Here is a 72,089-nt window from a genome sequence, read left to right on the forward strand (position 1 = left end):
CAAGAACAATAAAGAATTTCACAGTTAGGAGATTGGCTGGAAGAATAAAACAGTCACTATTAGGAAATCCTTTAAAGAGTTGTGTTTATATCTCCTTGAACCTCTACAAACTTAGAAAGTGAAAAATAGTTGCAGAAATAAAAGGGCCCTAGTGTTGTATCAGTGGTTGCTACTGAGTTCTAAGATGAAAGTCATTTTTATTGTTTCTTTCTAACTTCGTGGCTTGTGTATGCTTGCTATGGAGAGCTTGTCTCACCTTAAGAGGAACAAGAGCCAAATGTGTGCGTGTCAGTCAAAATGTAAGCCTTTAATAACGGTATTTTATAATGTGCAAGGAAAAAGCACACAACCTTAAATGAGAGCCACATTGAGACAGAGAAAAGGAAGAAAGCCCGGGAGTGAGCTGCAGTTTTCGTCACTCTTCTGGCACAAATCAAAATTCAAATGCACACATAAGAATTTATGATGTGACAGAGACGCCATGTCAACCTATGGGAGGATGCCTGCTTACCTCGTGTCACGTTCCAAACACTTTCCAGATGTGACGAGTTACAAATTAGACGAATAGAAGCATACACACGGATGTGTAAGCAAAACAAAAATGCTAAGGGAAATGTAAAGAAAACTTCCTTGTGTGAACATCACTCATGAAACAAATGAGATAACGAGAAAATAACCTTTGTAGGCCAACTGATGAGACAAAAAAAGACATCTCTGCAAAAGGCCTGACAAGCATTTGAAAAACATATCTCACCTCACAAACAACCAGGGTTTATGCACTCACACATGTACACACACAAACACACACACACACACACACACACACACTTATCTATAAAAATGGCCAAGGCTTTAGATATTTTCTTACACTAAAGGCTGTGAAAATAATATTCCATTTTATATAATGAGGTTGGGATTTAAATTTTATCTTAATATAAGTACAATAACATGGACTATACATACATCAAAGTTTAATTAATAGGGTTTATATAACAATGCACCTATGCTCACATCCATCTCCTTAGGAAGTATTATTCAAAAGTTTCAATAGTGATTTTCTCTATTATTAGTTGTTGGTGAAAATTACCTCTTTATCATGCTTGTATTTTTTGGGGGGGGCGCTTAAGACAAGGTTTCTCTATATAATAGTCCTGACTGTCCTGGAACTCACTCTGTAGACCAGGCTGGCTTTAAACTCACAGAGATCTGCCTTCCTCTGCTTCTGCTTCCTGAGTACTGGGGTTAAAGGTGTGTGCCACCATTACCCAGCTCATGCATATGTGTTAATGAACTTTTTACAACTAATATTCCAAATGTGTGAATTACTTTTAAATTTTCTTTATAATAAATTTAAAAATATATGATTTGATAGTCATTTTGATAACTTTAAAGCATGCGCATATGTACAACTATTTTATTTTGTGTATCTTGTATATGTTTATATATATTTTATTTCTATTCCTATATGTGAACTTTCATATGATTATCTCTGTGGTTATATTTTAACAGTTGCTAGTGGTGGCCATAGATTAGAGGTGGTTATAGATTATTTTCTTCATCATTAATTTTGTAATTGTTTTGTTACTGTTAAACAAAAATGTGATATATATTAATGATCATCTTTTGGATGATATTTAATGGCATGAAAATTGTCCATCACATTAGTAATAAGTCAGAACAACATACCACAATATACATCATTTGATTACAATTTGATAGAAATAGATATTCTTATCTACTTTATGTGTATATAGAAATATAGTTTTAAAGATGCGAAGGGCAAGTTCAAAGATTTTAACTGGGATTTCTGTAGTATGAACAAAGTGAAGTTTTCTTTGTTCATTTCTAATTTTTTACTTAGAAATAATAACATTCGTAGATATATTAAGATAGTGTATGTTAAATACCTGTACTCTAATTGTGTTAGTTAAGTTGTTAAAACATAGAACTAGCAATAACATATAAAGTAACTTTTGTCTATTTTCTCAACAAGGGAAAACATTAGAAAGTGCAGTTTACTTTCTACAAGTTGATGATCACTTCATCTCATCTGTAGAGCACTCCAGATATTTGAGCATATTTCTTAGTGGTATTTAACACAGTAACCAATAGGCACAGCAGGCCTGTTCACACATATTTGAATCTGTATATTCCTCAGGGTAGTAGCAGGTGGCGGAGGGCTGTATCAGTACTTGTGCAGATATGTAAATCTCCAACAAGAAATGAATAGAATGTTCAAGGAGCCACTGCTTTGTGTAACATGCAATGATTCATGTGTTTTTTTTTTTTCCATCACAAGATGGCAATTTCTTGTGAATGAAAAGCTTGAGAAAATAAACAACAAGGAAACAACCTCATATCCAAGAATCTCTTATTAATATACCTCATGGTTTAGCAGTAATTTTATTGATTATGTGAACTGTTAAATAGTCCATCAGAAATGCAAATATAACTGTAATGTTAATAGTTTATTTTTCTCAGGCAACTCTAGAACTAAATCAAATAACACCTTTGACTTGAGGGAGCCAGTGTTTTCTGATAAAAGCTTTCAAATATCCGGCATGTTAAAGGTGTTGCTAGGGAGGTGAAAGATGATATTAGACAAAGAATGACACTGTCTCAATCATTTTTTAATAAAGGAAAAACTACAGCTCTCTGTGCAGCTGCACCCCTGCTTGGCTTGACTAGTGGGCAACACTAATATGTATTCAGAGATACAGAGATGTGGCTGAGCAGTCTGAACCCTTCTATATAGACAAGCCTGTGTGACAGCTGGCTGCATGGTCTGCTCTGCTTTCCCTGGGAGGCTTAGACGTTGTCTCCATCCAAAGCAGCCAAGTTTTAGATACGAATGCACAGCAGAGAGTTAAAGAACACATGGGAATATTCACCCCTGAGGCATGTCAGGGGTTGATTGTGATAAAATTGCTTAATTATTTATTAGTAGTTGCTTTATAAATCACACTGGTTTGACTGGAGGCTGTAAGCTCTGAGGTGAGGAAGAGGAGAGTGGGTGGGATGCTAGGCAAGGGCTGCTGTGCTGCTGGAGGTGGTTTTGTTTGATTTTGTTTGTGGAAGTCTTTCGAGATCACCCTGTATATGCCCTGGAAACAAATATTTTAAAAGCGGTCTAAAAGATCAGATTTGTATTTTTTTGCGTTATCACTGGAGATCTGGAGGGAGTGAGGGGGAAAAGGTTCTTTATGACATCTAATCCCAGAAGGAAAAAATTGAACAAGCTCTGGGGGCTGGGAGGGGGTGGGCAGAGGGAGAGAAGCCACCAAATATTTGCAACAGAGGAGGTAAGACAAACAAGAGGCTATAGGAATTGATGGGCTATGAGGGCCATAAGGAAATGAAAAAATTGAGTTTTCTGCTTCAGAAAGAAATCACATAGTGCAGCAAGCAAACCCTTAGCTGATAATGAAATCACAGGTGCTGATGCCAATTAGGTGGGGGGAATGTAAGTGGCAGGTTGACCTACTTTCGTGATAGATACACATTGTCACTCAGAAATTTCATAAAAGCAGATTGCACAGACAAACACGTAATAAACAATGACACTAAAATGACAGACAGAGCCCTCCAACGTCATCACAAAAGGCCAGGAAAACTTAAGAACCTTTTAGTGGAGCGGATATCAGGGACAGGGACAAAGACGGAAACAATTAGGTTGTATTAATTGTATTTGTCCTGTTGCAATGGGGGAGCCTTCCCTTGCTCCACTAATGAAGCTCTGGTATAATGGCACTCTCCTTTCGCCTCACTTATTCGTTCATTCATTAGAAAAGGGTTTAATTTTTTCCTTTGCAGAGTAAATATGCAATAAGATCAAATAAATTTTGATGATTGCCAACAGATGGTGAGGGGCTCAACTTTGGGACCATCTGATCTTTTGCTTTTCGGCTCTTTCCGGCTGTTCTTTCTACTTAATTGCCTTCCCCTCACTTCCTAATCCTTTCCATGTAATTCTACACCAAGATTGGGTCCAGCAGTCTCTATTAATTTCCCACAACCTCCACTGCTTTCTGATAAGATATTCTTTCTTTGTAGCTGCGTTGCTAATGGCTCCAAACAGCCTGGTTTCTGCAGAACCTTTCAGTCCTACTTGAACCGTGTCTTTGGCCAACTTATCAATTTAGTTTAATGCTGATAATTTAAAACTCGCTCTTACAATTTAATCTTCATTGCACATCTGACACAACGTCTCAGCCACTAGTAATTTTGCATAATCAAAGAAGAATTTTAACGAACCCATCCTTTAAATCATCCTCAGGAGGCATTTATTTTTCCCAATCATAGAAATGGACCTACAAGAGTGACATGTGTTTCAGTAAGAAATAAGCTCCTACATGAATGTGTCCATGCATCTTTTTTGAATGGAAGAAAAAGTAATGCAGTGGTGAGTGTCTTAATGATATTTTAGGGAGGCACCTAAAAGGTAGGAATTTATGGAAGTCTAGAAAGTACTCACTGAAGCACTTTTCTACAGACTCCACAGATCTGTTTACATAATTCACACTTAGATACAATCTTTTTAGCCTCAGTAAGGACAACTTCCAGTCCCATGAGTAGAGGTTTTCCTGTATCCTGTCCTGTTCTTTCTAAAGTCCTGTCTTGCTAAAGTAGAATAATACCATCTCATTGACTAAAATATCCTCTGCACAGATGTCTTCCTCTACTTTCATCTTTGTTGAGCAGTACATTTTAATTATACCATTTTTTTGATAGAGAACTGGCCCATGAAAAACTACATATTAAGCATTTATAATAAAATAAGGCTTAATGTTAAAGATACTGATGTTTTGTGAATGCTATTTAAAAATAATCATTTTTCTTTATAATGAATGTAATATATATTCATTTAATGCTTCTGAAGGCTACAGAAAGATAAAAGAACTCATTGCCTGGCAGTATCCACTGTGTCATTAGTGATGATGGATATAAATGTTTTTGTACATATGCTTTCTGGGTTTTTATACATATCTGCATCAAACAATGTTTTGAACTTACATTGCATATAATGAGTTACACAGACGATCACCAGGCACTATTCACACGCATGCTGCGTACAAGAGTACAAGTGATAATTTAAATGAATTTTTAAAAATTCTACTTTCCTTTTGCTACTGAATGCACTCTCTAGAATAAGCATGAGATGAGCTTAGAATTTTGGTATTTTTTAAACCAATTCCACTTTGTGTGGATGTTACAGTATGTGTATTTTATTCCAGTGACTATGATAGGGTCCCAATATATTTGCGACATCTCTAAGTCCAAACTAAGTGCTTTCTGATGCTGATTCACAGAAGCAGCTATCCAATGCAAAAGAAGAACCATGTGTAAGCCCTGTATTTGGCATCTATTTTCAGTGTAATGTTGACTGACTAGACGGGATATTTTTTCCTTACCATGTGCCAGCTTGAAAGTATAAAGTCTGCACATGAAATAATCCCATTGTACTCTACTTGTTTATTTTAGAACATGGCTATTAATTTTTTCCACATCATTAGCTATACTTTGAGAACATTCAAAATAACCGTCTTGCTATCCATCATATGGCTTTCCTACATCTACTTTAACCAGTCCACTATTATTAGGAATTTGGTTAATTTCCAAAAGGTTGGTATAAATAAAGCCATGACAACTGGCCTGAGACACGACGTTAGTGTCAGGTCTTATTTTTGCACATGTGCTGAGGATGTTGCAGGGTCATTTACTGAGACATATTTACCTCTCTGTTGCTGGGAACACATAGGAAGGGTGAATGGTGACCTGTGGCAGCCCATTAGGGGTTGCCTTTGATGGAAACAGAGCAAGACAATATAAGTCTTTTTAATATAACCTTTGGCTTTCTTTCTTATTTTTCAGACCCTTTGCCATCATACCTGTTGAGAGTGTTTGAGGAGTATTTGGTCACAGCTTAGAGTGTATTTGCTGAGTGGGATTGGGGAGGGTGGTGTTGAGAGCTGGATGTTCTGGTTCCTTCTTTTGGCTTTGTGCTACAAATAGCCATGGCATTTCTTGAAGTTAGAATATGCCTGAGTCTCACATGCTGTTTCTGTGCACACGCGCAGCTCGTCTTCCAAGTGTAGGATGCCCTTGGACAGCTGAGTTGGCCCTCAGCTGAGACTGCTTTCTGCTTTCCTCTGAGCAGCCGAGAGGAAGCCAGAGTCATATTTCTTATGCCAAGCTCTTCATGGGGTCTCTGTGAGCAAAACACTTTAGAAAAAGCAGAGATTTACCGCTTACCTAAACCCGTATGTGTGAAATAAAACCTGGTAGGAGTATAAATACTTTCAAGGCTCTATACTGACAATTTCCTTTCAAAACATTTGAACCAATTTAAACTTAATAATTGTATACAAAAGCACCTTTTCCTAAATTCTTGTCTGTACTATTTTCTTTAAAAGAAGTATGAATTGCCAGGCTGTGGTGGCACATGCCTTTAATCCAAGCACTTGGAAGGCAGAACTCTGAGTTCGAGGCTAGCCTGATCTAAAGAATGAGTTCCAGGACAGCAATGACTACAGAAAGAAAACCTGTCTCAGAAAACTAAAAAACAAAACAAAACAAACAAACAAAAAACCCCCAAACCAACCAACCAAATAAAATAATGAAAAAAAAAGGAAAAAAAATTAGTGTGAATTATGTTTTCTGTTCTTTCATCCATTCCTACCACCCTCCCTCTCTTCCTTTCTCTGTCATTTCAGTGTATTCTTTTTGTTTATTCACACACACACACACACACACACACACATATTTATTTTTTATTTATTTTTCAGATGGTGTCATTCATGTAGCCAAGGCTGACCTTGAACTTGCTATCCTCCTGCCTAGTGTACAAAGTACTGGATTTATAAGAGTTCCCTGCTAGCCTGGCTTGTTCTATTTATTACTTTCCTAAAGCACTACACTTCTTTTTCCATGTTTTAGTATTCCTATTTCTCATATTGTTCCATGTTCTTTGTGCCTGCCTTACTATAAGCTCTTAAAAAAAAAAAAAAAGGCCATCTCGGACTCGTCTGTATGTTAGGACTTTATGAGAAGATAAGATGCTCACTTCTGTGGACAGATACGCATCTTTCAGGAGAAGAAAGAGGTGGGAAGACTGTGAGAAGGGACACATAGGCAGTAGTCACATACAACATAATTGAATTCAGCGGTGTTTCCATTTTTATCTAAAACATTGCAGCTCTTGTAACGTAGCTGACACTAGTGAGGTCACCCAGGGCTTTCTTAGCCTCACCTCCTTGAAGATTGCCTGGCCCGTGGCATCTGCTACGCAGGTAGCCATTTTCTGTAACCCGTGGACTTTCATGAAAGATTCAAAAGTCTAGGGGCTGCTGTGGCCTTGCAAGCTGAGACTGAGTCATCTTTACAGGAATTAGAAGACGGTGGGCGAAGTTGTCAACTAGTAGCAAATAGTAAAGAACAAATACACAAAAGGTAGATGAACTAGATTAAAGGTGGAGTTTGTAGATGGCGGGGCTGAAAGTCACAAGTTTGTGCTGAGGAGCTCCCTGAAGCTACCTTACACACCCAGAGCCCAGAACCAGCCATGCTCCAGGCCCAGGCTAGGCAGGATGTCCTGTGCTCATTTCCCCAAGCATGCTCCGTCACTGTACTCCCTCAAGTGGGTCTCTGTTATCTACAGCTCAACAAATCTGATGAAACAATGATTCTAAGCAAAAGTTGGATATGGATTTAGGTATCAGTTAATATAATTCCATGAACATACCATTGTACTGTCATTTTCATGGCTAATACTCCCACTTAACAATAGTTCAGCATGAAATCCTTGAGCTCACTAATATCTGCATTTAGTTGTTAGGCAACGAAGATAAATCAAGTAATCTCCTGAAGCATATGGCTGAATCACACTTTTCTACCTAGCATGATTGTCGGTGGCTGCAGATTGTCAGATCGATGGTGACCAGCGAGTTGCTAGGCAACTTGAAAGACAGCAACACAGAGCAGAAGCAGCTTCATTCTGAGATGAGTTCTTTGAAATGTTTGTAAAAACTGTGAAGGGTCTGACATTTTCTGGATTTTTCATACTAAGACATTAGCTTGCCACAGTTTAATAAGTGCTGGCATAGACATGTGACTGTAGGGGTCACAGAGACCAAGGACTTTATTTCATGAAGATGAGGAATGTGAGTTTTCTGCTTGCTTCAGGCTTCTTTGCCCCCTTGTCCCATGGGGACAATATTGAGTAACCCAAGTGGACGTGTCACAGTTGAGTAACACCTCACCCTGGAAGCTAAATCTTTTACAGTGTGCTCTGTGCAAACCTGTCTGACGTGTCCTGAAGGGGGACGTTATCTTTGATAAGCTGGACAGTCACTTGTCCTTTGCTCTGGAGACAACGCTATCTCTGTCTCCCAAGGCTTTTCGCTATCATTATCTAAACATCTTGGGGCAGATAGTGCAGGACAGATGTCGTCAGTGCTGCCCCTGCTTGCAGAAAAATGAAGAAATGACAAACATCCAGGGAGAATTATCTCTGGAAAAAAATGCTCTTTCTCTGGGTGTTGTTATCTTTGTAACCATTTCAAAGGTCGGTGTTTGTTTCTGCCTGCCCGAATACTTCCTTGTGGTCTATATTCTATTTATTTTAAAAACCAATTTTGGTTTTATTCACCATTAAGGTGATTTTTCTCACCTAAGCAGAAAGGAAAGTTAGTAGAATGACTCCAAACAATTCTATAGTTCAAGAAGCAACCTCAAACCTTGTGCTGCTCAGGGACTTTTGGTGTGGAGGGTGACAGTCACTTATATAATTCTGCTATTGATATGCCTTCTCATCAGTGGTTGCACTATTCCTTGCCACAACCCTCCATCCCAACCTTAAATTCTCACAAAGGAGAATTGAGTGATTCACCTTGGCTAAACTTTTCCCCTTGATTTAGACTTATGCGTGGGAGGGCTGGTCTTCAGCACACAGACTTATTGGAGGGCTGGTTTCATGGGAGCTTGGCGGTCTTCCCAATTGCTTTCTATTATATCTAGATTCATGCTTCATTGCTTGTACAAGAAAAAAGATTACTATTTTGAGATTTGTTTCATTTCATTAAAAAAAAAAAAAAAATCAATTAAGTCCTGAGTTGATTCCTATGTCATTTTCTTGGCTATCTCCTGCCACTTCCTAATTTCTTGGAGTCATTTTGTGAGCTGATTTTAGCCATTTCAAGGGTTAGGGGTGAAGAGAAGGGGGCCTCTGGAGATGGGAAGGAGATAGGACCTGCGGCTTTCCTGAAGGTCTTATTATTGAGTAGTGTGTTGCAAGTAGACCAAGACAGGGATGGTTATGCAAATGCTAAGTAGATACTAGCAAGCCAGGTATCTTCAAGACCATTATTTGAAAAGAAAAAAAAAGTTACTTCTAAATATTTGATGTAAATGAACACATCCTTGGATGTAAATTTCAGCTATTATTAAAAAAAAAAAAAAAAAAAAAAAAAAAAAAAAGCCAAGGTAGCCATCTCTAAAGCTGTGAGTTTCCTAATTGGGATTTTCCCCAAGATGACTTAATCAAGCCTGGAGTGAGGACTAATGTTACCTTATCGTTCACATGCACGAACATACATGAGACTTCCCAAAGAAGAACCCTGAAAGTAAATTACCAGACAGACAATGTAATAAGCTAAAATTTAGGCACTTAGTCATGCACTCATGCTAATTTTCATACTCCTTTGTAATTACCATTCCTCCTGACTGGATTAATTGGGTTTGCAATAAGTAATCACATTTGTAATACTGCAACTGTTTCAAAATTAATTGCACACATGTTCAATGAGCTGTTACATCTTCTTTTTAAAAAGCCGCTTAGAGAGTCCACAATCTGAGAGCAGTCCTAAGTGTTTTGGGGGAGAGTGAAACTGGATCATTGAAGAACGTGGGGACAACATGTCAGCATGCTTCCCAGACTTCGGTAGTTCGTGAGGATTACCTTGGTACATTAATTAACAATGCAGGTATCCTGGACTCACTCCAGTTTGGTTTGGACAGTATTTGGTGGGTCTGCAAAAGCCTTGCAAAATATTACTTACTGCTATAGAACTGGCACAGATGGAGACATCTAACTTGGCTAGTGAACTGAAGGAGGATTTCAGAGTCCTGTGACTTTAGACTAATTTTGTCAAGATAGTTTGTAAATTATAATTGAGAAAGGGACTGTTGAAAACAATATTTTGGACCAATTAAATCATAACATGTGTGATAGAGGGCAGCTAAATCATTGCATTTTCTAACCTAAAAATAGACTAGAGATTATATTTTTTTTAACCACCCCCAAATTTATTGGTCTATTTTACTGAATTAGTCTCAGGTTGCAAATTCTTCACAAAGGTGAGAATGAAGAAAGGTCTTACAACCCTGCAAATCTTACAAAGTACATAGTTTGATTTGTGCATTGGTGAGAAAACACACCTTTTGGGCATCAATTTACCTTTCTCTTTTCAAAGCTTCAAAGAGCTTAGTGGAGTTAGCACCATTTGTGATAGATAGTCCTCTCCTGCTTGAGGCAGAAGAATTGAGGTTCCTTCTTATAATTTATAGTGTTCAGGTGGCTGTTATTGTGATATTTTAGCTGAAGGAAAAATCTAAGAAAGGATGTGGACCTTAAAATTTTAATATATCATGTTGAGCAGTGACAGAGCAAATATTCATTGCCAGCAGTCTGGAGAAACATGTAAAAATTTTGTAGACATTATCTGAGGCAGTTTTTTTTTTTTTTTTTTTTTTTTTTTTGTTCATCTGATTAGGAACAAATCTTATGGTGATGAGCAAAATAGTAAATGGAAATTTTAATTTAGTTACATTGATAGCAGTTTAGAAATTATTCCAGACCTCTGTATTATAAGGGAAAGTAGATCTATAATCAGTGATCGAAAAAAGCATGATGGAAATAATTATAATCAAATCATCTATGTTTCTTTGAAGTGGATACATTTATAACATTACTCATATAGCCATGCAAAGTACCAGTGATAATAGGTGATTTAATGATGTTTAAAGCCCTTGAGTAAATTCATATAAGCCAAGAGAGTTCCTCGAGGACAGGAGTTTAATAATTATGATCATTTCTCTTGCTGATAATACTTGAGTTACTGTTTCCTCTGCCACAGCTTTAGGAAAATCAAATTGTAAAGCTTAAGCGGCAGTCCTTCGGCAGACGTGTGGTTACACTGCACTGTGTGGAAGGGCTAGGCCCCAGTGAGCACAAAGGCTGTGTCTAAGCTCAGGGACATTCTTTTCAAAACTGAATGTGCCCAATGGCACAGAGCAGCAATCAGTTTACAGCAAGTCCCTCTTTCTGTTAGACATTTTACTTTTCTCTTTTTTTTATAACTTTAAATTATTAAAATGGGACGGTATATTTTTTATATATTTAACAATTGAAACTGTTAATAAAAGCCAAGTATGCGTTTACGAGATGGTGGAACAGAACTCAGCAGATCTGGGAGGGTTTCGGGATTAGCAGGTCTCTACCGAAGAGGGAATTGGTATGTAACTGAAATCCAGATGTTATCATTTCGTCTCACTATGACCGGAGAAGATGGTAACCCTGGGAAGGTGGTTACTAGTTTTGATGGTGGAGGATCAGCCCTTGTGGGGCTGATGACACATGTGGTCCTGATAGTGGAGTGCTTAGTCTTTACCAACCTGATAAGTTCTCTTACCAACCTGTGGTGCTCTCTCCTACCCTGACAGTGCGGCCTTTGTCACTGTGCGCGCCCATGTGCCAGCCTTTTACAGACGAAGGCCGTGAAGAGGATGAAAATGCACACGGCTCTATGTCTGAAGCCTTTGGTTTTGTTTTTCACCATTCTTTTCTCTCCAAAATAACCTTTGAGACTTAGCCCCCATGCCCTATCCCTTGCTCTTGTTTATAATCTTCGGAGACTGCTTGCTCATTTCAACATACCACAACTTGGGGCAACTTCTGCAGAACCGGTCAGCTCTACACCTACAAGACTGTTATCCTTGGGGCTTACATCTGCCGCTTTCTGACGGCTTATCAGTTCCATGAGGGAGATAGAGAAGGCTACTGAAAAAGGAGATAGGCAAGAGTTAGGGAAAAAAATGCATGGTGGTACACCAGAAAGGAAGCTGGACAGAGGAGGTACACTTGGGTCAGGAACTGCGTTTCCATTCAAATGGTGTGCCTTGGGGTATTCTACTATCCAGCCAGCAGGGGGAGCAGTGGGCTTGAAGTGCCGTCCTGTGGGTAAAGAAGCGGCAGAGTCTTTGTCCGTGATCCTATCTTACCTCTTAGGAACAGATTCCACTGGGAGGGTTGGGGAGAGAGGGAAAGAGCTGCTGTTTTCTTTTCACCTTTTTAATGGTTAAGATACTGGTCACCATGCGAAAACAACCCTTGCTTCAACGATAAGACACATTTTATATGTATGAGTTTATTTTAATACCTGGTGATTTTCAGTTTGAAATTTATCATTTTAGATTTCATCAGGATCATTAATTCTGGCCAGGATTGCCTTTATATATTGGACTCAGAATAATAGTATTGTTTAGGAGCAGTCAGATGAGGAAACTGGGATACTAGACATTTAAAAATCCCTGGGAATGTTTTATAAAAAACAGTATCTTGATGGTCTTCTTTCTTTTCTTCCTCCCTCCCTCCTTCCTTCTCTCCCTCTCTCTCTTCCTCCCTCCCTCCCTCCTTTCCTTCCTTCCTTCCTTCCTTCTTTTCTTCTTTCCTTTCCTTCCTTTCTTCCTTTCTTCTCTGTTTCCTCCTTCTTCTCCTCCTGCTTTTTCTTCCTTCTCCTCCTCCTCTTCTTCCTTCTCCTCTTCCTCTTTCTCCTTCTCCTCTTTCTCCTCGTCCTCTTCTCCTCCTCTTCTTACAAGTGTTAGGCATAACCTACCAGCATTGTTCATTCTTACAACACCGCAGTCTTTTTGTAGATTAAATATGTTTGTTTAAAGTTAAATAATGAACACACATATATATATGTTTATTATATATTTATCTAAATAAGATATACTAGCGATTGACCATTATTCACTTTTCTTTACAAAGGTTCTAGAGATAGGTTTGTTTTTATGTGACAGAGGCTGAGGCTTGTTTGATCAAGCCTGCCTGGGTTTGGGACAGAGGTCTTACTCCAGAAAGTGAAGGGACAAAAGAGAAACTTTGCTTTAATTTGGGTGATGCTGGTTGACTGCCTCAGACCTCAGGTGAAGAAACATGTTCTTCATAAGACATTGAGAAACACATGATTCTGAGTAAAGGAGCAGAGCTAATTGAATTTCAGATTTAAAACTCTTCCTAAATCAGAGGGCCAGGAGTAAGGAATTCAATGAAGATGCTCATGTGAGACATGTGTTATCATCTGCACTTTACACAGGACCCCCACATGTGCTCACTGTGTCTCCCAGAGTTCTGTGACTTGGGCAGAGTAGATGTGTTAATGGAAGTGTCCAAAAGCCAGAATCTTTCATTTATCTGTTTGTTTACTTATTTATCTGTTTGTTCCATCCTAGGGCCAGAAGAGGGCATTAGATCTCATTATAGATGTTTGTCAGCCACCATATTGTTGCTGAGAATTGAACTCAGGACCTCTGGAAGAGTAGCTAGGGCTCTTAATCTCAGCCCTCTCTCCAGCCCCGACAAAGCCAGAATCTTAACCCCATCTTCTCTTAACTAAAGAGGCTTTCCCAAGGCCTCCAGACTAGTAAACCCATGTTTTCAACCACAAATTACCTGCTCATTTTCCTGACCTTCAGGGAAGTCAGTCCTTTGGGGATGCCTACAGTCTCACCAATGCTACAGTTCCTGGAGTTACTGGCGCCCCCTGATGGTACACAATTGTTGAACCTCTGACAGAGCTAGAAACAAATTTTAGTTACATTATCAGAGGGCTAGAGAGCTGAGCTAGCAACTCAGCATTAGCTCTTGCTTATTGTTACTGTAATATCAAACTATTTCAGAACAGACAGAGAGCTCTGGAGTGGTTTAGATACATGGATGTACAAAGATTTGCACGTGGGTTATTAAACAGGAGTTTTAAGGCTGGTTTCAAGAGAAGTGCCAATCATGTTCTCCCATTTTCCCTGGCGCCGCTGTCAAATGACAAGCCTTCCCCTAGTTGGCAGTTCTCAACCTATGGACTGTGACCCTTTGCATGTTGAATGACCCTTTCACAGGGGTTGCCTAAGACCCCAGAAAAACACAGATATTTACAATACAATTCTTAACGGTAGTAATATTACAGTTATGAAGTAACAACAAAAATAATTTTATGATGGGGGGTCACTACAACATGGAGAACTGTATCAAAGGGTCTCAGCATTATGAAGGATGAGAACCACTGTTCTAGATGGATTGTTGTTCTGACCCAGAATGACATTTCCAGCTTTTCTTATCTGTAATATAATTTCTGAACTTCCTTTTCAGTAGAAGAACATTAAAAAATTTTTTTGGCATTATAGATAATGACTGTGACTGTATCTAGCATTGCTCAGATGTCTACTCTTTGCCAGTACATTAAGCATATTGATTTTGAATTTTAAATGACTTGATTAATATCCCCTTCCAGTACCCCTGCCACCATGTGCCATTCTCTTCTCTTACACATTTACATGAGGTAAAGGTGGCTAACCTTCGTTTGTCAAAGGGTCAGAGAAAGTCTTGTGAAGAATCTTTTAGAGCTGGTGATTAGCTTGGAAGAGAGGACTGATCATGGGAGGGTCAAATCTTCAGGACATAACTCTGTGGCTATTTTCTTAGCCTAAATTTTAGGAATACTCATAGTGGACCAATGTTAAGTACTAGATTGTTCTAGTATGTGGTTTCTAAAGCAGAAGTATTAGGCAGAGAGGGCTGGTAGGTGAAATGAAAACTTCAAAAGAGACCAGTTGGCCAATAACCAATGTTTTGTTTGAGACCCTCTCATTTACTAATGGTGTCCAGTTATCTTCACATGGCACCTTGTCTGAAATAACATACACACATACATACATGCTAAAATGCATGTCAGGTTTAGCTTTGTTCATTCTTCCTTCAGTCTCTCAAAGGGACTGGTACATGCTAGGGTGTAGGAAACCTTTTCTTGTTCTTCCTGGAAGAAACTGAGTGGGTGGGTAGGCACCTCATTCCTAAGATGACCACTCTTCCATCAATGTTGCTATGGTTTGTTGCCTACTAATTTCTTTCAAGGTAATTTGTTATACATGATACAGATCATAAGACTGTATCATACCAAATTTGTAAATGTAGGAATTAAAAGCCACGACCTTCCTATCAGCACCCATTTTAGTATTTTTATAAACATATTTAATATGTCTGTAAAGACAGGCTTCTAAAAGCAAGTTTTCTTTTGTTTAGCCATCCTCATAATTGTTATTAGGATATCAAAACGTTTATTTAGCTATTTATTATATTATTATCTTGAATATAACATTTTTCTCATTATTATCTATTAGATGTGTTATCTATTTGCTTCCTCCTTTTATGCTGTGATGTTACTCAGAGAACAAGAGCTTGGAATCTGTTGACAGAGGATGCCCAGATGTGACTGACTATTCTAGCATGGTATTTGGGCCACAGTTGGTACTCATAAAAATGTTGGTTTTCTTCCTCAGATCATAAGCAGAAGCCAGAATTGCATTCAATACAGAGACTTCTAACAATTTTATCACACACCTGTGCCCTTGCTATTTCAATTACTAATTTAAGAAAGTCTTAGCACTTTCATGACAGGGGTTTTAGTTTCTTTATATTGTGTGATCTGGTGTATTGACTTGTTCTTGTCAGACACAGAATGTTAGCGACATCAAGGGCATGCAGAGACTTTAGGGATTGGTTTCCCACTCGCACAGAATCACAATTTCACGAGGTAAGAGCAAGCACCGACTCCTTAGGAAACCTGAACTTGAAAGAGGAATGCACATCTGTACCCGAGGAAACATTTCAGTGCTCAGATTCTAGCGGGGGAAAGGCCTGGATTTGATGTTACCGGTTAGCAGACCTTGCTAACTTTTTGGAATCAATGTTAAAATTTTCCTCATGTTCAGCCTTTTGCTTTTAAATTAATTGAATCTTGAGATGACTTATAACAGGAGGCAAATATTACAATAACAATTACATTCTGCAACAGGGAATAAGTTCTAAATGAATCTTAACGTTTTACTTGACACATTACTATGTTTAAGTGTGTTAAAGATGTCATCGAAAGGTGCAGGGGAGGAAAATGAACTTGATTTGGCAGGTAGGTGTTCTTGGTACTATTATCCACAACTGTCTATGATGATTGACAGCCCACACATCACCTCTTAATAGGCATTGTACTGAGTTGCATCATATTTAAGTGTGTGGCATTTTCACTGAGTATTTGAAACTGTTTTAGTTAATAATATTAATTGTGCATAGACCAACTTTCATCCATAGTTACAAAATGCTTGATGGATAAAAAAGAAAAAGTTTCTATGGACCTTTGTTTACAGAAAACAGAGGTCAACAATATCATGTTGCTTAGGTAACCATAAATTACAAGCAGGACAAATACATCACAGTGTAGGAAAGGAATGTTCCTTGTGTTATCAGTCAGGAAACAGAAACACAGGCTCACAGGTTGAAGGTCTTGAGCTCCAAGGAGCACAGCAGGACCTGGGACTCAAGTCTCCTGAGTCCTTCCTTGTTCTCTGCTCTGTCTACATCTTCCCCGTGAGGTACCCTAGATCTAATGGCTGCTAGAGTTCTATATTCACATTGCAAAGAGCATCAAAGCAAGGAATTTTACTCCATATCATTTTCTTTTGGAAAACCAAACATGCTTTATTTCATTTTTCACAATTTATTTAAACATCTCACATATACAAAATAGGTACAATTTAATTTTTCTGCTTGTCCAAGTAAGAATACTCCTTTGGAACTATGAAAAAGGACGAGAATGAAGCTGACAGAGAACAAACGTTGACTTTAAAGAAGAGAGCACGTTGGGCAAATGATCTGCACACCTTTAGATGGGGCTCAGATGGGATATAGGACTGTTGAATTAAAATTTAAAAATCCACACAATACCCCTCAATATGGAGGAATATTTCTTCTGTAATTCTTCTAGCACCGTTGACATTCTTCAAGTATCCGAAATACTATTAATTAGCACCTTTGTATCGCAAGCAAAACAAAACAAGTACCTCAGTTCATGTCTGTGTGTAGACCATCAAGGTGGTCTCCACTCACAGCAAAGTGTCTTGAGGTAGTTTAAACCTTTGGAAGTCTGGGTTTTAAACTTCCCTCTGTGGAAGACAGTCAGAAGCCACAAGTGGTGCGGATGTTCATGTTTTTTTATTTTTCAATTTTTATTTTGGTTTTCTTACAAAGGTTGACAGTTTCCACAATAGGTGTCAGATTAAAAACAGAACAAAACAAAAAACCAAAACCAAAACCACATTGCAAATATTTTGGGGCGGGGCCTAGGGAGGGGCTTAATTGGATCGTATTGCACACTGCTCTGACCAGTCCTTCTCTTTTGCTCCCAGTTTAAGACGTAGGTGCACAGAAGACATGGGAGGATTTAGCTTTCAGTTAAAAAAAAGAGGGAAGGAATGGCAAAGAGAAAGTTTTCAGGGTTTTCTGGTTGTTTAATTTAGGTTGAGTTCACTTATTTGAAACAGACTGGGCCAACGTCCACGGCGAATTCTTGGTCGGCGCCACCGATGTCCAAAGGTGCAATGTCCAGGAATGGCAGGCGCGATGGTTTGTTTGTTTTGTATTCAATGATTGTCTTGCCCCATTCATTCGTCTTTTTCTGTTTAAAAGAGAATGGGGAAAGGAGAGGACACATAAGGCGGCATGCTCTCTGCGTCTGCCTTATATCTAAGATCACAGTTTAGGGGAGCTACAGTTAGGGGGCCCATACTGCTCTGAAGATATGTGTCCCTGTTAAGAAGTTCCCTGTTGATATCATTCCAGTGTCAAGGGTGTCTTTTGGAGGCGGGGGTGGTGGTGGTGGTGGTTATCACTTAGGTTAAGTTCCAAATGAATTTGGACAAACATTCTAGAATGTGACATTTCTATAATATCATTTTCAAGGTATGTGTATGCCGTGTGTGCATGGGAGAGAGAGAGCTGGGTAGGTATGTAGCAATTTTACATTTAAAATTTTATCCTACTTACAGCATATTGTATAAAATAGGTTACATACTTTTATAAGGGAAGCCGTCCACAAAAAAAAAAAAAAAAAAAAAAAAAATTGAATGTAGGCCATACTCTAAGGTGTAACTGAAGCCTCTTAAACCTCAAGAAGTTTTAAATTCTGGTATATGATAAGTGGCTGGGAGGACATAGGAGTCAGCTCAGTATGTCAGCTTAGAAGGCAGTATCCAATAAGAATTTCTGTTATTTATCAGAGAATTGTCAGACAAACTTAAATGTATTTATAAAAGAAAGGCCAATTCAGTTAGGTCTCTCATTCAATTGTTCATTCAATAGTCAAAGCTAGACCCCCTCACCCCATTTCCTACAAGAAATGCTTTTCCTACATTTTCCCATTACTTACGGAGCAGCCATCTACAAGGACAGTATAGGTGAATCTGCTGTTGCCTTCAGCAACAAGTTCGACATCGTTGGATCCCTGCAAAACCACAGCTTTATTCAAGCGACCTGTCTCCTCATCCATGTAGGCAATGCTGTTCTTGCAGTGGTAGGTGATGTTTTGAGATGCACGGTTGGCTAGCAGGCGCATGAAGGCGAGTTGAGTTGCCATTTCCTTTGAAGTTACTCCTTCCATGTTGTATTCAAACTACAGAGAAGAAGGTGAGAATTCCAGTTGAGTGTAAGGTGCACACTAAAACTCAAATAAAGAAGGTCTGTTATAAGGAGAAATAATGGAGCCAGGGCATAGGAAAAGGGTGCTTTTTAAGGACTCTCAATGCACTTGTTAAAACTTCAGTTGCCTTAAGGGCCATAACATCTAACCTGTGAGGGCAAGGTCATCAGAAAAGGGCACCTGAGTCAGTTTTGCATTCTTGTGACTGTCCCTTCATTAGAATTAGAGATGAAGTCAGATCTCATTCTGTTTTCTGTGATATACTCAATTCTAGTGTCGTTCAGTAACATTGGTGGGAAAGTTTGATTAAAAATTCAGGGAGGCTGCTCACGTTCTGAATTACATATGCATAACTGGGGGGCTACCTGCTGGCCGGTGCACCTTTACATGAAATGACATTAGCTATTTCTCCAATGATTACCCATTAAGTCAAATTTGAATAATAATGCTGAATTAGATGGATGTATCCAATCTTCTAATGTGCAATCTAGGATAGAATTGGAACTTATGAAAAGAGCAGTTTCTTTTAATAAGCCCATGTGGGTAAAGGACTAAAGCACATGTAATTAAAAAGCAAATGACCCTAAGAAAATCATATTTAGTAGAAGGAGGAGTATTTAGAAGATTTTATACCTGGCTGCCACCGTTGATAGTTTCTCCTAACCAGACATGCTTGTTGGCCTGAGCACTGCTGTATGTGTTTTTGGCTGGGACATTTACAGGTTGGGCCTGGATGCAGGTTTCACCAGTGGAGAAATCACAGTACACTTTGATTGCATCCATAGTGCATCCTTGGTTAGGGTCAATCCAGTAGTAATCTTTTCAGAAAAGAAAACACGGTTAGTAAGATTCTAATAATAATTTGTCACTCACACTGATTCCCATAAACAACCATTTTGATGGTATTGTTACATCACCTATCCGACATTTAATGGGAAGAGGGTGACTTTGTTTAAGACTCTCCCTTTCTTCATGAAACATCCAATTAGGATGTTTTCACCAGCTGAGGTAGGAAGATCACAACTTGAATGTCTACTGGAACTAGAGTGAATTCAAAGCCAGCCTAGACAAATTAATGAGCCCTTGTCTCAAAACAAAATGTAAAATGTGACTTGGGGATGTAGCTCTGTGTTAGACACATGCCTAGCATGTCTAAGGCCTTGTATTTAACCTCTAGTAGTGCAAGGAAATAGACAAATATTTGAGCTGAGCGAAAAATAATGTTGCATTATCTGGTCATGATTTTTGACAGTGTGGATTTTGGAGGTCTCAAATACACTTTCGTTCTAAACATAAATGAAAATTGGTTTTGGGAAGCTCTGCTGTGTGAGGGATCAGTGTGGTTTGGATATGATGACCTACCGCTGTTCCATTCTGGGTGACTGAGCCTTAAGTCCCTGCATGTGCGGGCAGGGTTCTTTCTAGAGCCCTCAGGAGTGAGAAGAGTCTCAATCTGGTTGTTGAGAGATTTCAGAGTTGCATCAACTTCATAGTCCTTGGGTCTGAGTGAAGGCTGTGAGCGAGGCTGGTCAGCCCTGTAGAAGTCTCCTTCAAAACCAAAGTCATAGCCACCTCCACTGACACCAGGAGGGCCAGGAGGACCTGGGGGGCCAGGAGGACCCTGGAAAGGTAAGAGTGAAAGAGAGGGCTTTCAACTGAGGATGGCAGCCAAGACAGGGAATTGCTAGATGTACTTCATATAAAAACACGCTGTAGTACAGGAAATAGGAACAAGTTTATGTAAATAAACAACTTGATCTCAGTGCTACGGAGATAGATTAAAAAAAGCCCATCACATACGGACAGTTTACGAACTTCTTCAAGAGCAACTGAAGTAGAGCTACTCCCTCCCATGGGCTATCAAAATATCCCCAGTATAATCTTAAGGGATGCTCTAAGCTTTCTCCCCAATTCGTACTTACAGAAGGACCTTGGCTACCCTGAGAGCCACGAACGCCAGCAGGCCCAACAGGTCCAGGATGTCCAGACCGACCATCTTTGCCAGCAGGGCCAGAAGGACCAGCAGGACCCTAAAGAAGAAGGGTACCAAGTCTTGTCAATGAGGAAAATCCCACATGACAGTGGCCCAGGGCTCAAGAGATACACTTTACTTTTGTTCACTTACCCTGGGACCAGCAGGACCCACAGGGCCAGGAGAACCTTGGTCACCATGTTGGCCCTTTAAGCAGAGAACAGAGAAAAATCATACTTTCAGAATACATGTCAGTAGAAGGTTTCTTTTCTTTTTTTTCCAAATTGAATGGGAAACTTTAGTTTCAATGGACTCTGGATTGAGAAAATTGAACATGTAAAGTGGGGCTCTTTTCTCCCATTATATCTATTATGTTCAATTATTTTTTTCCAAAAGCTATTTCAACAGTGCAGTATTAGTCATCCCTCTAATTATATTTATTTTAAGTGGGGTTGAAGGACACAGTTGCCAGGAGATTTCAATATACGTATGTTTCTTTCTCCTTTAACCCTTACCTCTTTGTATTGGGTTATGAAATAGCATCCTCTCTGATGTTAGCTAGAGAATTGGAGTGGATATGGGAAGCAGGGTATTTTAGGACAGTAACAGTGGACATCTGAGAAGGGGCCTTCTGAGCTGAAGGTCATTCAGGCTAGCCCTCATGCAAGATGGTCAGATTTTGCTTACAGCAAGACCAGGAAGACCCTGCAATCCATTGTGTCCCTTGAGGCCAGGAAGACCTCTGGCCCCTTTGTCGCCAGCTTCTCCTTTGTCACCTCGAACGCCTTGAGGACCCTGTAAAGACAGAAAGAGATGGGTTTCTACCCCTTTAACACACTCCACAGGGTGTTTAATTCATTTACAAAGGAACATTGAGGCCTGCAAAGGTCGAACTGGGCTGCCGTCTTCTCTGTCCATCCCCTTTGCTTGAGCAGTACATAAAGGGTTATATCTGTGTGACTAACTAATACAAGCAAGCAGAGTAGACTTAAAATCAATAAAATCATCTGGGTCATTTCTCAGCATGGACTGGAATACTGAAGTCTAGCCTGTATATCATCTATTGTCTAAGTAGGTGGCTTGGGATTCTCCTTCTTCATTCTTAAATGTTAATTGTCATCATGTACTTACACTAGGACCTCTTGGGCCAACAGCACCAGCGGGACCAACAGAGCCAGCAGGACCCTGTGAATTAGAAAAGAAAAAGAGAACTCATCAGCTAGGTTGAAGATCCTTTTCCTGATGGTTCCACGGCCCCCAAGTGTGGAGTCACAGGGAAGTCGATGAGGGTAACAACATTCACATACTTACAGGTTCACCACGGTTCCCATGTTTCCCAGCAGGACCCACAGAACCATGAGGGCCAGGGGCACCTGCAGCACCAGTAGGGCCAATGTTGCCAGGGTAACCACGCTCTCCCTAACAGAAGCAAAAGTAAAGCTTAGTGTCAATCTGTCAGCATTTTAACTACTCTTACATTAGAGAAAGATGGAAACGTATACTGACCTTGTGTCCAGGTTGACCATCACGACCTGGGGCACCATCGCTGCCAGGGTTACCCTATGAGAATACCATGCAAATTAATACTGGTGAGGACTGTGGTCCAATAGTCTCACTGTCTCTGCTACTCTGCCTTCATTATTCCTAGTGTTCAGAAGGTTTAAAAAATAATAATAAGGAAAGGAACCTCCCAATTTAATTTCTTAGAGGTATTTTAAATATTTGGGTCCTAATTTAAAGGCCATTTCCAAACCCGAGTAATTCCCAAAGGTACATCAAAGAAAGATCGTTATATGGAGAAGTAGACTCTGTAGTTTAGAAACTCTGGGCATGAAACCTCATCTCAGCTAGAGGCTAACACACGGTGAATTCCTGCTTGGCTTTATTTACAAACCAAGTGTTGCACTCACATCACGGCCAGCTTCACCAGGGGCACCATTAACTCCAGGGCTACCCACAGCACCGGGGGGACCACGGGCCCCAGGAGGGCCTGCGATGCCCAGAGGACCAGGTTCACCCTATTGTGACAGAGAAGATAAAACAACATCACTATCATAAGAAGGAATGCTAACCTCACTGTCCCAAAACAACTCCCAGGGAATTCTAGTTAAGAGAGAAGGTAAATCAAATGTAGATGGACCACAATATGGTGGGAAGCACCACTGGCATCGTCCTTACTCTGGCTCCTCACCCAGAGGGTCACTTGTATGGGTGTGGTTGTGTACAAGGGTGATGGGTGGGTCTCATGGCATACAACATCCCCAATCAAATTAATTCATGAAGTTGAAAGTTTCTGGATAACAGATGATTCCTAACTGCTGTCATGTATAGGGTTAAGTGGAATGATTCATGGGCTTCCAGAGACTCATTCTTCTTGCCGGATAAACGATGCCAGCATTTCATGTTGCAGAGAAATAAATGCAATTAGAGTGTATATCATTCTTAAGGGTGTAGAAAGAAGAAAAATTATTCTGCATAATGTTGAGCTGTGCCTTTATAGTGTGTGTCTAAGTAAGGTAGTATTAAAGCTTCCTAGAGAAGTGGCATGTGATCTGTATAAAGAAAATGCCATGAATAAAAATCTTAAGTGGAGTTATTCAGTGATCAATCTGTCACATTTGAAGTGGCAGCTTTTAAAACCTTTTATTATGTTAATGAGAACCGGAATGGTGTCAAACACTCACCAGAGCACCGGCGACACCTGGCAGACCACGTTCACCTCTAGAGCCAGGGAGACCCAGAATACCAGGAGGACCCAGGAAACCCTGAGGACCTGGGGAGCCAGGAGGTCCCTAGATGAGAGAAAAAACAATCTAGTGATTATTACTGGTAAGACTCCATCTCATAATACACATTAGCTGGGGGGTTGTGGAAATGAGGGACCCTGGGTTTAGGAACAGGCCAGTGACTTGTAATTGGTTGCCTTTCCTCTGAAGATCACTATAAGTTTACTGTGTGTGTGTGTGTGTGTGTGTGTGTGTGTGTGTGTGTGTGTATTTGGGATTAACAGAGCCATTCACAGAGGGGTCTCCAATTCTTATAGACTCTATGCAGGGGAGCAAATTTTGACCTTGACTTCTAAGGTCTGACATAGGCACCTTGCAGAGCAGCAGTAACTCTGAGCCAGGAATGTTTAAATCAGCAGCTTATGAGGTTTGATTAATTGACAGAAGGATGGCCACAACAATAGGATTCCATTCCGATACCTAGGTCCCCCGAGAGCAGAAAGAGCTGTTGCAGTGAACCTGCATTTCCTCATCCTCTGTCATTCTTATTATGTGCTTTCAGCACCCCTGCTAACACCATGACACCTTATTGCGTGCTGGACAGATTTCCTGGCTCAAATAAGCTCAACTTGAGAGCCCGCATTACTCACTAATAGATATATTCCACTTGAGGATTTGTAAAGGGGCTTTTCTCTAACTCAACGTAAGTATTGAAAAAAGGAGTTTGAAATCACTTACTGCAGTACCAGGTTCTCCAGAGGGACCCTTTTCACCAGTAAATCCAGGGGGGCCAGATGCACCTGTTTCTCCAGTTCGGCCAACTGGACCTTGGTCACCACGAGGACCACGGACCCCTTCTTTGCCAGCAGCACCAGGGGGACCAGGAGGACCAGTAATACCCTGTGATCAAATGTACATGGTCATTATTTGTTACCAACCCAGAGGGGAGCTGTACTGCTCCTAGATATTAGGAGTCAGACAATGTCACTCAGAAAAATAGTAGCTTAGCCATTTTGGAAAATTTAAGATTCTCATAGGTAGAAGCAATTCCTGCCTGTAACAAAGCAAATTGATGAGGCAGAGTCAGCGGGGAAATTTAGTAAAGAAGGTGATGCATGTTATATCACTGGGGCCCTGGTATATTTAATCAGAGCCAGGAAGAGACTTAAGTCTTAGCTGTAAATGAAGGGGACTTGGGATTCCCACAGACTCTGCCCATTTCTTCTTAAGCAAAGCCAAGCCTGGCATTTTGTTCATAGCTGAGGAACTGCATATGCTCCTGACTAGGTTTAATTAAATGCCTACAAGGAATGAAGATTTTTCTGTTATGAATCTGTAAAAGATTCCAAGAAATCAACATCTTTGCTATTTTCTTTCTTCCTGAAACCTTAACTGGAATACTTAATCTTTGCTAATTAATTAAATTCTCTTGAGTCCTGACAGGAGGGTCTGGATAAGAATTAAATTAGAGGCCAAACCACCTTTAAATTCAGGAACAATTATAGCTTGAGAATCAGGCAGAATGTTAGCTATAAAGGGTAATTAGATAGAGAAATATCAGATATGAGACCAAAGTTTCTGTTCTCTTCTTTTAAACAAGAAAGCATGCATTCCAAAGGGTGCAGGTATTTACACGAATAAGCAGCTACAAAATTGATTTTTAAAATATAATTTGTAATGATTTTGCCTTAATCATTCATCAAAGATAATTTTAAATCAGGAAAGCACTAGCAAATATTAATAATTTGTTTTGATAGTTTTTTTTTCTAATCTCCTACTAGAGGCCAGGTAAGTACAAGGGAAGATATATGTTTGGAGTGATGTACTTACGCTAGGTCCGGGGGGACCAGTCCGTCCGGCAGCACCAGGGAAGCCAGTCATACCCTAAGAACCAAGCACATTAAAACTCCACAGTCAAGTCAGCTCCGAGAATTATGGTAAGATAGACTTTACTCTTTGGAAAATCATCAAGGGACTAGAGATTAGGCCACAGCAGAGGTGGCACTCAGCTTCAGGTAGAGGGCCACTCAATTAGGGTCCTGAAGGCTTTCCTGTACACATTTATTGGATGCTGCTAGTTGTAAATGCCTTTATTTTACATTTTTGAAGATAACAGGTTATCTGATGGTGATAGGGGAGAAGATGAGATATCTTCATTAAGGTATATCAATGTTTATTGACCGCCTGGCTGGGAGGAAGGGAGAGGATACTAGAAAAAGTGGTGGTGTTTATTGATGGAAGCATTAAGTACTGACTAAAGGAGGGGAAAAGTCAGAGGAGTTTATTCCTGGGGACCTCTGGATTTCTAGAGAGTTGTGATAATCCAGGAAGGGGAGGAGACTTGGTCAGTCAGAAGAAGTGAGACATTAACAAAAGCATAAAAGATACAAAAGAAATACTTTATCTATTTCCCAATTAAACTGCCTGGGTTTGTGTTTATTTACTTGAGTGAGACAGTGGCAGCAGCATCAGTGACTCTTAATTGCTTTGGGCCTTGAGTAAATGGCTTGAGTTGCTGACTTTAATCTCAGGACTGGAATGAACATAACTCTCAGGCAGCCCCTCAGCACAGCTCAAATTTACCAAGATCCTAAACTAGAATGCAGCTAAGAAAGAAAAGTGATGAATAGATTATAAATACTCACAGGGGGCCCTCCATCACCACGACCTCCAACAGGACCAGGTGGGCCATTCGGACCCTAAATGCAAGCAAGAAATTGGCAAGAAATCACAAAACAAGTAACTCTTACAAAAGTTACTCTTGTTTTTGGACAGACCATTCTCATTTATCCCCTCTATCCTTGAAGAAAATTTAGAAATAGATATCGTTGACCCATGAAGTGCATGTCCTTTTCTCAGTATTTCTCACAGGGTTAACACCCTATAGGTTACTAAGAATCAAAAGGATATTTACAAAAAAAAAAAAAAAAAAAAAAAAAAAAGATATTTACAAACTTTCAAATGGTGTTTGAATGGGAATTCTTAAAAAAAAAATGCCTTTAATCTGGAATGCTTAGTAGATAGTAGGCACCTCAGGGCCACACATTGGATTATAAAAATGCTTGTGTATGTTGGACAGCGGTGAATTCTACTTACAGATGGCCCAGCAGCTCCAACAGGCCCAGCAGGCCCGACGACACCATTTTCACCCTTAGGTCCTTTGGTTCCCTTCTCTCCTTTAGCACCAGGTTGACCAGCAGCACCCTGTTGGAGGAATAGCAGTGAGCACTGGCCTCCAGACTCATAGTGATGTCATCAGATTAATCCGTCTTTTGTGATACTCACAGCAGGTCCAGCAAATCCATTAGGGCCAGCAGGACCAACCTCACCACGTTCACCCTAGGTGGAAGGTAAAGATGTCACATGCACAGTTTCAGGAATGTCTGTAAACGATGAAATATGAGTATCCAGAAAGCTCTGATTTCTACTTACAGGGCTACCTCGAGGACCAGCTGGGCCAGAGGGACCAGCAGCACCAGCTTCGCCCTGTAATGGACCAAAGGCCAGAGATAAGTTGCTTAATGTGCCTCACATGGGGGGGAGAGAAAAGCAGCAGACAGAGGGCCATTTTAGAGTTTGCAGTTACCTTGGAAGAGACTAATGCACATTTCAGAGAATAAAATGAGGTGAATTCTTCCTCTACTTAAGGCTGGATTCATTTTAAAAGGTGGAGTGGTATTGGTTGTTCACTTGCAGAAACACTATAAATCAGTCCCCATAATACCAGGAGGAGGACATTTTAATTTTTAGATGGACACAGGACTGATCTATTTGCTGCAATCTTTGCAATACAATAAATAAGGTCTGTTTTAAATGGACTATTCGATGTGAAATGGGAACACTATGTATTTTATTGATTTTTTTTCTCCCTTTTTACAATTGAAGGCTTTGAGAAGGCTTAGTGCATTAGGATGTTGTTAATGGGCAACAGGGAAAGTCTTTAAAACAAATGATAGGGATTAAGGTATAGATCAGACAGCTGGCACATTCAGAGGCGGGGAAAGTGAACACCAAACAGTAGTATTTGTTTCTTGCTGCTCTCTCATGCCAGCTAGGTTTTATTTATTTATTTATTTGGCCCAGCCATAAAAATGAATAGACGAGGCTCTCTAGGACTAGGGTAAGCAGGGAATTTTAGATAGTTCTATCAGCTCAGAGTGACTCAGTGAAAAATGTATACAACTAAGTTCAAATGCATGCTTACCCGGTCGCCTGTGGCTCCAGCAGGACCAGGAGCACCTACAGCACCAGGAGCACCCTAGAACCAAAAAAAAGGAACAGGTTTGATGGAGAAAAATATACACCACCCAGATTACACTCTGTCTGCTCCTCCCGAAGTGTCAAACGCCTGCATTGCACTCTGTGGTAGGACCTCAAGAAAGCTCCTGAGGTCCAGCAAGATGGTTCAGTAGGTAAAGGTGTTTGCAGTCAAGCCTGATGACCCGAGTTTGATCCATGGGACCCACATGATAGAAGGAGCAAGCAACACTCATAACTTGTTCTCCGATCTTCACATTTAGCCATTATACTGGCACATATCCACTCAATGGGTGTGTGTACACATTGTGATCTGTCTCTGTCTGTCTCTGTCTCTGTTCCTATCTCTCTCTCTCTCTCTCTCTCTCTCTCTCTCTCTCACACACACACACACACACACACTCACAAAATTCGTAATAATAACGAAGAAAGGAAGCCCCAATCCATGTTGGTGCTGTTTATCACGTCCCGGGAAGTCACCTCAGGAATAAAGGCCTACAGGACAACTGAGAATGATCTGATAAAGCTATGGAAATGCGAAAGGCCAGAGCAGGAGCAGCAGTTGGGAGTTCTGTCTTCTTTCACGCTTGTAAAATTCCCTGGAGGGAAGCAGACTAGTAGCCTTGTTTGGAACTGTGAGGGCGGTGTGACTCAGGACAAAGGACACCAGGAATGTGTTACAGCAGGTTATCACCTTGGAGGAAGGAGTGACAGAGCAGACTAAGAAGGAAGTGCCAGAGCACTGGCAGCTCGGGGGGTCGATAATTACACTTCCTCAGGGTCATCTGTGTCACCTATGGTAGTCATCTTGAAGCTGCCCTTAGTTCATATCTTAGGGCAGACAAGTGGATAGTAGGGCACTGTTGTGGGCTGTGGCTTTTTAAAATGCAAGGGAATTGTTGCTTCTCTAAAAGCCTTATTACCACTTAAAACAGGCAATAAGCTTTTGGTGTGCAGCTTAGGGGTGGCTGACTGAACATGAAAGAGGGGAGAAAAAGTCAAGGTGTGCTTTTCAAAGGTGTGTTGTGTTCCAATTTTCTTTTGGAGCATGTGAAATGATACTATTGGTGATCTAAGATGTAATGGATCGCAATTTTACGAAAATTGAATTCTTTTGTAGTAGTTCTACTTTGGAAATTGCTGAATTCAAACTGAGTAAAATATGAGACAGAATTTCAGCACAAACAAACATTAAAAACAAAATTCTACTCACACGAGCACCATCTCTGCCAGGGTTTCCAATTTCACCTCTGAGACCAGTTTCACCCTGAAAGTACAAAGTAAGAGGCACATTTGGCATTCTGACTACATTTTTCAGTGGAAATGAACTGTAAGTGCTTTTTATAGAAGTTTCTATAATGTCTGCCTTCATTTAACAATTTCAGTGTTTTTCAATTTCCTACTACTCTATAGGACATCGAATGAGGAAAACAGTATGAAACTCATCTTTTAAGGCCCCTTTCAGATTATGATTGAAGATTAAAAATAAATATCCCTCTGATTTGTAATGAAGCAAGTTTCAAATTGACGAGGTTGGAATAACATGGCAACGTGGCAATGGGCTGTGATGCCTGGTCACCCTTACAACATAACAAATGCCATAGCACGGTTGACAGCTGTTCAATATAGCTTCCTCCATTAATTAGGGCAGGATGAGGCATTATTGTTAGTGGCATTAAAATGAGCCTCATGTATTACTCAACACCATCTGCTTGCATGAAATTCCATGGTAGCAAGGAGTTTTGCCAGATTAGTGTGTTTAGACATGAGTAGGTGCTAGGTGGCAGAGGGAAATGCACATAGATGTCAAGACTCTACCGTACCACCTGCTAAGGACTGTAAACAACCGGGCATCTTTGCACAGCCTTCTTGCCTGGAATTCATGGACATGATGTAATAAGGTCCAATACTGGTACCTTTTCCCCCTTGCCTCCAGGTGCTCCAGCAGCACCCCTCTCTCCTGGAAGACCACCAGGACCAGAGGCGCCAGCATTTCCTGGAGCTCCGACAGCACCAGCTTCGCCCTGGAATCAACACACATAAAATCAATTACTTCAGTAGCAAAAGAAGAAAGCCAAGACTCAAACTCTTGAAGCATTTCAATTTAAACATTTAATGGATGGCATTCTCGGCTGTGTAGAGTCACAAAGGAGTGTCATTGAAAGGAGCAGGGATGGAACAGGGGGCTGCTATTAATGACACGATGACTAAAGAGAAGAGAGCAGAGAGTGGGTGGCTGTTATTCTACAGCCCGCATCTCGTCCTCTTAAGGAAGACACGCACGGAAAAGGAGAAGACAGAACAATGGAAGGGAGAGATTGAAAAATATTTGCCCACAACCTTTTCAATGACAAGTCTCTTAGCCCAGGCAAGTGACATGGAAAGAGACCTCATCAACTGGGAGATGATTGTCCCCTAAGAGTGGGGACTGTGCCTTCCATTTTTATATTAAAGCTTCACAATTCTCTACACATAAAACGTGTTGGCTAGCTACTGAGATGAATAGATGCCTTTGAAAGCACCGCTGAATGTCACCATACCCATTTCTTCTCTTCCCTCTTATGTTGCTTTCATTTTCCCGTCTAATACCCTTCCACATAATGAAATAGGGTTTTTTTTTTTTTTTTTTTTTGAGACTACTCTTTACATTTTTTTCCCTTGAAAGTAAGAATTGGGAGATATTCAAGTTGCCTGGTTTTCATAAATGTGTAATCTTATCTTAAAAAAAAAAACTAAACTAGAAATCTACTTTGGAACACAAACTTATAGACTTGTGCCTTCGGGGCAAAAATTTAAATTACTTATAAATTCTATTATTAAAATTAGACTGCTTTTTTTTTTTTTAAAAAAAAGCAATTTTGCTTTTGGGATTGGATGTTGATAAAGCAAAAACTGCTTTCTAGAAATGTAAAGGATGGTTCTAGATTTAAACAAAAACATGAACAGTGTAATAAGAGAAGGACAAAACCATACGAATTCACTGCTGGCTTCCAGAACAAAGATTTTCCTCCTTCTCCAAGTATCTTTTGGAATAAATAGTATTAACTGGAATCATATTGTTAATAACTGAGGCAGAAACCATCACACAACTGGAAATAAATAAAAATTTGCAAAGACAATCACTCTCCCATTTGATCTACTCATTCTGGAACACATGGGCCCATTCCATCTGTCTATAGATTATAGTTTTACCTTGTTTCCATCAGGCCCTGGGGCTCCAGAAGGACCTCGGCTTCCAATGGGACCAGAAGGGCCAGCTGCTCCACTCTCACCTGGGGGACCACGTTCTCCCTGGAAGACAGCAATTAGACATTACTCTCAGGTACTTCCTGTGCATCCTTGTTTGATCATCCTTGTTTGATTGAATTCTGACACCTTTTTTTTTCTTTAGCAAATGAACATGTTTTTTCCACTTCTCATTTTTCTCCTTGCATAATGAAGGGAAGATGTAAGATAATCTTTGAGATGTCATATACTTCTAATATTCTGGGACTGTGATCCACTATTTGTTGCTTTGGAAACGTTACAGTCAACCTTTGGAATCCATTTATTTTTAAGGGGATGGTCTTCTCTGTGCTACATCCACAGGCGAGATCAGATGCCTGTCAAGCTTAATAGTCAAAGGGGAAGATTCCAGAGCTTTAGTTGAATGGCTGTCATCAACAGATACGATTATATTTTCATATCACTGCCACCTCTTATCTTGTGACAGGATATTAAACAGAGGACATATATGTATACAGGTGTTCATTTGTGTCTTTCAGCTGAATGCTTACAACTTTGCATCTAAACATCACCACAACTTTGACATGTTATGGCCCCAAATATTTATCCCATAGTTCTACACTGCAATGATATAGAAGAACCTTGCTCTAACTTTGTTCTATGGTACTTTTGTGTTTTTAAATTAACTTCTGGCTTCCTAGATATGGGGTAACTATCAACATAATTGGATACTTTGATTTTTTTTTTAACAAAAAACACTTCAATTATTCTTCTAGATATGCTACTGTGCACAAACAAATAAGTTTTCCTTCATAAAACTAGAGTCAGGCATGAATTTAACTTTAGACTCTCAACACCAACACGTTCTATAAATATGCACTTAGATCTTAGGTATTACTTTTCTTGGCTCAAAATCAGCAACTGTAATAAGTGTATCACATTTGTCTATATAAATTATGTAATGTAATACCTATATCTGTTTATGTTTTTTGTAACCATAAAGTTGTTGTATAGGAAATATGAGCAACTCACCAGAAATTTTTGCTATTAACTCAGAAGCTCAATAATATCTACGGAGGAGGTTAGGAATGCCCTTTAAAGAAGGCCATTGTGGTCTTAGGGACAAGTACTGCTTCTTTTAAAAGCTAATGAAATTTAACTAAGTTACACTTACTCTTGGACCAGCAGGACCAGGGAGACCAAATTCACCAGGAAGACCCTAGGTAAAAACACAACAGGTAATAAATCATGAAATCTTTATGTGGTCCCCCTTATCACTTGTGGTTAAGGTTTCTAAAGTATTCTGAATTACAAAATAAAGCTGTGCGGGCTCTGCTCAGATAACACTTGCTATATGGGCTAGACAAAACCCTTGGCTCTGTAGAAAGACACAAAAGGAGATTACCATTGCTATCAAAGATGTGTCTGCACCAGACCTGGGATCAGAAAATTTGTTTTCCATTATTTGGCTTACTATCTTTTTAAAAAGAGACAAAGCAGGCTATCTCCTTTTCTAATATGATAAGCAGTGACAAACACAGTCAGGCATTGTACATTTTAGCTATGTAACGGACTGCCTTCTTAATAGAAATTATCATATTCTGTACATTACCTAGTTAATTGTATACCCGTGTGTATCTCTTTTATTACTGACCAGCTGTCTCTTTAATGTGGCCCATTGTTGACAAAGGAGACCAGGCCACAGAATGTAACTAAATTGAGGCGCATTCATCACAATTAGAGAAAATGACTCAGAACTCATGCTCTGATTGTGGATAGCAGTGTCATGTTTGAATGCCAAAAAAAACATTAAAAGCAATTTTTTCAGGCTCTGGTTTGATGGAAAATCAGTGCATTTACATTTTCACTATGGAGAAGGAAATAATTTGTTATTTAATATAGCAAAGAACACACAAAAGTAGGGCTATTACATGAAATAGTCAATAGATTTTGCTTTCATCTTGTGGTGTTTCCATCAGTCCACAAAATAAGGCAATTTGGACAAAATATAAATAAGTTGTTTCATTCCCTTGTTCAACACCAACAATGTAGACTGCTATAATTAGTGTGCAAAATACAAAATTTTTGTATTATAATTACATGGCGATAGGGAATTTACAAAATAAGAAATACTTAGAGTTAGTCAAGCCAGCATCACATAGTTTACTCACCCTCTCTCCTGGCTTGCCAACTTCTCCAGTGGTACCTGAGGGACCAGGCAGACCCTAAATGAAGAGACATGAAAATCTCAATCTTATGGCCGTCGTGATGATAACAATTGGATTTACAAAGGGAATAATATGAACACGGACATTATTATGTGTTATTAAATCACTTCAGAAAAGTTTGTTTGAATAAGTGTGACCTTTGCTGGAGTTCTGAAGCCATGTTCTGGGAAGTAGTGATGATGGTGTGGTGGTGGTGGCTGCAGTGACGTTATGGTGAACTGGGCGAGAACAATGTGTTTAAAGTCAGAGGCTTGCATGCTTGTTGACTCACCTGGAAGCCTGGAGGACCAGCAGGACCCTGTTCACCTTTGCCACCTTGGACACCCTAAAAGTGATGGAAGAGATAGCACTGATGTTAATGCCTGCCCCTTTGGCATCATCAAAACGTGTTGATGTTGAGAGTCTAAAGCCAGAGTCATCAGCCCAGTTATGTGAAGGAAAAACTACTTATTTGTCTATGCATATTAGCATAGCTATATTGATTATGGTATTTTATTTTTAATTGAAGTGTTCCATCACATTGTTAGTTACCAAATACGCAGGAAGCCAGAGTTAATTTCAAAAAACAATAGTACCATAAAACGAAGTTAGATAGCATTGATGTCAATGACAGAAGAGATAGCATTGATGTCAGTTAGCTGACTTAACTATAGAAAGAAGAGCTGCTCTGAAGACTAGGCTTTGCTTTGCTTCAGTAAGTAGAAAGGACAAGTACACACCTGGGGTCCAGGAGGTCCCTGGGCACCATTGTTTCCATCAGGACCTGGAGCACCCTAAATAAAATAGAAAGGCTCAGGGTGACACATGAGTTAGATAGCTTATCTGCCTCAAGGCACCTTGCAAGCTAATTCTTTAAGACAAACTTATCATTTTAGAATTAAAGTAACTTATTCTGAGTTGCACCAACTAAATGCTGCTGATTAACTTTTGATGTCCTTTAAGAGAAGTCTACAGATAGGAGGCAATTTACAAAGGATGGAGAATACTAGCACGTATTCATAACCTCTTAGTCATAATATGAATAAAATAAAGACCAGATGTATCTGTATCTTTGAATAGCACGTTCTGATTTGTTATCGTTCACTGTCTTTTCCTTGTAGTTCAAGGGCCCTTAAGTGTAGTAAAAAGGCTCTTAAGATGCTACTTTAGAAAGTAACAATGATACCAGAAGATAGCCTCAAACAAAACACTTTTGGGGGTGATTTACCTGTACAAGTTAATACCTACCCGAGCACCAGCAAGACCAGGATGACCTTTCTCACCAGCTTTTCCAGGATCACCCTATTAAAAAGTTATACATACACACATACATAAGTATATACAATGCACATATATTCATATACAAAGCATATACAGTGGAGGGACTGGAGGGAAGGGAGGCAAGGGGATCTTTACACAATAAAAGAGCACAAGACGATTATATGTCCAGTTTTCCATGACAATTTTGAAATGTTGATTTTGTTGCTTGTTTGTGTGCTTTGCTGCTATTTCTCAGTTTTGAGTTCATGTTCCAACACTGGGAAGCTCTGTCCAAAAAGGACTGTTTGTGGAGGTGTGCAACTCAGGTAGGCATCCCGCAGTGTACGAGGCCTCAGTGCAGGTAAGACTAAAGGGATGCGTGCCCTACAGCTTTCTTGTGTTGAAATAACCTGCCTTGAGGTAAACAGCTGAGGATCAGAAGGGAAAATTTGACTGTGGCTGAGATGTAGTAAGTATCGAGGGAGGGGAAGCCATGATCCTTACAGAGGGGCCTTTGGGTCCAGGGAATCCAATGTTGCCAGCTTCACCTCTTGCCCCAGCTGGGCCAATTGGGCCAGGTCTGCCGTCAATGCCAGGAAGGCCCTAAAACCAGAATTTCAAGTGCACTTGTCATCCCTTTGGTTTCCTGCTATCAAGCCTAGGATGTTTTCAAATGGCGAAACAGGGGAGATTTTCTGAGCACACAAAGCTTCCCCTACAAAGTGTCAATAAATTATGGCTCCGTCCCGTTCTAAATAGGATGTCAGGACACAGGCAGTCAGTTCAATCTCATCCGTACGCAATTTGCCCCTCTTCCTTCCCTTTCTATCCCTCTGTCACCTGTTTCAATTTCCCCAGCCATGGTCTTCTTATCCCTTCTCTGCTTCCAGTCCTGCCTCCATTTAGACTCCATAATTACAATCTATTACCTTCTGTTCCCAGATGATGTAGAGGTGGCTGATATTTATTTCCAATGTATTCATGCATAAATAAGCCACAAAAATAGACTTGATGAGGGTGCCATAAGTGTTCTTGAAAATGTAATGGGAAATGAGCACTACTTACCACAGGTCCTTCTTTACCAGATGGGCCAACATTTCCAGGAGACCCAGGAAGACCCTGTAATATAAATAAGGGTCCTTTCACATTGGTACTTTCGCTCCCACACTCAAGGCTCTAATTAATTGAAATCTCACAAGGCACTTTCTCCTCACTTTTTGTTTGTTGTCGGGGATGAATCATTAGAGATATCAGCCTAGCTGCACAGTATGAAAAGAACTCTGAAATCTTTCTTCTATTTTATTGTGTCTCCTTTTGAAATTTATTTTGTGCAATTGATCCACTTATAGGCAGCAAAAGAAACTGTTAAGTAACATTTTGTATGGGCAAACTGTACCATGCTATTTACTCCATCACAGGAAGAAAACAAAAACTAATACTTTTGGCAAACAATTTCCAAGGTGGATTTTTTTTATTACTATATTTGGTGTTCCTTACTACTTGCTTATGGTGTAAAATTACAGTTGATATTCACCCATAAGAGATAATGGAGCAAAAAATAATTGATTCCCTTGCTACGAATTTGAGTACCTTTGGATCAAAAGGTCACTCTTCTATAGCTGGTATGATGCTGAATACATTATAGCATTTTATGATGGCTAGAGAAATTGGTTTCACTTATAAATCTAATAAACTAATAATGTATAGCCTTAACACATTTCATGGATACCTTATATAAAAACTCTCAAATTAAGATAAAAGAAACATGCTGATGAGGGAACCAAACTGATCTGAATATCTTAAAAATAGATCTAGCTTTCCAGAATGTTCACAGTCACTGATTCAAGTAACACACGGGAAATCTACGTACTAGCCAAATACGCAGAAACTTCTATGGGGCTCTGATAAAGTCTGAAGAAAAAAAGGCCAAACATCAGTAAGCTTATCGACAAGTTTACTTTAGATGCTTTTGTTGTTACCATCAGTGTTAAGTAACCCTTTGAAGAAGGCGTCAATTTCAAATAGGACTTTATGAGGATATTTATCTGAAACTTACTCTGGGACCCATGAGCCCAGGCTCCCCAGGGCGACCAGGATCTCCATTAGGACCTCGGACTCCAGCAGGACCGCTTGAACCACGATTGCCAGGGGGGCCCTGTTAATAGGAGAGGGGCCGAATGAGGAGGCCAAATGCCAAGAACACAACCAGCACTAGCATTGACAGGGTCCTTCCTGGTAAATAGGCGAAGGACAGCTTACCATTACACCAGCTCTACCATCAGCTCCAGGGAGACCACGAGAGCCAGGGCTACCCTGTAGGAAAGGACAAGAGGCAGAGGGGCATTAGAGAAACCTATGAATCCACAGAGTACAATTTACTGACACAGGGCATGATTTCTCCTAAGAGGACGACATTAGTACATTCCAAACCAAGATGTCTTACTCAAATGCCTAGGGAATGCACAGATGAGCATCCGGCAAAAATAGGTCAACATTGTTTGCAGACCAATTTAATAACATACAAAACTGAGAGTCACTCATTTAATAAAACAGATGGAAGGCAGATGCTCTTTCATCTAGGAAACACACACAGAAATTCTGACCGATTCCCAGCCAAGGGGTGACATGATGGTTTTGCTGTGTCTGGGTATTTAAAACTTACTCTTAGCCCTGGAGGTCCTCCGGGGCCTGCAGATCCAGGCTCACCAGGGGACCCTCTCTTTCCTTCTTCACCACTGGGACCAGGAGGACCTTGGGCTCCAGCAGAACCCTGTTTAATAAAAAAAGAATAGAAAAAAATATTGTTATATCACGTCTAGCAACTGAAATTGGGTTGAAAACTGATAAGGAACAATTAACAAAACTGTGATTATGAAACAAACCACTTACAGGCTCACCCTTGTTACCAGTCTCTCCTTTGGAGCCAGCTGGACCGGGTTCACCCTAAGATCCAAAAGAAACAGTGGCCAAATGACAAAAGCGTGCCAACACTTCCTAGGGGCAAGTCTCTTGGGATGTTTAAGCTTAAGTCATCTAAAAATCCTTAAGGAGGAAAATGGTATTGACGAAAGGCTGAGAGTCACACAAGGAGTTTCTCCCTTCTGTCTTTCACGATCTTCTAGGCTGGCTGAAGGAAGGTAAATGTGGGCATGCGCTGATGAGGGGCTATGCAGGGACGTAAGGCAGCTACACACAAGAAGTACCAAACTTTGGCAAAGCATTACAGAAGGAAGAGGAAAGCTCGCAAGGGAAAGTCAAGGAACCCAGAAAATACTAGAGCTAGCGTCTCAGGATATGAGCACCATGGTGGTAAATACTTACAACAAGCCCTCTGGTACCAGTAGCACCAGCAGCACCAACGGGGCCAGGAATGCCTCGGGGGCCAGGGAGACCAGGAGCCCCAGCAACACCAGGGAGGCCCTGTGGGAAGAAAAAAAAAAAAACCCCACCATCCCTCAGGAGGAAGCAGGCTGCAGATGCCGCCCTAGGTAAGTACCTCTAACCCAGAGCAAAGGTTAACTCCCCAGCTGTACTTACAGCAGCACCCTTAGCTCCGGTAAGGCCATTTGCTCCAGGGTTGCCCTGCAGGGTGGACAAGGAGTGCGGGTGAAAGGAGAAGAAAACCATCACTGAGTTAGAGCATTTCTTACCTTTTTGGGGCCCACCTTCAGTCTTTTTACTCAGCGGTGTTAATGCCAGTGACTACTTACAGGAGGACCAACGGGGCCGGAAAGACCCGGAAGACCCACTTCACCACGGGGACCAGCAGGACCAGAAGGCCCAGGATTACCAACAGGCCCAAGTTCACCCTAAGAATGGAAGTAACGGTGGAGAATTAGCAGTAAACAACAAAACAGCAACACCTCTGTTTTATAGCACCGACTTTTAGGGAATTTTCTTCAGGATAGCAAACACCGGTTTATTAGCGCAAAGTTTGGGGGTCGACTTTCCAATTTGCAAGCTTAGCTCTGACTTTCTGGCATTATCTCTACCTCCAGTGTGACTCGGTCTCTATCTTAGTGGTCCCCACTAACTTGGAGAGGACATTCTATAGGGCCTCTGGGAGTCAGTTTTCTAGGCTGCCCATCTGTTTATACACGCTGTGCAAGCACAGGCGGGTTTATTGCAAACTTAAGAGTGAGACCTTTTCTGTACCCTTTTAATGGGTGGAGCTGATGAAAGGACTTAATCTGTAATTGTCTCCTCTCTCTGCAAACAGCACCGATCTTTCACATCATACTAAAGAATTTATCAAGGTGGTTATGGCAGTCAATGTTTTTACCTTGGGACCAGGAGCACCTGGAAAGCCTGGAGGGCCAGCAGATCCAATGGGACCCTGAAATCAAAGCAGAAATTTCCCTGAAGTACATTATGAAAACAAGCACAAAGTTGTATTAAGGAAACACAATTAAGGTTTTCAATATAGGATGAGTTTTGTTTTTATGTATCATTTGAAATAGCCTCTGCTACTTATAAATGGAGAGACTTCCAAAGACCTCAGGGATATTTGGCAAAAGTGTTCAAAATGATGCCATTTCATTAAAGTTAAGGAAGATAGCTCCTGACCCACACTTTTAAGCCTTTTCAAGTACCAAATGTCAGCACTTACAGCAGGGCCAACGGGACCAACACTGCCATCACTGCCACGGGCACCCTGCGAGGGAAGAAAAGATGGGAAATTAAGCAACTGGCACTAGTCAGGGTTTTAAGAAGATTTAGAAAGAGGAAAGAGGCTGGATCACTTACAGCTGGACCAGGGGCTCCAACTCGTCCTCTCTCACCAGGAAGCCCACGGGCTCCCTAGAAACAGAAATATTGTTAAGAAAAAAATCCAGAATGTCACAGGCAGCATTTAACTTTGTCCAATTTCTAACAGTGCAATAATTCACTGAAAAGTATAAGTCTTGTTCTAATATCAGGTAGAAGTTGAAGATGCAGAGGGACATAAGAAACATACCAAGAATACAAGGACAAGGGAGATGGTAATTCAAAAATTTGAAGGATGTTTCAAGATGCAAAGAGAGCACATTTGGATTTCCGATGAACTGATCAATACTTACAGCTTGACCTGGAGTTCCGTTTTCACCAGGGGCACCAGGTTCACCCTAAATGCAGGAGAAAATTGAGTCTCTGGTCATTATATATGCCATTTTCCAGACTGGTCAGTTTTTACTTTATCAGTTTGAGCCATTCATACATCTTAAAATATCTTTTTATAAATATGGATTGTTTCTCAATGATCTCAGACACTTTTTTTTAATATAAGAGTTTTATTTAAATATGCAGAAGGTCAAGATATTAAAAATGTGATTATTTAACTGTACTCTCCAATTTTCTCTTTACATTCTATACTTTTATAACCAGCTCCATAGATTAGAACTATTATTTTAAAAACAGAGTACAAAAGATACATTTCTTTTCAAGTAAAACCAAATTCACTGTCTTTAAAGGTGTTTGAAGGCTCAATGTTGATTGAGCCACTGGATTTGCTTCTTATTGTGAATGTTAGGCAGTGGTGGGTAATGTCCTATTTGGGGAGATGTAAAAGAACTTTCCTTCAAGATATTCTAGTGTAGAGAGAGGTGCTGAAGAACAAACCAAGGTTGGCACATGCTAAGCAAGTGCTCTACTACTGAGCTATTACCCCAGCTGTATGTATGTCTAAGATTCCATGGGAAGACTGTTCGTTAGGAATGAGTGTATGAGATATCTTGAGTTTGCCTTTTTAATCACTAGACGTATGACTTTGGGCAAGTCACTCACTCTTTCTCACCTCAGTTTTCCCCATCCACAAAATGAGGACACCTATAAAGTGCCTTTTAGCTCTAACATTTTACGATATTGTGATTAGTAGTCTGATCTCTAAGACTGGGCTCATGGGAGAATGGGTTTGACCTTATCCATTTGTGTGGCAGCTGGGAAGCTAGACCAGATTCTCCATATTCATGTTCATCTCTGGTCCCACTAGCATTCGTTACTCATTAATTTGTAATTACGTTGGTATTCACTTTAATATCACATTATCTCCTTAATAGGAAGGAGAACATTTTATGGTTGGAAATGCTGTCAGAGAAGAGACTAAGCCAAGAGATAACACACTTCTGAGACTTTAATTACCTAATTAAAAATTTTTTGAGTGTGCACAGATAAATCAGAAGAAAGAGGTTGAAAAGTGTATTGTGACATGAATGGACACGTCTAATTAGTGCAAGGCAAAGGAGGATTTACACTTCAAAGTAGCACGCCATATTCTAATATTTGATTACATGTTTATTTACCTTTGTTTTGGCTGCAAAGATGGAATGACATTGTGAGAGGAGGAAAGGAGATGGAGGAAGAAAATATTAACACTAGTTTTCATTTGATTATTTGAATAAACATTAAGTTAAATAAGTATTAGTACTTGGCATTTTGTCATAGAATCTAGTTCCTCCATTGAGGGATTTGGAGGCTAGATGAGATACTTTTTTGAAATGTGGGTTGTCCTCAGTAAAATAGCCTCTATTATTAGTAATGGAAGATTTAAATGGGTTGCTTATAGATGGTGTTCCCAAGTCAGTATTTACCTTCACACCCTGTGCACCAGGCTGTCCCTTCAATCCATCCAGACCATTGTGTCCCTGAAAGGCAACAAACACTTTTAAAATGCTGTCACGTTGTGAGTTCAGTCATTTCAGAGTCTTCCATCTTTGCAGTTATTATGTCTCCTGGACAGATGCTGTGGCTGCTGGAGTAGAACAGAGTTCAACATTCCAGCTACAGTGAGCTGGTCCCACTGCACATGCACACAGGTGAGAGGTGAAGGATCCTGGCTTCCTTACATCCTTGTCATCCTAATAATTTTACAGTTTTCAGATACCACTAACTACTTAAAAATAATCTACAATTTACACAGTTTTTCTGCGTTAATCTCAGTTTTGGGTGAGTTCTGGCTCTGATTTCCAGCTGTTTCAAAATTCAGGGACATGGAAGCTAGAATGTGTTGCCCAGGAACTTAAATACAGTTGAGTTCTTACCACTTCCCATCAGCATGTTTTCTCAATTAGATGAAAAATTTACTCACACGAATGCCTTTGAAGCCAGGAAGTCCAGGAGTTCCAGGGAAACCACGAGCACCCTTGAAAAAAAAAAATCAGAACTAAGTGAATAATGTTTTCCTTAGAAGTTAAAAGGTGATGCTTTCCTCTTTCCGAACCAATTCTCTCCTCAAAGCTCAAGTTTGGAATTAATGCCTGGTGTGCTTTAAGACTCTGACATGAATAACTAAGACGGTGGCATTTGTAGAAAATAGAGTCTAGTTTTTCATAGCCTTGTTGATCGGCATGAATAAAATGTCTGCATTACTGTTCCTTGCCTTTAATCAATGCCGTGAGTGTGAGCGTCATCTGTGCCACCATAAGATGCATGCTCACATGTATGTAAGTCTGGCCCATATGATGTTGTCAGTGTCCTCACCTGTGGTCCAACAACTCCTCTCTCACCAGGTCGTCCAGGTTTTCCAGGGTGACCCTAAAACATGAAGGCAGCACAGGGTCAACCTTTGTTTGGAAGACCGTTAGAAGAGGAAGGTACACATAAGGATGTGGGCTCAAATACATGTTTAATTAACAGTTATATCTCTCAAGTACAACCAAGTTAATTAGTATTTCATTAAAGTAATATTTCCCATATGGGGAGACTCATGTTAAGCGTATTGAGCTTCCAGCATGGAACTTAATTTGAATCTAGATATTCCTGTTGAGATGGGAGTATTTAAAATTTGCTTTGGAAGAGCTTGAGAGTCAACACTTACATCCTCACCAGCCTTGCCAGGAGGGCCAGCTGGACCACGAGAACCTGCAGGACCCTAAGGAAACAGAGATGAATTGTGAGGTTAAGACTGTGATCACAAACCTTTCCCCAAAGACATTGTTTCACACAGGGAAAAAAAAAGCGTTCTCACCGTTTGACCAGGTTCACCAGGCTCACCAGCGGGTCCTTGGAAACCTTGAGGGCCCTAAAATAGGGGGAGAAGGAACATTTATTTATTTACTTAGAAGTTATGGAATCAAGCTCAGGTCATTGCACACTTTAGACAAGTACTTTGCCATTGAGCAACATCCCCGTTTCATGAGAGTAATTCTTAGCCTTCTTATATTTTAGAATAATTATATTTAAGTATAATTATAAAATTTTGGTACTTACAGGGGCTCCAACAGCACCAGGAGGTCCTCTGGGTCCCATTAAGCCCTGCCAAGAGGATACACATAGTTAGTACTAAGAACTCAGGGCCTTGTTTGGAATAACATTAGCTGGACTGGGAAAGCTGGATTCAGAAACAATGCTGCTGAACCATTGGCTCTTTGCAATGGACAGAGGGATAAAACCATCCTAGTTTAATTTCCTAGTTTTTATCCTTCCCAAGGAAGCACTTAAGAACCCAAATTTCCTCCCCTCACCATTTCTTGTCTTCCACTTCTCCTTCAACCAAATCTTAAGAAGTCAATGAGAGTTGTGTGTGTGTGTGTGTGGGGGGGGTCACAAATTCCTCAAGATGTGAGGAATTGGGCATCTGGACCTTGTTCAGAGGCAATGAAGTGAATCGATCTTTGCACAAAAACAGAAGGCTGACGAAGCATTTCAGGTACATTCTCTTCATTGTATGTCATCGCTACATATCATACTTAGCTAAGAAATTGTTTTTATTGCCACAGGGGTATGAATTGAAAAGGATCAAAAGTCCTTCTTAATGATTAAAAGGAGGCTTATTATAACCTTAAAGCTCCTTTTAGGGCTGTTGGTGACTGATGAAAATGTTAAGCAAAAGTGAATGTAATGAGGGGTGAAGGAAAAATAAATTATTATTGAGACAGCCTATTGGAAGAATCTATCATAGCATATTGAAAACAGCACAAATGGCAGTAGTTTGCTTTCTTTGTTCTTCTGGAACATAAATGTAAGGTAAAACAGAATGCTTTGAGTTTTTGAGCTAAATGTAGCTTTCCTTTGCTTCTGTAGTAATCAATGCCCTATGTAAGCTCATCTGTAGGACCCACTTCTCATAAACCTGAAAATATATCATGTACAAGTTTTGAGTACTTTGTTTATATCAACCATGAGGATGCTGCAGTGGGCCTATCCAGTTTATTAAATGACAATAGTGAGACAATACATATTTTATTTTAAAAAGCACATTATTTTAATTATGAAAATTATTTGTTTTAGAAATTGCTTTAGCTGTCGCTTTTCAATAAAAATATTTTTAGGTATCCATTAAGTATACTTTTCTTTGCCATCATGAATTTTTAATCATATTTATTCATCTTTCCCTGTATTTGCAACAACTTCATTTACATAAAGGATACTTTATTTTGTGGATGCTGTGAGATGAATTATGATTAATTCAGAAAAGAACCCTATGGGGTTTTGTAGTTATTGATTTTCCAACATGGAAAATTATTTTAACACTTTATTGCTGCCTATCTTCTCCATTTGTTAAACACATATATGTTGATTGCATATGTCTGTGAAAGTGTGTAAATGTACAAACTTAAATTATATTTCACTGATATTTTAAAGTGAAATATTCTGCGTGACTCTACCCAGAGAGAGGTTTTAAAGAGAAGAGAATTTGAAATCCATATTAATTTCCCTCAGCATCTGTCCACCACTTTAATTTTTATACTAATATGACATCTACCTCTGCTTTATTTCCCACTTTGCCTCTTCTTGAGAAATGGGTTCTACTTTATAGCCGAGTAATGTCCAGCATTAGCAGAAACAACTCATTTCAAATGTCCAATATAAACAAAGCCAAAAGAATGCTTACATCTTTCATTCCAGATATGAACATTTTAAATCACCAGGAAAATCAGGAAATTGGAAATCATCAATTAAAGCTATATTATTTCACAAGTGAGAGTTTTAATTTACAGAAAATATTGTCTTGCTCTTATAATACATTAGTTTATTTCGGCCCATTAGCTTCAGAAGAATATCTTGGGAAGATAGAGTACTGATGTAGGGCCCAGGTAAAAGTTGTGTTTTCAAGACCATGAGAACTAACAGATAAATGCTGTTGGAAAACAATTACAATCACCAAATGGTATGCATGTGTATTCAATTCTGTAATAGTTAATCAATCTAGTATTTTTATTTCTGGGGCATTTTCATTCTTTCATACAAACTATTTTACATTTGTCATGACCATGTCTATTTTTTTCTCTATTTCATCTCAGTAATATTTGGTAGAAGCTTCATTTGTTAGCTAGGTCATCATGTAATACACAGGGAAGCTTTTAAATTGTTACACAAATGACAGGATGTGTGTTGATGACATAAATGCTAAATTTGACTCATTCTCTTCTATATTGGCTTTTAATAGACAAGAAAAGGAATTTTCATCAGAACAGTAAAAAAAGAAACATGTCTTATATCGTCAAGTCAGAATGGACTATCATTTGCTGTTAGCTGAGTAGATCCATAGTGTAGTCCTGAACCTGTTGGGGGCAACTCTTAAATACTTGTGAGGAAGGAAGCTTTTTTATTCAAGGACTAAGTACATGAGCCACATGCTGTCTCTCATACATCTTGCCTACAGGTTAAGTCTGTCCCTTAACTACCTGTCTGATTTTAGGGAAAAAGTCCCAAACTCTCTAGTTACAAGGAGAAGGGGTTGAAACAACTTGTTGGCCCTACCCAACAGGTTCAGGGAGAGATAGTCAGCCATCCTGTCTCTTGGGACTGCTTTACAGTTCAAGGAATGTGCCTGGATGTTAATAGTTTGAATTGAATGGATTTGCCTGATTTATGGTCGGTATGTCCAAAGAGTATTTCTTAGACATAAATATTTGACCTTTTTATGAGGCATGTTTGTAAAGAAAATGGAAACTCCTAACCTGGACTTCAGTTTTGCTATTTAAATGTAGAAAAAAGGAGTTATTTTCATTTGGTTTAAGTATGGAGTGTTAACTATTACTGTGGAGTTTAACATAAATTCTCTATATAAGGTTCAAAAGGGATAAGCATACCATTGGTCCAGGGCCTGATGAAACTCCTTTATCAGAATACTGCGGAGCAAAGTTCTGCAGGAAGTAAAACACACACACAAGTATACATGTCAATGGTCATACACTCAGATTTTCCATGTGCTTTTAATAAATTTCCTGATATTGTGTAAAAGAGAGCCATGTTTTAAATAGAAATGACCTAGAATACAGCACTGAGACCCCCAGCTGTCGGCTACCTCCAAGGTGAGGGAAGATGGCTTCCTAAAGCTTTATAGTCCCCCAGAACCCTCATAAGGGAAGCAGAGCTCAGGGGGATGGGCTGTGCTGGCAGCTGCTGCCCTAGCCTATAAACCACTAAGACACTTCTTTGTTCTGGCTGGAGTTTAAAAAGAGGATATAAAGAGTTTTCAAGTTATAGGAAAATGAAAATGCCCCTTAGAAGATTAAACTTTTAAAAAATAGTTCACAGTAATAATTTCCCTGTTAAAGATCTCCCTTGGAGTGGTAGCTGTATTAAAGAAGGTGCTTTTTAATACACTCAGTAGATAAGCAATCATAATAAGATCTTTGAGAGAGAAAGGTCTTATTTTACTGGCATACAGTTGGGTATTAGAATCAGGGTTCTGATTCATAGTGCTAACCAATTAAGCAAATATGTTTTCCTTCCTGCAGTGAGGCCATTTGGCACTCATACCATTGTCAAAGACATAAAGCTAAAAGAAGATATTAATGAAAAAGGGAAATGTACTTTTCTTAAATTAGTTTCGAGCAAATTAAACCTAAAACTGCTTTGAATGTTGGTTCAGCAGACTCCAAGCCAAGGAGAATAAAGAGGGTTGGATGTTTGTGAAATTGCTTAAGATCTGGGGCTTCACTTATGTAATTCAGTCTAATCAAACTCTTTAATAATGCAACACCTCTTATTTGTGCCTTACTGATAAAAGATATTAAATCCCCAAATTAAATAATGGTGCTGGTGGCCACAGCTACCTTCAATGAACAGAAAGGCCAGGCCTGTAATTGACAAGGCCTCAAAAGAGGACAGACAGAGTAGAACCTTGGATGGAGAAACCTCAGAAATGAAATAAAATATACTCATTTCCAAATATAAGTTTTTCCCTTAACTGCTAAAAATAAATTTGAAAATTAATAATTTTTTTCTAACAGAGAGAAGACACTTAAGTCAGAAATAAGTTAAAAACACTTAAGACACCTTACCCCAGCCAGACCAGGGGGGCCAGGAGGACCAGGGGGACCAGGGGGACCAGGAGGGCCATTGGGACCGTCTGCACCATCTCTGCCTCGGGGACCTGCTGGACCCTGTTATAAAGAAAGGGAATTGGGGCGGGGTTAGAGTCAAAACCTGTATAGTATGTGAAAGGACACATGTGCTAAGGTCAGTTTTTCAGACTTGTGGATATGAATGGGTGGAAATATAATATGTATGCCTGCCATTTATCGACATGTGACATAGGTTTAATTTAGAAGGGCCTCTAATGGCTGACGTGTGAAGATAACAAGTGATAGTTAATACAGGGTAGAATATTAGTTCATAATAAAGGTGATTCTGTGAACTTCACGTGTTTCATGTTGTAGAAAGAGACACCATGTCGATCGGTACTAGTTTCTGACTCTTGTGAAGGTATTCAGTTGCTTCACTATGTGACATATGCAGAGTAGATGAACTGATTAAGACCGTTTTACCACAGGATAGGAACACTGCTTTAATACTATTCATGTTGTTAGGGCAATTAAGTGATACAATTATACAACTAATAAATTGAGTAGAACATGTGTAAGTCTACATTTCATGACAGATACAAGATGCAGCTATTTATAAGTTGGTAAAAGTGTTACATAATGCAAATCATGCAAAACTATGTAGTTACACATATCAAAGCAATATTGCAAATACAAATAGCAGCCTGGCTTGTACCTGTGTGAATGGAGAGAGACAAACATGCTACTGACAGCTGCTTCCCAATTATTTCCACTCTATACAAAGGTCTTTGCTTTTTTTCAAAAGAAACAAAACATGTTACCAAGAGATTTGTGTGGGCTGGGACATATTTTCATTATACATGTATTGGGCAGGCCAAATGAAAACAAAGAGAGATAGACTTGCAAAGAACTGGGCAGCCTGTAATAGTGTTTCTTTTCATGAAAGGGTAATCTTGACTGAAAAGGGGTATTGATTATATATAATAATGTTCATTTACTTCTTCTGTAGGACATTATCTACTCAAAAGGTGGTATAATTATCTGAATACATACTATTCTTACACATTGTCAGTCTTCTGTAGCTTCTAATATAATATGTAGTTATTCAAATGTAGGCCAGAGCCCTTTAATGGTTCAAAAATTTCATACCCTTTCTCCACGAGGTCCTCTATCTCCAGTGGGGCCCTAAAGAAAGACAAAAACAGCAAAGTAATTTATGGTGAACAGGCAAACCAATTTTGAAAATAATTAGTTGTTAAGACTGATCTGACTAAAATATTATTAAACAACAGCCAAAAGACCTGGTATAGAACAATAGACAACATGCATTGTTTTTCATAAAACTAAATGTAATTTTTTTCAAACTGAAGGACTAGTCTCTAGTGGCTAAATCAATATTATCCATTGTATTTTTAGTAAGATGATTACTATAGATAAAATAACCATATTGTTACATCTTTACTGCACATTTACAGAGTAAGATCTTTAAGGAAAGCTTTGAATTACTATATATAATATAATATGCATTCTCCCATCAGAAATAAACAAATATTTATAAAATCTTTTAGTAGTAGTATGTAAATCATCAATTTATATAATATAAATGTAATTAGAGATGCTTCATTACATCAAATGTTAACACTATTTTAATTTATGGTTTGGTGGATTCATGTTTGTATGAGTAAAATCTTGACAAAGTATTTTCTTTTTTATAGTTCATATTAAAATTTGTCAAGCTTGTTCTGGTAATATCAGATAGTTATGGAGATGCATTGACACTTACCTTTCTTGCAGCTCCCTAGAAAAAAAAGGCAAATGATTAATATAGAAGAATTATATAGATATTCATAGATTAAAGGGGATTAACATTTTGATATTATATACAAACCTACCTATAGATATTATTATTCTCTTTCATTATCTTAATTTAATATTTTGAGATAAAATATAAAACTTTACCAATAAACAAAACGATATCTATGAAACCAAATATTTATATACTTATACCTATGTTGCAATTTTAATTCATGAGCTAGGAATTTATTTATGATTCTTTGAAAATGAATCAAAAAATAAAAATAATTAAAAATCCTCTTTAGCTCAGTGAGATCTTGTGCTTCGAAGTAGCTGGTGCAAAAACCCAAACTTCAACTGACCCATTTACTCTCTGTTCCCTATGGGTATTTTATGAGACCAGGCTTACTTAGCAGCACCACCCACTTTGGAAAATGGGGTGGGTATTTCAATAGAAGCCAGAAAGGTTTGGACAACTATATCCCTCCATGACTTCCTTGGAAAGCCAGACTGGACAACTTCCCTCTCTAGAAAATACACTACTATGATCAGTACAATCAAAGTATGAACATCTTATTTTTATAAAAATAGTTTTACTCACCGCTTGTAAAGCTGTAGAGGAAAGAAAAAAAAAAAGAAATGGTTATTGTTATAATTTAATTTCAGTAACAGTAATTAACAAATAATATACAGGCTTATAAGATTGAATTACCTGATTAAAATTCTCCTTCTATTTCTTCTTAAAAATATCCTAATGACTTCCAAATTATTCAGGTTGAAAACATAGGGATCAGTAGGGTGATTTGTTTACAGTTTTAATATGTAAATATGTTTTGAATTAAATGGTTAATTATTTACTATTTTATAAATGCTGTGAAATATTAATGTGTCTGGAGGACATTCCTAATGCTCAGCAATTATGGTGGAAGTGGCTGATATGAAATCATTGACTCTCACACCAATTGATTGATGAGGGAATAATTCATGGGTTAGATCACCTTTAATAAGAATCCAAGAAAAGTTAGATGAGTATGTACCCTAAAGCAGAATTTGCTTTTCATAAAACATTGAAGTGACTTAGCCCTTTTACCCACAAAGGTCTAATTTACATACATGAAAACAAATTGATCCAGGAATCTGATTTTTGCTTTAAGTAGTTCAGTTAAATCAGTTAAGGTCATTGGATTAACTGCATCAAATTTGTTCCCTAAGAAGGATTGTTTTGTATAAAAAGAAAACTATGGAGTAAGAACTTTAAAAATAATGATACCCACCTCCTTGCTACAATTACTGTAAGACTTAAAAGACTGAGTCTCTTCCTGAAGTATAATAATTATAGGTTAATGTGGTATATAATTGTGGTTGGACTTGCTCCAGGATGATTCACCCTGAAAATTTGCTTGAATTTGGTGGTCAAGAAGTATGCCATTTGGAAAGAGAACATCTGTTGCATGGTCACCATTTATGAGGGTGGACTGCCTCCAGCATTGAAATTTAAGAGCAATTGATGAGAATTACTGTTAAATTAGATAAATGATATGTTTAGTTTCTTGTGTTCATGAGAGTAAGAACAGCTTTCTTGAACTGATGATCAGAACCCTTACATCCTTACAGCCTTCAGAGACTAGCCTTTTAATTACTTGGTTGTGTGAACAATGTGTGTTGGGCAACCTTTATTCCTCACAGTGCTTGGATATTGATTAGAAGGTGCGTTGGCATTCAGATCTCTACTTCCCTAGGTCTGTTGTATTTTTCTGTGGGACTCCAGTCTTTTACTGTTTGATTTTATAGAAAGCTAACTTGTATCACTAACTTGTCCAGTCCAGTTTCTCTTTAGTATCCTCAGTGGGTATACAGAAGCGGATGGAGGGAACAGACAAGCATCAGATATCAGGCAATGGTAGACGCGTGGCATGTGGGTGGGGCTAGCTTTTGAAGTGTTGGGTGTGGCCAGGCTTCCCTCATCAAGCCAACATCTTTGTCTAGTTAAATTAGGCAGCCATTTTCAAGATGAAACTCGACCGACTTTCTTCATACTTATGACATGAGTGTCTAGTCATAAAAGCTAGAAATGGAAGGTGGCCTTGAAGTCGGCACATTTAATTTCCACCGAACATTTTAGAAAAAGGCCCAGTTGATTTGTTTGAAGCCACATGGCAAATTAGTAAGTGCCTCATGGGAAGAATTCCAGGCTGTCGAATCTCAGGCCAAGGTTGATATTTCTCAAATCTGCTGTTTTCATGTCTGATTACTGGTGGGAACATGTTGAGAGGAGTAACTAAACAGAGATGCTTTTAGTTAAAAATCACCGTTTCTATGACCACCCAATGAATTGGGAAGCTAATTTAACCACCCAGAAGACAAAAGTAGAAACCTAGGTACCCCACTTCTCAGTCTACTTCGACTGAGACCTCCATATATGGTCCAGAAATGTAAATCACTCTACAGATTTAGGGAGTCTTTAATTGGAATTCCATTAGCCTAAGGGCCGGGTCCCTGTGCTTTCATTTTACTCCCTCCAGGGGGCGCCTTTTCATCATTCTCTTCATCAACGTCATCCAGACCAACTCTGACGCCCACCAGAAAATGGAGACAGGGTGAGGTTTGTATTGTTATATTAAAGGGCTTTCTAAACTAGGCCTCAAGTTTCACAAGGTGACCATGAGCACAATTCTGAGGACTGAAGAATGGAGTCGTCTGATTTTTTTTTTTTTTCCAAACTGTCAGTAGTATTTGTCTCATCTTGAGGCAAAATTCTTTGCCTCCTAGTGAGCTTCAACAGCCTGAGGATCCAGGCCAGCTGTCTAGCTTTAAGGGAAAACTTTCCCAACTCTTAGCAACAGTCAAGCCTTCCATTCTTCTAAAGTACTTTTCTTGTTTCTGGTTCACCCGGTGTTTCCCCACAGGCCAGAGAGCATTCTCACAAGCTGTATATGGAAACTGAGCAGGGCGCCCACCTATCCAACCTCTCTCCTTCATCTCCCCCAAACAAGTGGAAGACACTTACATTGGCATGTTGCTAGGCACGAAGTTACTGCAAGCAGCAACAGAGTCCGCGTATCCACAAAGCTGAGCATGTCTACCACTTAGACATGCAGACTCCTTGTGTCGCAGAGCCCCTGGGTCACCAGCAGAGGTATCACCTGGCGGGAGCAGGCATGCAATCGTGACTGGTCCCTCCAACTTAGCCGAAACCTCCTGCTGCCGTGGTGCTAAAATAATAAAGCCCAGACCTGCCCTATTTATATGGCAAAAGTTTCTCCGGTCTGTGGGTGCCTCCAAAAACGTCTCCACCAATGGGAAGGCTGGGGCCAGGGGCCCGGGCCGCAGTGCTGGGAGGAGACTGCGGGGGCGCAGGGGAGGGAGCGGGGGGGGGGGGAGGGACGTGGCCACGGGGCTTCTTAAATTGGTTCCATTCTTTTTGAGGACGTGGACACTTTTGAGGCTTTCGAGGGGAAAGTCTGACTCTCTGTCTGCATACCTCCGCCCTCCCCAGCCATCCGCCCTCTCCTGCTCTTGCCAAGTTTGGAACCACTTTAGGATACCTACGTGGGCACTTTACAGATCACTGGGCAGCGGGGCAGGTGTTGAGGGACCTGGAGAGCTAAGATGAAAAAGCAGGAGCTGTCCAGTCCTGCCTCACCTTGTGCCCCGAGGGCCATCTGCAGGCTGGAGGGGCTGGGGCTTGAGAGATGGAAGGGACAGCGAGGCCAGGTCTAGAGCTGCCTTGGCTGCTGACTCTACCCTGCCCCCACCCCAGCTTTTCTACAGCTTCCCCCACCCCAGCTTTTCTATAGCTTTGGGGCCTGCCTGCCCAATGTCGTGTTCTCTCTCTCTCTCTCTCTCTCTCTCTCTCTCTCTCTCTCTCTCTCTCTCTCTCTCTCTCTCTCTCCACATACACTCCCTCTCCTGTCGATGGAGGGGAGCAGGCACCCAGTGGACATTTCCCTGCATAAGATTTGCTTTGGTCAAGCCCCCCCACCACACCCGGGGAAGTCCTCCCCTTCCATTCCCGCCCTGCCCACAGACCCTTTGCAGGATTACCAACCAGACTCTGAGCCTGGACCAGATAACACAACAGTGAACACCCAGCCCCCCTTGGCCTTGCTGTCCATTCACGACCTCTCTCACAGCCATTGCCAAACACCTCTCTCTCTGCCTTCATTCTATTAGGAGAAAAAGTGGGGATGAGTACTAAGACTTCGCATTTGGCTCCTAGGGTATATACAGCCTCCTCCTTAACATCCTGACTGCCCTCTCCAGAAAAAATGTTAACTCTTTCCAGACTTCCCTCCCCCTTCCTTGGCCTTCATACTTCCCCACACTGGGATAACACTTTGGCCCTGAAACACTGGAGTAGGGGACCTTGGTTCTCCAGAATGGTGGCAATGATAGCTGAGTTTGCTTCCCCAAGCCTCTTACAACATCTTTCAAGCTCCTGGGCCCCATCCCCACCCCTTGCTTTTGAACTGCCAAGCATCCCTCATGAGGCAGCAGAGCATATTCAAAGTCTCATTCTGTCCCAGAAGACACCCCCCAAAAACATCGTCTTTAGGCCAGTTTTCTCTCCATGAAGCAGAAATGGGTGCACTCCTTGGGAATCTTTTCATTTCTCCCCGCCCCCCCCCCCTTTCTACTTCCTGGTTAGGGAGAATTTCTGCCTAAGTAGCTTGGATCTGCTGCCAGTAGCTGTTATAAACCAGAGGGACTGAGTATAGCTAACCGGCTTCTCTTTCTAAATTAAAAAAAAAAAAGCTAGAAATGAAAAAAAATAATTACTCAAAATTTCAATAAAGTTATTTTAACCCAATTACAAACACTAATTTGAGAGACAAGTTAGGATGCATTTCTGAAGAAACGTGGAGTGAAAGATTTCTGGAAGATTTCCAAGGAAAGAAAAGCTTTAAAACTACATATTTGCTTTTTTTTCCCCCCTGCAATAATCAGAAGTACATATTATCATGCTTGCCAGTGTGCTGGCTTGCTAGTGTTCCTTTGTCTTATCTTCCTGAAATCCTGAATTCCAATTCTGAATGAAAGACTGATATAGGTTAGAAATAGGTTTATGAAAGAAACTCCCTAAATGTTCTTCAGGGAAGTTATTGGGCAGCTCTCCTTGGGGTCAACTTGGCCAAGTCACTTGCTTTGCAATAGCTACCCAAGACCTTAAAAAACTCCATTTTTCTCTGTCATTTTCTGTGATTGTCAAAACAGTCTCCAGAGTAGAGAAAGCATCCTTTGAAAATTTGATTATATATAGGAAATAAAGGAAAGAAAGGAAGAAGGAAAAAAAAACCCACCTAGGTAGATTATTTTGAGTTAGAGAAACCAAGTTTCAAGCACAAGTGTATAAATACCTCCACCCAGGGCTGCAGAGTGAACTGATAACTTGTAAAACATTCCTGGAAACTGATGCAAATACCAAATGCTGCGGGGCTCCCTCCCTGCTGATGTGGCAGGGTTTGCAGGAGGCGGTGTCAGCACTTGGTGGAAAGCTCTAGACAGAGCTGTGAGAATGAGGAAAGCGCAATCTTTCTCTCTCCCTCCCTCTCTCTTTGTGCCCTGTCTCTCAGTTTCAGAGAGAGAGAGACAGAGACAGAGCCTCGAATTCCAGCCATTTTATGGATAATTTGGACAGTCTTTCTCTCTGTGATCATCTGCTGGGGACAGATTCTTGTTCACTAAGTCCTGGTCTAAAGGGAGGCACTCTCTACCATTTTCTAATGCTTGCTTTGAGATATTGTGTAAATAGTTTGTGCATTAAAATAACAAATGCTTTTGGTTAGTTCTTTGTTGTTATAGTTGAGGGGTGGGGCTGAGGGGAGCTGAAGCAAACAGCTGAACTGAAGTGTCTGGGTCCAAATGGTATATAGGGACAGGGAAGGAACAAAAATGGAGTAAGTGGGAAAAGGAGCGGGGGAGGGGGCGGGAAAGAATAACCAAAACCTCCCATGACTTTGCTACTAGACTACTGATACCTGTGTTCACTTCCCTGTATGGCTCCCAGAGGAGAGAAAGCTTCCCTGAGCTCGCAGCTGCTGCTGGGAGCTGAATAGGCCTGCTGGCTGCCTCCATTCTGCTATTGTATTCATTGGGAAGGCCTGGAGATCACTGATGAGTATCATGACAAGTAGCATATTCAGTTTTCATTGACTATCTAAATAGAACTGGAGTGTCTAGGATTGTGGTAGGCACTGGGCAAATTGGAAGCAGTAGAAAGGGAATGATTTGCCCTCTGGGGGCTTATGGCCTGCTGGAGGATAGAAAAGGCATAGTGAATAATTCTGAGTTTATGGGAGCTCTAGATCTAGGTGGCAGAATCAAGCCAGGCTTCTCTGGAGCTGCAATATCTTATCAAGCCTCCATATAAAGACATTTCATAAGGAGGATGGAGAACCAGCAGGGAAGTTAACCCCTATGATCTTAGCACTTTGAAGGCTAAGGTAGGAGGTTCTCAAGTTCAAGGCCAGCCTGGGATAATATTGCAAGTTCCTGCCTGAAAACAAAAAGAGGCTGCAGAAGCTCTGAGATACTGATAGTCTAAGGCATTTTATCTATTGTGGTGAAACTTAGAGGGCTGGAAATGAGAAAAAAGGAAGAAGTTGGGGCTAAAAATGGTAGATTTAGTAGGTACCATATTAAAATGGACCTTTAAGCTGTTTGGATGATTTTGAGTGGAGAAAGTGTGCCATCAAAGGATGTTTTAAAAGTGAGGACTTGGGTTGCATGCTGGAGGGATGATTAGGAGAACTCAGTAGAGATGGGAAACCAGTGAGGAGTAATTTGAAAGAAATTGGAGGAGCCTGGATTAGGTAGTGCTGTTAGAATTGAGAGCAGATGTTGAACTACAGGGATACTTTATAGGTGGGAGAAAACTGCTCTAATGCTTGATTGTGGAAACCGAGGCAGAGGGAGGGTGCCAGAAGTACCAGCAGGGTTCTAGCTATAGCAAATGGCTGAAGTGAGAGTCCATTTTATTGGGGACATTTGAGAAGAGGACAATTAGGGTGAGGGAAAAGAGTACAAACAAGCATGTTCACACACAGATTCAGCCAGCTATGGACTGTGCAAATGGCTGGGTCTCGTAGATGCGCCTGAAGTCTGAACTGCATGTTGCTCTTGACTTATAGGTAAAGGGTTATGGTATGAAATCCCATAGATTGCAAATGTGTATAGAAATTGGAGGATAGTGGGAAAAATTATGGTGCACTCCAGCAATTGTATGGAGAAAACCCAGGATGTCTCTGTCACAGAGGTTACAGGGCACAGATAGTTGGGGAGGAAAACAGCAAACGTGTTGTGAAGTTTTCTACTTGTCTGAGAAACCAAATCAAGGCTAAGAAGCGTATAAACCATCCTCTTTCTTGTAGGATATTGGTGAAGGAGCTTTCCTGGAATGGAATTCAGGGTGGGGAAGATGAATGAGTACGACATGAGGCAATAAGCTATGTGCTACAGAGTTTTGGTTACATCAATGGCTGGAGGGAGTCAGGTGTAGTTTAAAGGTAATGTTGGATTAAAATGCAAGGGGATTATCCTCATGTAGAATAAGATAACCAGGAATAGCTGTGTGATTCTGATGCTAAACTGCACTTTAAAGTCTGCCAGGGAAACCTTCAGCTACTTCACATAATCTCATTTGCTTTCTGGTATTGAGGCAAGGGACATTTAAGTGCATATGGATTTTTTTCTAAGTTGGGACTGAATGAATAATCAAGTGTTCCTCATGAAATCCCTTTCAAGTGAATAGACAGAAAATTTATCTCACCTCTTATAAATTCCAGTTTCGTCTGCGGTGCCCCATTTCTCAAACTTAGAAACACGGAGTAGACACTACCCCTTTATTTACACTGACGTCTGCGTGTGCTTGTGTACAGATGGTATGGAAATAGTTGTTTTGCAGAATCTTGTTATTGACTATACTCAGCCCCATAACTCAGAAGGATGCACTGGGGCTCACAAATTTAACTTTCAATTAAGCCCACCTCTTTCTTGAGAAGATACTGATTGCCTTTCTTCAGCCAGTTCCTGAGCCATTCTTCAATTGAAGAGTCCCAGAATGCTGATGAGTTGTGGATGTCCTCTCTGACTTATAAGAACTTTGGATGGTTTGACTTCCAGACACTTAATTTGAAAATTCTTTTCAAGTGTCTGGGAAAAAAATGAGACTTGTTTTGCAGCTGCAAGAAGGGTCTAGATGTTAATAATTGATTGATTCAATCATGAGGTTGAGTAAAGATATATATTTTATGGTCAATACATTACATATGGAAAAAGAATGATAAAGATTTAATTTTATGTGCTATCACACACTTAATATTCATATAATTACATTTTATTGAAAATAACTAGCAAATTAAATAATAGTACCGATGAGCTTGTTGAAAATCTAAAACCTTCAATTAATAATGAACAGCACAACTACCTATTATATTGTATGCTGAATACTGTACTATGGTAGAAACTTTAAATTATCTCAAATCATCAACAATCATTATCTAAATCTTGATGCAGCATGTTTTGTTATTTCCAATTTTAGAAGAAAAATGCTGATATTCAGACTTCCTTGATATGCCATGATGGGCATCTACCACAAGCCTACTTGATTGATTAATTGAAAGGATAAATTATTCATTGCTTGGCTTCTTTTACACAGAAATTGTCCATTTAACTCACTCATCTATTCTTAAATCTAACAAAGTACTGGCTAAGTTAAAGAAATTCAACTAACATTTTTCTAATAATGGGAAATGGCCTGACATGACTCAACTGGAGAATGTGGAGTTAAATATAAATATTAGCTGCTTTCTGTCAGTGATTATTGTTTTTTTACTACTTAATGTGTGTGTGTGTGTGTGTGTGTGTGTGTGTGTGTTGATAGAGGACTAGTCAAGCTAGTTCACTGAAAAGTTGCATCTAATTATTTCCTAACATTTTATCCTCCTTTTGTTAAGTCAAATGTATGAAGAACGGATGCTTAAAGGTTCCAAATCACTGTAGGTACAGTGTAAGGAGTCAAGATTTGTTTCTGCCAAATTTCTAATAAGTGTCTGTAATGCAGAAGTCATTAAATAGTGTTAGTTGCACAGATTGATACATTTTATTAATTAGAAATTAGGAGAGGGCAAGGGACTAGCCAGTCCATGGTAGATGTGTTTGTGGTGAGAAACTCCGTCTACAAGTGTTAACCAATGGCTGACCTCTTATTGCAGTCTTTTGATCTTTCCTTCAAATGAAAACAGCACTGAACATTTGCATAGGATGTTTTGGAATATTTAACCTTTGCAGCAACCTGAAGAATATCTTTTCTTTTGTAAGGAGAAAAATGAGTCCTATGAGAGATAAAGCCTCTCTCGACTGCTGTGATTCTTTAAGTGTGGTCCCTGGACCAGCATCACCTTAGAATTTGTTAAAAACATGAATTTCCATGTCCCATGTCAGACCCAGCAAGTTAGGAACTCTGGGCCATCAGTAATCTATGCTCTAACAAAGCCACCAGGAGATTATGATCAGAGTACATGTTGAGAAATGCTAGTATTGAAGAATGGCCTTAGAGTTATGCTTGGATCAAGACAAATCACTCTGCTAACATCAAAGAGAGTAGACCTGAGCAGTACAAGAAATACATGTGAGTGGCCAGTATAGAGGGCAATTCTTTTTCTTCATCCCTATTGACTCCCCAAGTCCCTTTTACATCTACTTGTACTCATTTTTAATTTATTGATTGACTTGATGCTTATTTAAAAAAACTTTTAAAACTTCAAAATAAAATTGACAGTCTAATTATATGGCTGTGACACATACATAACACTGGCGGGTATATTCTTAGTATATCTGAGGTTTCCCAGCATGCACCACATTTTATGTAGTAATGGCATATGATGTTTACAATGTTTCAATATATGTTTTCATTGTGAAATGATCAAAGCACGTTAGTTAATGTAATGAACAATCCAATATGCAGCATTTCTTCATGACAAGAACTTCTATGGAGGCTGGGGTGACTGTTCAGGCCATACAATGTTTCCTCAAAAAGATGAGGATAGAGTTTGGTGTCTAGAACTCACATTCAAAGCTCACAGGATGGTGGCAAAAGTTTGTAATCCTCACGCTGGGGTGGCAGAGACAGGCATATCCCTAAGTCTCACTGTCCAGCCAGCAAAGTCTACTTGGCCAGTTTCAGGTCAATGAGAGACCCCTATTTCCAAAAAATAGTTGCTTGGTACCTAAAGATCAGATTGTTCTTGGGTCTCTGCACACACATTAGTACATATGCACTCACATGTAAAACATTTCAAATCTTCCCTTTTAGTTATGCTGAAATATATAACACGTTATAAAATGTAAACATATAATTACAGCCACTATGCTCATCCCTCTTAATCAAAACTTTCTGCTCTTAAATAATGTTTTTCTTTTCTCCACTTCTCCTTCACCACTTGATTGCACTCTTGATTCTCCGTGGTTATATATATTATAAGCTGGATATCTGGAAACAGTATTAATCGTTCCTTACTGACAATATTTGTAACGTGAGAAGGAAGACACTGAAAAGTTTCTGCACCTTATAAGCCTCTTTGCTGATGCAGCAATTCAAACCAGACCAAATCAAACTGAACTGGAAAAATGCTCACATTTAACAGATACAGTGTTCCCAGATGTTCCCCCACCCCCACCCCAGAAAAGACAAAGAGAAAAGAGACCAGAAAATCTTACGTCTGTTTCCAGGGGGACGGTTTAAATACCCCGTGGGAGTGATCTTGAGCATCTCTGGGGGAGGGGGGTCATTATTTGGCGGGCTTTCTAAGATGCAGCAGGGGTTTGGTGAGGGAGTTTGTGGTAGAACTTCCACCAGAACATTCCAGACTCGTTGAGTATATGGATGCCAGAGGCTGGGATAAAGTGCCACCAGAACAGACACATTTCATCATTTCTCGTTGGTTCCAAGCCTGTCTGAAATCATTTAGATAACAGATGCCTAAGGACATACTTTCACTCTTCAAGCAGGTTGACTGATTGGAGCAAAAACAGAAGCTTGTGCTATGGAGTCTAAGGATAGCCTCCACAATTCCACATAACTTTTGACCTCTCCCTGGTACAGTACCTCACATCACAGCACACCATGGACCCCAGACATTGCCATGCCTTATTAAGCAGGTCTGATAAGGTAAGGAAGACTCCTGGTAACTACAAACCCATTGCTTACTCTCCAAGATGCCCTCTGGGAGCCAGGTGATATATCACAGACACAAGTCTTTAATCTGTTATTCCTACACCATGCTTTAATAATTGAATAAAACCAGCACTTCAGAACCTTAGAAAAGGTGTGTGTGTGTGTGTGTGTGTGTGTGTGTGTGTGTGTGTAGTTCCTTTAGACCTTTTCCTCTTGTCTGAGATGAATGATTCACCCACTTTTAGAGCTTACTCTCCCATTCATCTTGTTGCAGTTAAGTTTCTTTCTTCTTCTTTTTAATTTGCTTATTCTTTAAAATTTCATTTTACATTCCAGCCACAGTTCTACCTCCCACCCATCCTCCTGTCCTCCTCCCCTCCCCTCTTTTGGTGATGTGCCTGGTTCCTCTAGGTCTCATAAAACCAACTGTCCCATTCCTTCCTTTGTCCATTCTGTCAGTCATGCTACAGTAGTCTGTGTAAGACACGGTGTGAATTACTAGGCCTGAGTCATGCTCTTGGCAGCTCTTCCAATCTCTCCTCTTCCTTCTGTCCAGGAAGTTGGGACCTTTCCTAAGCTTCAATGCCACAGCTGTGTGTTCACACCTTGGCTGTTGTGGACTTGCCTGTCTAGGTCACCTACATCTCTTCCCTAGGGCTCTCTGCCCTAGCACACGTTCTAACCCTTGCAATCCTCCTTGAAGGAACCCTCTGATGATAGTCCTGGCATATTGTCTCTACGTGTTTCCTGCTTCTAACTTCAGATGCTCACTGCAGCTGGTTAGCTCTGTTGTGCCTGATCCCGATCTCCATCTTTCTCTGAGTCCGACAGAGAGGATGAGTTTTGGAAGCCCCCTCCCCCATATCTTGTTTGAACTGTATGTTCAACAAACAACAGTGGTGGTCTTATTTTGTGGCAGGTGTGGATGTGGAGACAGAGACATAAGATAGAGTTTCCAATCTCAGGAGAATGTCACTTGCACAATAGATTTTCTCCAATTATGAGGAGAAGCAAAGTCTTTTTGCAGATTGAGGTAGTTAAGATTTTAGGAGGCAAAGAAAGTTAGGAAGGGATTAAATACAAACCCCTGTAAATCTCCCTTGCTTTATCTTGGAGATAGAATGCTCAAGACAGCACACCAAAGAGAGCATCACTGGCATCCGTCATGTCTTTAATTACTAACAATTGTTGTGGAATGTGTGCTTTCTTTACCATTTCTCACTCAACACAAATTTCTTTGGAGCTTTTCCCTGTCATTTCAACAAAATGCCCATAAATTTGTTTTGTTTTGCTGAAGACAATATTCATGTGAAAACATCTTGCCAGTATCTAGTCCCCCCTCCCCCAAGTGTGCAATGCCTTTCTGATTTCATGATTTGGAATTGTTTACTCCTGCACACTCAGTCCCATAGATAACTCCCCAAAGCTCACACCATCAGGTCCTTCTTACACAGATACCACCTCACTCCTTCCTCGCAGCTGTGGGAGTGCCATTTTAAGGTTCTGGTTTATGTCTCCTCCGATTCCCTTATTTCCTAAAGCCTGGAGGCAACCCCCTCCCCCCTTGCTGCATGCCATCTGCTTTACTCTATGTTTTTATTCCCAACACCCAATTTCCTTTTTCCTAATTATCCCCAATAGGAGTGACTCATAATTCCTATATACTGGAGTGAAATTTCTTGTGTCTGGGAGAAAGCACACAAAACTAAACGTGCGTTTCCTGAAATCCCTTTATCCCTAAAATCTAAAGTGAAGGTAATTCACTAATGGGGATAGATTAATTTACCTAACCCAAGAAAACATGCATTCCTCCTTTAAAGCATAGAGATTTTATGTGTTTAGAGTGAGCAATGTATTCATAAGGAGGAGAAGAGATGGATAAGTAACTAGTGCTGTTTAGGATCATGGAGGAAGTTTCTAGAAGGAGAAAATACTGGAAGCGAGTGTGGAAGACATCAAGAGGTAGAAGGGAAGCCTTTCCAGGGAGAAACAATGTGTGTAGGAGGAGGAACACTTAAGGCACACTCAATAACCACTGTTATAATGATCTCCCACTACAACAGTAGCTCTTAGTATAAGGTAATTTTGTTCTATGGAAAGCTTTTGGCAAGCTTTGAAGACATTTTTGGTGGTCATGAATAAGAGCAGGAGTGTGTGTACCTGGCATCTAGGGTAAAAGCCAGGATACCGCTCAACCTTCTGCAATGCACAGGATGGATGACACACAGAGTTTTTCTACATCCCTGTCAGCACTGACACAACTAAGGCAAAACTCAATGGCTGGGCCTTGCCTGTATACACCATGTTTGTATGATCTAGCAGGTTTGGAATCATCATTGACTTTCAGGTGACATTTTTTGAGAGATCAGAGACAACAGATATTTAGAATTAGAAGTTGAGGCCTAATTAAATGGTATTTGGAAAATTAGGTGGTCATAAAAACCAGGAAGGGCATCTTGGGGGTATTCAAGACTCCTCTTTAATGTCTAGTCCCAGGGAGAGCACTGGAGGATTTTATGCAAGGAACTGTTACTACTGACTTGACTTATGATTTTGTAAGCAACGAGGTAGCAGTGGGAAGAGCCCACTGCCCTTTAATAATACCACTGTTATAATGATCACCCACTAGAACAGTGAGTGGTTCCCAGAGAGTCTAGTTACCGTCCTTCTCTTTCTTCTCTCTCTCTCTCTTTTCTCTTGCTCCTCCATTTTCTTTGAAACAGAGATTCTCTACATAGCCTAGGCTGTCCTGGAACTTGCTCTGTAAACCAAGCCTTGAACCTGTCCCTGCCTGCTGAGTACTGGGATCAAAGGCATGTACCACCATTGTGCAGCCTTGTTACTTTTTGTTTGCATGACCAAAAGCAACTTTGTGAGGAAAGGAGATATTTGGATTATACTTCCAGGTCAGTTTCTCAATGAGAGTAGTCAAAGCAAGAACCCAAGGTGGAATCATAGAAATCATCCAGAAAGGTTGCATACTGAGTCATTTCCTAGCTCCCTCGGCTTCACTCTCTTACACAGCTTAGAACCACCTACTTAAAGATAGTATTGCCAACAGTAAACTTGGTCCTCCTATATCAATTAACAATCAAAACAATCCCTCACAGACATGACCACATACCAACCTGATAAATGCAGTTACTCAGTTGAGATTCAGTTTTCCCGATGGTTTGGACTGTGGCAAATTGACAGTTCATGCTAACTAGGGCACCAGAGATGGTAGGAATCTATTCTAATGCTCATCAATGTAGAAAGAGAAAAGTGAGGACATAAAGGACACGGCAAAGAGTTAGAATGGATAGGACTTGGTCATTAGTTGAATATGGGATACAGCATAAGGTTTTTGACTTGGATATTGATATTATTTACATAGGATGAAAAAGTCAGGAAGAGAATCAGAGTATGCATGTTTGTATTTATGAGTTTGTCCTTGAACATTTGTCAAAGCATTTATTTAGATCCCTACATGCAATAAACATTTGACTAATCCATTACCTAAACTTTGAGGATATCAACATAAACAATCCTACTTCTTAAAATGCTGCCATGTCTGTAGTCTAGGCACAACAGACAAAAGTAGAAGCAACCCCTGTCCATTGACAGGTGACTGGATAAACTAAACTTAGTATATTCTTAAAAGAGAGTATTATGGAGCTATGGGAAAGAATGAAGTAAATGCATACTATACAATGAACCAAACTTTTGAAAATATGTCAAATGATGAAAATTAGTTACAAAAGGTAAAATATTTAATGATATATTTATGTGAAATATCCAGAATAGATAAGTCCATAAAGACAGAAACCATTAATGATGGGCATGAGCCGAGGAAGCAGGAAAATGGGGAATAATTGCCTAATGGGCATGAGGCTCTTTTGAGGATGATAAAATATTCTGGCTCTAGGAGGTGGTGCTGATAGTACATCACTGTGATGCGCCGGAGGACACAGAATTTTCACATTAAAGTAGTTAGCTATACTTTAAGGTACATTCACATAACAACCATTTTTGGGTTTCAGTTGAACACATCTCTCCTTTTATCCTTACAGGAAGCACTCAGCCTTATGATAAGGACAAGTGAAAATGTAGTGAATCAAAGGGGACAATCTATAATTGTCTCTGGTAATACACAGTGTTCTTCAAACTGAGAAATTATCTAGATAAAGCCCCAGCAACAATGAAAGCCTATGGCAGGAGCCAGAGAGTGAGAGATATGAGCTAAGAAACCATTTTCTCTATTTTTGTGGTCCTGATTGCTACACTTCATGTGAGGCATAATGGAGTTATTCTTGAGACATAAGTGGTCCCATCAATGTCATGTGACTAGTCAATGGTAGAGGTCTGAAATAGACAGGTTCATCAGGTCTTAGAACTTGAATTTTTTCCATTTATAGCCTTAATCCCCTAGATTTTGGCAGAAAGTAAAGGCAAATCATGGCAGTAATAAATGATATTACAGAGTTCAAAAAATTTGTTTAAAAAATGAGTAGTACAAATTGAAGATATCACTGAAATTTCCTTTGATGTTTCAGATGCTTTCTTGAAGAATATTAAGAATTCTCAAATAGCTAACTTGCTTTTAAGAAAATAAGGAATGGGAGGAGGCTCTGTAAATGGCTCGGTTGGTAAAGTGTGGTGTAACCTGTGCTCACATCCCCAGCATGCACAGTAAATAAAAAAGAATGGGCAGCAAGTTTATGGAGAGAATTTCAAGGAAGGGGCAGAGTGGTAACCACACAATCCATTAAAGACAAATCCCCAATGCGAAACAATGATATTTATACTTTTGTTTTCTATTCTTTTAAAAATGAAAATGTTGATTTTATATGTTTATAAACCTTTCAAACATGGTAACAAACACCTAGAAGCACTGAATAGTTAGGGTATCTCTATCCCTAATAAAAAGAATAGTTACAAGTCAAGTCTAGTTTTCCTAATGAGAGTATGGAAACATAGGTACAGATAGAACAGGGTGATGTGTTGATGAGAACTGCCTTCAAGTTGTTCATAAATTAAGTGCGAATGTATAACAAATAAACAGCATGTAGAGATTAGTATTAAAGGTCTCGGTGTAGAAAAGCAGAAATGAGATGTCTAACTTGGCCAAAGAATATTAAGGTCATTCCCCAAGGGATGAGGAGAAGTCTTGATAGGCCAGAATCTGCTGGGTTTGCATTCCAGGAAATAAGCAAGAAAATTAAAAAGCACAATAATATGGTACAATCAAGTTATTCCCTCATTCCTTCATTAAATATGCATTTTATGCTTTCCCTGTCTCTGACACTGTGGCAAACATTGAGAATTTAGCCGGAAGGTTCCTGCCCTCATGATCTTATAGTCTATCAAAAAAAAAAAAATCCAGACATTAAGCAGTAAATGTTGATGAAATGTCTTTCAGCAAGAATGCAGGATGGTATGGGATGTGCGACAAAGGCATGGCACACAAAGAGAATCTATAAAGAAATGACAGAGCTGTGGGTATCTCAGTTAGCTATCCTGCTAGAACAATATACCACACACCAGGCAGCTTAAACAACAGACACTTACTTTTCTCTGTTGTTGTTTCTGAGAAATCTGAGACCAAGGTGCCAGTAGATTTGGTCTTCTTCCTGGCTTGCAGAGTGGGAATGGATGAAGAAAATTAACTAGACAGTCTTGGGACATGAGAATAAGAACAGGGAATGAATCAGAATTGACTTCTGCATTTCTGTTTGTTTATAGTAACAATCCTGGTGGAAAAGATATAGAGGTTTGAAAAAAAATGACCAAGTATCTTCTCTGTTGGCATATTTTGTTTGAAATACATGTAATTTTCCATGGCTGGAATGAAGTCATCAATGTTGACTTTATATACATAATTGTGTGTGTACATTATTATTATTTGGATTTTATACCACTTCTTGATTGATATATTCACAACTTAACTTTCCAAAATTTGTTCATAATATTCATAGTTCTTGTTATTTTTTCTGGGTCTTAATGCATTAATGTTTTTCTAAATGCACACATATGAAACATCACTTCCGATTCTTCTACAGTCTTAGTTCCAAGTATAAAGTCATCTTGTTGCCATTTATGAATTCTCATTTCACCCTTACTATGTTGCCATGACTATTGTTACTAAAAATGAAAAACAATGTACTAGATACTATAATACATCAGATATTCAGAGGTGATCAGAATACAAGACTAGCAAAAGGACAAATAAGAAACAATAATGACACACTATAAAGTACAGTGGCTGTTCTAATGGAAGATTAACCAGCTGAAGTCATGAAACTCAAGGGAAAGTTTACAAGAAAAGCAAAACTCCAGCTAAGTATTAATGATGAACAGGAACGAGATGGCAGAGAAGAAAGAGGAAGAGGAGGAAAGAGGCTACGTGCTTATGACGTCTCCATCTACAGTTACCAAAGCTAGAGTGGAAACTGTGTGATGCAAAGTTGTACAACATCAGGCTTCATCAGAAGCAGACCCACTCCCTGTGACAGGAATGCATTGCACCATACAAAAATTGGAGTTCCCACTTCCTAGCTACCCTTGCCACTTCTTTTATGGCTTTGCTGTTTGACGAGAGTTTACTTTACATAGTGTTTGGAATGATCTTTCAAAGCATGTCCTATACATTATCCATTTAGCCATGACAATGTTCCTTTGGGACATGCTTGACAATTTTGTCAATAGCAGCAAGCAGCCAGCTTGATGCCCCATGTCTTCTAAATCAAATTACCAAGGCCTCATCATTCATCTATGCACTTTATGCACTTCTGCCAAACTAACTATGTTACAGTTATAATTCTCTTGCTCAAAAATTTCAATGGCTGCTTATGTTGTTCATCAGCAAGAAGAGTCTCTCTTTGCTTGACATTGTATAGAGCATCTATAAAAATTAGAACCAGCATATGTATCTAACCTTATTTTCTACTGAACAAAATGTTTGGTATTGTCTATAGCTTCGGAGGAACTATGCTAAAATTATCTGGATTCCAAAGCAGCCATAATATCTTTTAGTTTATGGCCCTGGAATTTAAGTAGGGCTTAGATGGATCATCATCCTTCTTTATCTTCCACTGTCTGTGGTCACTGGGGATTGTCTGGCAGGTGGTCTAGAAGGAAGCATCCAAGATGCCTTGTTTACATGTCTGATAGAAGGGTAACTGGAGGGTGAGGCTGAACTGTGGACTGAAATGCCTATATTTGGCTCCGGGACAGAAACGAGCTCCCCAACTTTGGCTTCCAGAGAGCTGGCTTTTTTTTTTAAAGAGAGAAAAATGAATACTACAAAACTCCAGCACTATCCTTAGAAGTTTAGTATCATCACTTCGTATCTCGTGCTAAGGACACACACAATGCTGACTGAGATACAAGAAGACAGGTTACATGGTGAGGCCACTAAACTCCATCCTAACACTCAAGGACTAGTCCAGCTTCACCCTGAACATTTTAAACCCTTGAGTGGATTCTCAAACAATTTTCTTCATTTTTGAGTGATAGTTTCATTTTTTTTAAATCTGGTAGTGGGAATAGAAAGATAAAGACCGAATTGAGGTAGAATTCATAGCTTTGGGTATCTATTTTAGGTAGTGAAGGCCAGCAGTGTGAACCAGAGATAACTTGGTCACTGTGCCCTCCACAGCTACCATTTATAGAATTCAGAAACATCAGGTGAACAGTGTGGTTGAGAGGGGAGACTAAGTCCTCTTAGAAGAGGCTACTCTGGAGGTGCGGTGGGAAAATAGTAAAGGAATTTTGCAAGAAGTAAGGGAAGAGGAATGGAATATGGGAGGGGGGTGGGAGGAGAGAGAGATAGAGGTCTGGAGTTTACTGGGGAGGAAATTCTCACTGAAGCCATGGGACTGAACAAATAGTCTAGAACAGAATTTATGATGATGGATTTAAAATTAAAGATAGATTTGATGAGAATTTTTGTAATAGAAGGTAGACAAGTATTTTGAGAAAAGCGAGGAACAGGTATAGGGCTGGTAGGTTTCCATGATCCTAAAGGGAATGAGGTTTCTAGACAGAAGAGATCATCAAATGTTTTAACTGAAGCAGAACTAGCAAACATTAACATGCCATTCATTGACTTACTATTGAGAGAGGAGTCATTTGAAGGCACCCAGATTACATCCAGTGTGAATTATCTAGGGTCAGGAAAGTAGGAGCAGTAGGGTTACTTTTTTCAGTTTGGCAATTAAAGTAAAACCAGAGCAGCTCTACAATAGATTTACAAACACAACTACTTGCTTGTTTACTTATTTATTTATTTAGCAGTTTATGGTGCTGGAGACTAAAGTCAGGGAATCTTGCATGCTAAGCAAGTCTTCTGACATTGAGCTTTGTCTCTAAGGCAGACCTTTCAGTGTTAAATATTTTTATCTGATGGTGTCATTAAGGGGAGGTGTGTGTGTGTGTGTGTGTGTGTGTGTGTGTGTGTACAATGGAAAACCTGGCTCTGCATTAACCTCATTAGAGGGGCTTTACTGCCAATGACTCCAAAGTAGACTTACAGAATGTATGTATGTTTATTTTATTTCACGTGTATGAGTGCTTTGTCTGCAGGTCTGTTTGTGTAAAATGTGTGTTCTTTGTGTTCATGAGGCTAAGAAGAGGGTGTCGGACCCCCTGAAACTGGAGTTCTGGATGTCTGTGTATCATTATGTGGGTTCTAGGAACTGAACCTGGGTCTTCTGTAAGAGCAACAAGTGCTTTTAACTACTGAGCCATCTCTCCAGCTCTCACAATGAGGATTTTTAAGGGCAGCCTTCAGCATGTGCAGTATAGAAAGGGCTTCCAGATTGACTTTCTGGTTTATGGGTACCTAAGGACAACATAATTCACAGACAAAATGCAACTAAGTGTTGGAGTCGAAAAATCATAAAATGGAAGCTACAGCAAGAATTCAAGATGCAAGGAAACAAAAACTGGAGACAATTATCTCTAGCTGAAACACGCTATTCTGAGCCATTGCTTGATATAGACTTTTTCTTCTCTCTCTCTCCTGCCCCTTTCTTTCCTCCCTCCCCCTTTCTTTCCCCCTCCTCTCTCTACCACCCCTCTCTTCTCTCCCACCTTCTTCCAGCGAGCAACATGTACAGTTTTGTGAGATTCTATCTTTAGAATTTCAAGCTAGTCCCTCCCCATGCCACCTCCTCTTTCTCTGTCTTTGTCTCTGTCTGTCTGTCTGTCTGTCTGTCTGTCTTTCTCTCTCTCTTTCTCTCTCTCTGTCTTTGTCTCTGTCTGTTTGTCTGTCTGTCTGTCTGTCTGTCTCTCTCTCTCTCTCTCTCTCTCTCTCTCTCTCTGTCTTTCTCTCTCACTGTACTAGGCTGCAGGAGGAGGGTAAAAAGAATGTGGTCTGTGAGTCTGTATCTCAGGAATCATTTTAAGCCAGTTTCTAAGTATTTGGATGTCTGAAAGACTGGAAATGGGGGCAGGGGAGGAGGCAGAACTTTGGCTGAGGGGCCATTTGTCATTTCCTGGGAGGTGCTGTACACTTAACCCTTCAGGGAAGGGCTTTAAAAGAGATTCTAGGCTTTGGCCAAAGCAGTTGCAGCCCTAGGCTATTTCCTTTTGCTCTTCAGAACCTTGTTTTCTCTCCTTACATTTCTTGAGAAGGTGGTTGGTTGCTTTCTCTCCAAGGGAAGCTGGCAGCAGTGCCATGGGATGGCGAGGGCCAGCTAGAATATGTTGTGCCTGTGTGCTCACACTTAATTGTGATAAAGCAAGACCCAGACATGGACGATGCCATGCTTTTACATATGAACTATTGCATATTGTGTGTATGTTTTCACAAGAAAATCTTTAGAAAACCAAGTGAGTGCCTGGTTTTTGTCTGGAAGGTGCAGGACAAGAAAGGGTTACCCAAGCCTGTCTCTTCTTGATGTGGAACAGCTGTAAGAAAGTACAGCATCTCCCTCACACTCTGCTCGGAGTTGTACAAAGTAACTAACCCCATCCCATCCCCCACTGCCTCCCCCTGCTTACTAAGACTGCCTACAAAGTTGGAATCTGGTGTAAACAAAGGCAGCAGCTTTGGGATAGCTAAACACAAGATGGAGTTAAGAAAAGCAGGCAATAGCTCCTTTGCAGTCTTCAAGAAGAGCCATTTGTGTGTTGTTTTCTGAAAGGAAGGAAGCATGCAAGGTGAGTAGTGCTGGCCTTACGAAGAGACTGAGGTAGAGCTGAAGACCCCGAACCAAAGTCACCTGCAAGCCGGGAAGTTCCACACGTTCAATCATGTGAACAACACTGGGCAGCATTTTGCTGTATACAACTCGCAGGACACAACAAGTTCCATTGTCCCTCTAATCAGTGTCTTACAGAACTGAACTTGCTAGCTACAAATAAACAGGGACAAAAGATGAAGTGTTCACCAAACGGCACACCCTTGGGTCAGCATAATAACCACTTAGGTTGTGGAGAAATCCACAAGATTCATGAGGTCCTTAACTAAACACACTGAGGAGCTGTAGATTACATTTTCTTCAGGTTGGGAACAGTGCTGTAAATAGCAGTCAGGAAGAGAGGTTGGAATGGTGCAATCCCTCCTCCCCCTCCCGCTACCCCCTACTCTCCTCCTCTTATTCTCCCCCCTTTCCTGCTCCCCACTCTCCAACTTTCCCCTTCTCCTCCCCTCATCTCTTGCTCTCCTCATCCCCTCCCCTCTCCATCTCCTCCCCCCCAAGATAAAATGTAACAGTCATCCTCATTATTTGAGTTAAATAATTAAATTCTCCTGGACAATGTGAGGGGAGCTAACTTGCTGAAGTTGGGGAGGAGGAGGGGAGGAGGAGACTCAGAAAGAGGAGTGGGGAATAGGAGGGAGTTTTTCAGATGCTTGCAAGGAATGGGCCTGGGCTGGAGGCTGGGCACCAGCTTCCTCTAGGAGGGGCCTCTTGAGCCACGCTGGCTTCTTTTTGGAAGGAAGCTCTGTGGAGCTAAGGCCAGGCAGGGTTCCAGCTGGTCAGCTATGTGGCCCTGTTGCTATTGTTGAACAGAATTCTTTCCCTATGACACATCTGTCTTCTCAATTTAATAGAAACTGCAGTTCTTGGGACTTTTTCTTGCCACGAACTTGAAGGAAATCAGAAAAGAAAAACATCTTTCCCCCTCATTTTGTAAGGAAGGAATTGTTGAATCTGTGGTGTGAGGCCACTGTGTATAAGGAGAATTTGAAGAGGGCAGGAAAAGAAGCAGGTTTGATCACTCCCATCAGATAGGTACAAAAAGAAGCCATCATGTTTCATGGAGGACATCACTTAATGTTGGCTCTGTATGGTGCCTTGCTTTAAATCATTTGTATGACTGTAGTGATCAGTGTTCTATTGCTCCTGTTCTTTGAGTTTAGTGATAGCTTCTGCACCTAGGTTATTAATCTTTTATCAAATTACTAAAATCCTGGCAAGAACAGAGAGGAGAGAAGGGTAAGATCCTGCTCAGCATCACCTGCATCATCTGTGTTAAGAGTAATGATTTCTCAGTCTCCATACAGAACGTGATGAGCAGAAGCATCGTTTGTAAATTCATCCATTGCACTTTAAAGTCAAGTGGAAAGGCTTTTCAAATTATCTATCAGTGCTTCTCAACCTGAAGAACAGGAAGGGTGTCACTTAGTCTTTGAAGTAAAGATGGCAGGCACATCCGAGGACACTGGTCCCTGGTCTGTACCTTGGGGTTTGGATCTGGGGCCTCAATTTCTGGAGAATAAAATCCCTCAATAAGACAGAATTTTGTGTGGTTGTTTATCGTCAAGGTGGTATTCTTACACATTCTGGACCTAACCCAAGGCACATCAAAATGAGGTTTCAAAGTTTCAAGGTTAGACTCAGTGACCTGATTTAGTGTCTTCCAGAGGAATATATATACATGAATATTATACATATAATTTTAAAACAATCTTTTCTCATTTTACACACCAATCCCAGTTCCCACTCCCATCCTCCTGTTCCACCCACCCCCTCCCACCCCCTCCCTCCACTCCTCAGAGAAGGTAAGGCTTCCCATGGGGAGTCAATAAAGTCTGAGGCAGGACCAAGCCCCCATATCTAGGCTGAGAAAAGTGTTCCTCCAAAGAGAATGGGCTCCAAAAAGCCAGTTCAAGCACTAGGGATAAATCCTGATCCAACTGACGGCGGCCCCACAGACTACCCAAGCTACACAACTGTCACCCACATTTGGGGATTGGGGGGTAGGGGGAGAAGGTTGGGAAGGGAATGGGATGGTTGAGATGGGGTAGGACAGAGAGGGAGAGCATGGCAAGAGATATCTCGATAGAGGGGGTCATTATGGGGTTATCGAGAAACCTGGCACTAGGGAAATTCCCAGGAATCCACAAGGATGACCCCAGCTAAGACCCTAAGTATCAGTGGAGAGGGTGCCTGAACTGGCCTTCCCCTGTAATCAGATTGAGGTCTACCTTAACTGCCATCATAGAGCCTTCATCCAGCAACTGCTGGAGGCAGATGCA

The 72,089-nt window shown here is 40.1% G+C and overlaps 1 protein-coding gene across 1 annotated transcript; it reads right to left on the minus strand.

Moving 5' to 3' along the window:
• Positions 1-17,292: 17,292 nt before the first annotated feature.
• Positions 17,293-51,681, minus strand: Col1a2 (collagen type I alpha 2 chain). The gene is made up of 52 exons (XM_051177177.1): positions 51,455-51,681; positions 49,045-49,059; positions 48,437-48,447; positions 47,803-47,838; positions 46,651-46,752; positions 45,454-45,507; positions 42,629-42,673; positions 42,387-42,440; positions 42,237-42,290; positions 41,900-41,953; positions 41,508-41,561; positions 41,011-41,064; positions 39,505-39,549; positions 39,191-39,244; positions 39,054-39,098; positions 38,727-38,780; positions 38,155-38,253; positions 37,982-38,026; positions 37,766-37,864; positions 37,334-37,387; positions 37,107-37,214; positions 36,704-36,757; positions 36,501-36,599; positions 35,510-35,563; positions 34,949-35,047; positions 34,433-34,486; positions 33,925-33,978; positions 33,477-33,530; positions 33,149-33,202; positions 32,152-32,196; positions 30,945-31,043; positions 29,669-29,776; positions 28,966-29,019; positions 27,700-27,753; positions 26,928-26,981; positions 26,781-26,834; positions 26,592-26,699; positions 26,141-26,194; positions 25,326-25,379; positions 24,234-24,395; positions 23,454-23,561; positions 22,680-22,787; positions 22,276-22,329; positions 22,081-22,188; positions 21,901-21,954; positions 21,457-21,564; positions 20,923-20,976; positions 20,720-20,827; positions 20,160-20,418; positions 19,431-19,615; positions 18,528-18,770; positions 17,293-17,777 (listed from the first exon to the last, which is right to left on the minus strand). Exons 1-52 carry the CDS (start codon positions 51,522-51,524, stop codon positions 17,631-17,633), a joined length of 4,110 nt encoding a protein of 1,369 aa, XP_051033134.1. The 5' UTR covers positions 51,525-51,681; the 3' UTR covers positions 17,293-17,630.
• Positions 51,682-72,089: the final 20,408 nt, after the last annotated feature.

This window comes from Phodopus roborovskii, unplaced genomic scaffold, assembly GCF_943737965.1.
Source record: "Phodopus roborovskii unplaced genomic scaffold, PHOROB, whole genome shotgun sequence".
In the NCBI taxonomy this organism is placed as follows: domain Eukaryota; kingdom Metazoa; phylum Chordata; class Mammalia; order Rodentia; family Cricetidae; genus Phodopus; species Phodopus roborovskii.

Bases quoted from the DNA above. Each gene is read 5' to 3' on its own strand.
- Col1a2 (XM_051177177.1), bottom strand. From the start codon at position 51,524: ATGCTCAGCTTTGTGGATACGCGGACTCTGTTGCTGCTTGCAGTAACT. The intron at 37,388-37,765 runs GTAAGTATTTAC...TTTGGATCTTAG, and splicing joins CTGGTACCAGAGGGCTTGTT to GGTGAACCCGGTCCAGCTGG. The intron at 29,020-29,668 runs GTACCAGTATTG...TTGTACTTTCAG, and splicing joins CTGGAGGCAAGGGGGAAAAG to GGTGAAACTGGTCTCAGAGG.